Source organism: Eleutherodactylus coqui, chromosome 4 (genome assembly GCF_035609145.1).
Source record: "Eleutherodactylus coqui strain aEleCoq1 chromosome 4, aEleCoq1.hap1, whole genome shotgun sequence".
In the NCBI taxonomy this organism is placed as follows: Eukaryota; Metazoa; Chordata; class Amphibia; order Anura; family Eleutherodactylidae; genus Eleutherodactylus; species Eleutherodactylus coqui.
In genome coordinates, this window is record NC_089840.1 from 198,087,608 (window position 1) to 198,159,696 (window position 72,089).

General features: G+C 45.4%; 1 protein-coding gene across 2 annotated transcripts; it reads right to left on the minus strand.

Annotated features, from left to right (window-relative positions):
- Positions 1–11,649: 11,649 nt before the first annotated feature.
- Positions 11,650–49,603, minus strand: CUEDC2 (CUE domain containing 2). Of its 2 annotated transcripts, XM_066600538.1 has the most exons (10): positions 49,568–49,603; positions 29,930–30,021; positions 26,914–27,057; positions 25,238–25,299; positions 21,037–21,069; positions 17,497–17,606; positions 17,003–17,167; positions 14,331–14,383; positions 13,228–13,288; positions 11,650–11,810 (listed from the first exon to the last, which is right to left on the minus strand). In XM_066600538.1, the coding sequence occupies exons 2-10, from the start codon at positions 30,001–30,003 to the stop codon at positions 11,664–11,666; spliced, it is 849 nt and encodes a 282-aa protein (XP_066456635.1). In that variant the 5' UTR covers positions 30,004–30,021; positions 49,568–49,603; the 3' UTR covers positions 11,650–11,663. The 2 variants fall into 2 exon arrangements, with proteins under 2 accessions (XP_066456635.1, XP_066456636.1); XM_066600539.1 differs by lacking the exon at positions 21,037–21,069.
- Positions 49,604–72,089: the final 22,486 nt, after the last annotated feature.

A 72,089-nucleotide genomic window follows, 5' to 3' on the forward strand; every position in this document is an offset into this window, starting at 1 on the left:
TTTGGGCTCCGTTCTCCGGCTGTTTCCCAGCGGATTCGCGGCCTTCAGTGGGTCTCCCGGGCTTCTTCTGCCGCCTCTCGGGGTCTTCTCCTCTCGCGGCGCTGATCGGGAGCTATCGCGGCCCTCGTAGCCGGAAATCCAGGCCGCGGTTTCAGGCGTCTCCTAGGCCGCGCACTTCGGGGGTTCCCCTTGCCTCTCGGGCGGAAGTCGGCGGTCCGGCGGGTCTTACCGGGGGTCTTCTATAAGGTAAGGTCCCGGTGTATTGTGGGCTCCACGTCTTCCTTCTTCCCCCGCCTGTATCCCGGTTTGGTGGCTCTGCAGGTTGTGATGTGGGGTTCACCGGAGGCTTCCTGGGTGTCTTCTGGGTGAAGGGGGCTTCTGTCAAGCAAGTGGGGGAGATGTTCGTCCCCCACAGCTGCTTTTGTGAGGCACTTGAGGGTCCCGATGGCTCTGGGAGTCTGCGTTAGCAGGAGCTCTGTCGGGCACGTCCTGCTCCCTCTGTGTCTTGGGCGGAAGTCCAACCTCTTTTTAACTGATAGTAGTTGATGGACGGGGATCCACCGCTTGGGATCTCCATCCATTAGCTGATCATTGAGATTCTTGAAATCAATGGTAGTGCCACGATTTTATTGGGCCTCCAGTTCCTTGTTACAGACAGGATGTCCAATCCTGTCCAGAACAGGAAGTTTAATAGAATTGTGGCACTACCATTGATTTCAACAATCCGTGGATGCTAAGTAGCAGATCCCCATCCAACTATTGATGACCTAGTCCTATGTGGAAGATAGGTTATCAGTTGAAAAGTGGCTGGAATAGCACCTTTAATGCTTACTATTGCATTTAGTGGGCAGAAAATAAGAATCCCATCTTCCATAGACTCTTTGATGCACCCTCATCAGACTAGGGCTCCATGATGTATTGGTTGAACGACATGAATTCATATACGATTGCACAGCAAATAATGTGTGCAGTTTCTCCATAATTTGCTGTCATATGACTCTTGACAAGCTTCAGAACTGAATTCTTCAAAGCAGTTGTCAGCCTTATTGTATTGGATCTTCCCAAAATTTGGGCTGTTTGACAGGCACTCAGCACTGGCTGGAAGCATTCTGGAGTGCTGGATACTCCCTTCTGCAGCACAAGCAGCAAAACGGCCAGCGTTAAAGTGGCACTGAAGTTGCAGCCGCCATCCCAGTGACAGCAACAGTAGGTAGGGGTGCTATAAAGGCACAGACCGTCACCATTTTAGAGGGAAGACATACCAACCTTAGTGAAGTAGCGGATGCCACATTGACAGAGTAGAGTGGTGTTAGCTGCATGTAGAGCCACATTGCCCCACTAATGGTTCAGTAAGAGGCCCAAGTGAGTGGTAGGGTCAGAAGGACCCAAAAAGATAAGGCCTCAAGCAAGAATTAGGGCCCAAGTACAGAGCGAGCACTGGTAAGCAAAAGGGGGCCAAGGCAAAAGGCTCGCTGCAGAGGCTGCCCTAGCAGGTCAAGTCAAGAAGGGTCGTGTGATGACACACCTGCAGTCCGAGACCAGGCCAAGTGCTGAAGATTGGTGAGAGGGACGTGCTGTAGGAGAAAGTAGCATTAAGGGTTAGTTAGTAGGTTTAGTAATTTAACATGCCTATAAATCCCTGCAGTTCCTTTTTGTTCCGGGGACTGACAATCTCTTTATTACTGGAATCTTAGCAAGAGCTGGCTTCATTCCAATATCAAGATTTCTCCACCATACAGAATTTCTGTTTTCTTAATATGACATTTTAATTTAGTTCAGACCATAGCGTTTTACAATCAGTAACATTCATTTTAACCTTTCATCATGTTCAACTTTTGTGGTGCCCCGAATCAAAATGTCATCTATATAGACCAACCCGTTTAACCCCAACTGTTCTATGAAAATATTCAAGAACAGAGCATAATCCAAAGAGAAAGTGCTTGAAGGGGTTCAGTCATTTAAAAAAAAAAATTCTATACTTACCTATTCCTCCCCCGTCAGTCTACTTACCAGATCTTCAACCCCCCCCCCCCTATCTTCTCCTGTCTTCTATGTCATTTCACCTCCAGCTGCCCAATCCTTCTCCTTCCTGTGAGGTTACGTACATTGCCAGCAGTCTTCTTCCTGCCAGTCAACGTACATTACGTTATAGTTCACAGGCCAGCATGGGGAGTACCGATCTAATTCAGAGGCTGCTCGTGTGAGCTGTCTTGGCAATAGATTAGAATTCCTTCCTAGCCAGTGAAGGCTTAAAGGGGTTGTCCCGCGCCGAAACGGGTTTTTTTTTTTTTCAACCCCCCCCCCGTTCGGCGCGAGACAACCCCGATGCAGGGAGGTAAAGAAAGCTCACCGGAGCGCTTACCTTAATCCCCGCGCTCCGGTGACTTCTCTACTCACCGCTGAAGATGGCCTCTTCCTCCGTGGACCGCAGCTCTTCTGTGCGGTCCACTGCCGATTCCAGCCTCCTGATTGGCTGGAATCGGCACGTGACGGGGCGGAGCTACACGGAGCTACACGGAGCCCCATAGAAGACTGCAGAAGACCCGGACTGCGCAAGCGCGGCTAATTTGGCCATCGGAGGCCAAAAATTAGTCGGCTCCATGGGAACGAGGACGCTAGCAACGGAGCAGGTAAGTAAAAAACTTTTTATAACTTCTGTATGGCTCATAATTAATGCACAATGTACATTACAAAGTGCATTATTATGGCCATACAGAAGTGTATAGACCCACTTGCTGCCTCGGGACATCTCCTTTAAGCACAGGGACGTGACCTTCACTGACCAGGACGAAAGGAATGTGAGGAATGCCAGCTTCATAAGAAGCTGGCCAGTTTTCGGTGAGGTGAGGTGACCCTGGGGGCATTGGAGAAGCTCAGCCAGAAGATGTTGCAAGGAGACTGATGGGGAAGAAATAGGCAAGTATAGAATTTTTATTTTCTTAATGACAAAACCCCTTTAAGCTGGTACTTTCCTAACTATGTCCTGACAAGACTGTAGAGTTCTTCAATACAATGAACAGGTTATGCAGGAGACCATGTTTTTAAAAGGGGTTCTCTGGGTGCAGACAGCAAAATTTTTTTTAAAAAAAAGCAATCGTACTCTTACCTGTTCATTCCTGTGGCAATCTACCGCTGTAGCTCCTGCGGTCCTCTTGTTTTTTTATTAAGGAATGGCTAGCACTTGTTAGCTGCAACCAGAGACAACGTCAGTGATATGCCATTCTCCTGGCATCATGGCTCTCAGTATCTGGGCCATGATGCCAGAAGAATGGCATGTGACTGCTGTCTCCTCTAATTGGATGTGGAGGTCAACCGGTAGCCATTCGCAAACAAAGACCAGGAAAAAAAGCAAGATCTGCAGTGCAGGAACGAATGGCTGAGTATGGCTGCTTTTATTGGTTTTCACATATTTGCAGCACATATATTTACAAGCAAATGTGCAGTAGGTTGGGTTTTGCTGCAACAATCATGGCACAGTATGTCGTGTTAAAATGTCACAACATTCACTGAATTTACTTGCAGCGTCACAATCCAACACTGCGATTATAATGTCACGTATAAATGTCAATCTTTCTACAGAGGGTTTCCCGGTCTGTACCATGTATGGGGTAGGGTCTTGACTTAGCATCTTACTCCTTAGCATATATGCAGGCATAAAGTGCTGCCAGCCTCTTACATGCTGTTAATGGGAGTACACGGAAAGTGCTTTTTTCCCGTATTTGAGGAATTGCAAAATTACTCCCTCTATAAAATGAGATGTGCATGTCAATTAGCATACAAAAAAGTAGCCTAGAGAGACACAATTTCTTGTAGCACTTTACATCTAAAGGCCATGTGCCTATTGGCTTGGGCATGAGGTCTGTAATGTTTAATGAAAGTATTTTGATTCTGCCAGGTATCTGACCTACAAATCTGTAACATGGTAGAAAAATACTATTGGAAATCTGATGATCTGCACAGGTATGGCACAGAAATGAAAAAAAATCATATACAATGGAGGATAATGCACAAATACGGTTTCTGAAATCATTTTATTTTTAAATGCAAAATCAAGATCCTTTCTTCTCTATGAAATATTAATGGAACTTAAATCCGACCCTCAGAGCGAGGGAGGTGTAGGGTGAACGCCTCTACACATACTGGAAGATCACTTGCACTGAAGTCCCAGGCATGCAGTGAATGTAACTAAGCATGCAAATTCACACAGGGAAATGAAAAGGAACGTAAACACCTTCCAGCATTCCTTCATGTAAAACTATGCTAAAAGCTGCACAGTAGAGCTTGGCACACACATAGATTGGCGGATTCAGTAGCAGACATGACACAAGTTCAGTGTCCAGTTTAGCAATGCAATAAACACTTAAAAATGGTCTTCAAATATAATTAAAGCAAACTGCAATTAGCAAACAACAATAGAATAGGAATGTTGCAAACTCTGAGCTTCAAATACCGGATTTTTATGTAAACAATACTTTGTAAAGGTTTCAAGGTCTAAGAAGAAGTATTATTGTAGATGTCAACCACCAGTTTTTGATTCTACATCTTCCTTCAATTCAAATTTCATCTTCATACACTGCTCTGAAAAATGAAATGTGGCCCGGATGGTTGAAATTTTTTCAAAAAGACCTTTTTTGACCCCCATTGCTCTTCCTTATAAATTGCATGGCCCATCTGTGGCAACTGGTAGCAATGTCTCTTCTAATAACTCCAATGAAGGAGGAAGGGGGGGGAATTTATCAGAACCAGTTCAAACACCTAAAATAACCCAAAGGTGACGATTGTAACAAAGCCACAATAGTCGTGCCAAGTGTTTTTGTAAGGCTGTACTGCACTGTAACATTAAAGGTGTGAACTTAACGTCTAGTTGGACATTTTTTTTTAAGCATAGCTGCAAATGCATTAACTCTTTCCAATGCACTGTCTGACCTCGGAAGACATTATGATTTAAGGCTGTACAGCTCCAATGTTGGAAGACATCCGTCGGGGTTCTATTACTGTATATTGCTGTTGCTCTCTGCTGTCGGAGCCTATCCAATGTGTCACCTCATGCAGTACTGGCTTTAGCCAGCATATAGCGCTGTTGTATAACAGCAGAAAAAAAGTAAGCTCCCTAGGAAAACCAGGATACAAATTGGATTGGAAAGGGTTAAAATAACAAAAACTGCGGTGCTTACCAGTCCTCTCCACCGCCGATCCAGCACTGCAACCCTGCTATCCTCCCAGACTTTGTTTAGGAATGGATACCACATGACCACTGCAGCCAATCAGAGGCTGCAGCAGTCACATGTTGTTCTCCTGCCATCACTACTTAGATGCTGGCAGTCGTTATATCAGGAGAATGGTATCTGACTGCTGAAGCCTCTGATTGGCTGCAGTGGTCATGACTACTGAAGCGGTCAGGTGGTATCTTTTCCTAAACAAACGCGAGGAGGACCACAGGGCTCCAGCACAGGATCACCAGAGAAGAGGATGGGTAAGTACCACTTTGGTTATTTTAAAGCATTTGCAGCCTTAGAGACTAGAGAGAAGAGGAAAAAAAGTTTAACCCCTTAAGGGCATGCCCTATTTTAGCCATAAGAATACAATGATTTTTGAGGGATTTTCATCTCCACTTCTCAAAAGCCATAACTTTTTTTTTCTGTTGACACGGTCGTATGAGGGCTTGTCTTTTTGCGTGGCGAGCTGTACTTTTTATTGTTACTATTTTTTTTGAGACATATAATATATTGTAAAGTATTTTTATTTTTTTGGGAGGGCAGGGAGAAAAAAAAATACATCAGTTCTATCTTTTTTACTGCGTTAATCATAACGCATAAATGACAATTTTTTTCTGTGGGCTGATATGATGACAATACAAAAATTATATATTTTTTAGGTCTTTCCACTTTTGCACAATTACTTTTTTTATTATTTTTTTTTCTTGGTATTGCTGCATTTAACCCTTCCGTTAATTCTTTTTTTCATGAGCTCTTCGTGACAGCACACAATGGAGGCTGTTCCCCACCTTCTGTAGGGATAGGAACACAAAGGTTGAATAATCCCTCTCCATTATAACCTGTGTTTTTAATATTGCTACACTGGAAGAGTGCAACAGCTTTTAACCATTTCCAATCCACTGTCTGACCTCTGAAGACAATATGATGTAAGGCTATACAGCTCCGATGTTGGAAGACGTCCGTCAAGGTTCTCTTACTGTATATTGCCAGTCCGTCAGGGTTCTCTTACTGTATATTGCCAGCCTCTCTGCTGTTGGAGCCTATCCATCATGTCACCTCATGCAGTACTGGGTTTAGCCAGCATATAGCGCCGTTGTATAACGGCAGAAAAAGAGTAAGCCCCCTAGGAAAACCAGGATATAAATTGGATTGGAAAGGGTTAAAATGTTGTCCATTTCATGGTGAAGAAATTGGGAGTGAACTGGGGTGCGAGTCATGAAGGGAAAACCAAATCAATAAAGGGTAATTCCCCTTTTTCACCCCTCCCTTCATGACAGCACCCAATGAAGATACAAAAAAAACAAAAAAAAAAAAAAAACAGCCTAGGGAGAGACAATTTCTTGTAGCGCTTTACGTCCAAAGGCCATGTCCCTATTGGCTTGAGCATAAAGTCTGTAATGTTTAATGAAAGTACTTGGATTGGCCCAGATAACGAACCTGCAAATCTGCAAGAAGCTTCTGCCTTCTCAGACCAGGATGAAGAAACGGCTCTTGTGGAATGAGCTTTAAACGAGAGTAAGAATAGGTTGTGAGTTGTAGGCTGCGAGTTGTAGGCTGCTTCAGTGGTATCTTTTATCCAATTTGCTAGTGTACTTTTTGACGCATTTTTCCCCCAAATTGAAAAAATTGTTTATTCTCCAAGGATTTACAACTGTTAAATAATGTAAGATTGTTCTCCTGACATCCAAGGTCAGAAATATCTCTTATTTTTTGCTTCGTCACAAAATTGTTGTCTGAAAATATTTTTATTTGATGGTCTAGAACTTAAATTTCCTAGACATAACAGCATTTCCCAGACAGTTCTTAGCCCTCGATAATTTCCGTTTCTTAACCACTCAACCATTTTCCCGGTAGGATTTGGTTTTGAAAGAGGGCTCCCCAGCTTTCTTGCTTACGTCGCGAGGTCATTCTTATACCTATAAAGTCACGCTTATACTTTTAGAGAGGTCTGTCCTTTGTCCCATGAGGACAGAATAATCTGTTGCAAAATCCAGACAAGATGTTAGTGCTCCTTGTTTTATAGTAGCAGTCTCTCTATTTTTGAAGGACATTTTTAGTTTCTTTGTCCTCTGAAAGCAGGGTACATTAATTTGTTGAATTTAGTGGAATCCCAAAGAAATAATTTTTGTCTTGATGGATTAAGATCTGATTTCTGACCCACCCTAGACTTTGAAACAGATTGAGTCATCATCAAGTGATCATTCAGAGCCGACTCTAAACCTGCAATAAGGAGAAAGTCGTTAAGGTATGGGAATATGTTTATTGCCTTTCCTTTGAGGAAATCCACTATTCCTATCAACACTTTAGAGAAGGCTCTGAGGGGCGAGGAAATGCCCAAAGGAAGACACAAAACTGTCAGACATTTTTGATATCCAGTATGTTTTAGGATGTACATATTAGGGCGTTCTGAGGAATCAAATGGATGATGGTTTTTATTGATTATCTTGAATTTCTCATACACCATAAATTTATTCAGATGTTTTAGGTTTATTATCGTTCTGAAGGCCTCAGAGAAGTTTTTTTTTAACAAAGAATGGGCTTGAATAAAATCCTTTTCCTTGTTGATCCAGAGAAACTAGAATGACTGATTCTAAAGCAATGAGATTTAGAATGCCTTTGTGAAGTTGATGTTGAAGAGTCTTTGTCTTTAGACCAGTGATTTGAACTTTTCTAGGGGAAAGAGAGGAAAAGTATCTTGTAGCTAGTTTCTATTATCTGAAGAACCCAAGGTTTTTGGGTTAATTCCCTTTCACTGAGCCACATAATTCGAAAACATTGCACGCACAAGATTGATATCATTGCTTAGTTGAGGACCCTGTGGTAAAAAATGTATTGAAAAGGAATCATTTGCCTCTTCCTGTTCCACCTTTGGGGTAGATCCAGCATCCCATTTTTCCTTGCCCTTTATATTCTTTTAAGGGAGCGCAAGGTCTACAAAAAATTGGTTTCTTAGCATGCCTATCCTCTGGAAACTCCTTTCTATCTGCAGCCTTCTCCAATATTTTATCCAATTCTGGTCCAAACAGGTTTCCCATGGAAACCTATAGCGTATAATTTGTTCTTAGAAATGGTGTCTTCTGACCATAATTTTAACCATAAAGCCCTAGGTGTCGAATTCACCAGGACACATATCTTCGTGCCTAATCTTACTGATTCTGCAGATGCATCTGCAAGTAAACCTGTATGCATAGTTAAGCAATGGGATAGAATATGATATCTTCCTGAGAGGTTTTAGATTTTAAATGCTTTTTTAAATTGGTTGAGCTAGATAATCATTGATCTTGGCACCGAAGTAGTTGCAATATTAGCTTGAATAGTACTAGAAACAGCGTCAGACTTTTTTGGAGGTGATCCACTTTACGATCAATCGAATCGCGCAAGTGAGATGAATCTTCGAACGGAAGAATAGTCCTCTTCACCTGAATATCTATCTTCAGGATTTCCTCCCATAAAGAGCAATCATCGTTTTTGAACTCTTGAGATTAGGAGACGCTTTTCAGCATCTTTCCATTCATGTAATGCAAGTTCTTTAAAATTTGAATTTACAGGGAAAAAAAAAATCTTTTTTACCTCCAAGTCCCCCAAACGTATTCTATAATCGACTGTGTTTTTTCCCTTTCTCTATATCCAAGGTACTGCACACTGACTTTAATAAGGTATCAATATTTTTCAAATCAAAATAGTATCTTATCATCCTGATCAGAGCCCGAGTCTTCACCCTCCTCTAATTCTTCTGAGTCCTAATCCAGAATCTCCAATTTAGATGAAGAGTGCAGTATCCTAGGTGGTTCATCACCAACAGAAGCGTGTGAGCTTGATAATTCAATCATGGAGGATTGAATCTCTTCCCTCAAAATATCTGTACAGTAATCCCTATGGGAAGCTTTTTCTTCCTCTAATGCTTGATTAAAACATGGAGGGCATAACAACCTTTTGTATGAATCCTCCAAACGCACATCACACATATTGCACGTTGACTTTTTTCTCTGTTCTGGCTTTGAGTTAGAAACGGTCTCCATCACTAAAACAAACGAAGATGAAGTGTGTCAAAAAACAACAAAATGGATGTTTTTTTTTAATGGGTCCAGACTCACGATACTAGGAGTTTCAGTAGGCTCTACAGATTCAGAGTGTCTGGCATTCTGCTGCTCATCATCAAATGGGCTAGATCCCAAGAGCCAGAAACTGTCAGATGACGACGATGCAGCCCCTCTGACTCCTATAAAATTCAGTAGGAGGATGGTTTCCTGCAAACCTCCCCTCTTCCTGCCACCACAATACCTCCGGCCACATAGCATTGTGTTGCAAGAGGATCAGACCACATCATTTGATCGGCCTGCGCAAAACACTTTGCCACACTTCTGGTAATACAGTCCCACTTTCTGCCATGCGCACTGGCCCTTCGCAGCCCTACTTCTGGCTATTGGGACTGCAACTTCCGTCGGGATGACCCAGGCTCCTGCATCCCACTACATGCAGCTGAATATCCAGGTGAAGAAATGTGCTGGAAGAGAGGAGCCCCGCAGCCCCTGACTGATCCCTTATCTTGTTCTTCCTTTGGCAAGTGCGGTACCTGCGACTCTGCTGCCTTCCCTCTGTAGGGACAGGAAGTCACCCTTCTGGTTATGAAGGGAGGGATTATTTAACCTCTGTTTTCCTGTCCCGGCAGAAGGCGCGGAACAACCTCCATCGTGTGCGGTCATGAAACGGGGTGCAGAGTGAAAATAAAGTTATATGACATCTATGGCCATCTGCAATCCGAAAGAAATATCACCAAATCTGTGCCAGTAATAGTGTTGGCATCCAATAAAAAGACAAACTGAAGAGAAGTGTCCCTCGTAGCAAGTTGCTGTATTCTGCATCTATGCAGTTGAATATGGATTTCACATAGCAACAGTCAGCTGCTGCATTGCTCAGTAGGATATGGGCAACCTCTCAAGAGGGATTTGCAAGTAAATATATTGAAAAAGTCTTAATATCACCTGATCTTTACATTGATTAAACAAATATAATAACTGTTACACCTTAAGGATTTAAAGGGGTTCTTCAGACAAATACTGCAAACTGCGCAATTTGCGCCATTAAAGCGGAACCATAACAGAATCAATCTGAAAGCATTCCTTTTTTTTGAGATTTTAGATGGGAAAAAAATACTATTTTGTGTGAATTCAGTTTTTCTGTTTCAAAAACGGAACAGGCAGAATTCAAATGGAAATCCCTAACTCAGGTCGGAACAGGTTCCTAGAGGGCAAATGTGTAATTAAATCAAGCCAACTGTCACTATGTTACACAGGAACTCTGCTCGACACTCAAGCATAATAATAACTGTTTTAAAGGGTTTTCCAGGGAAATACTATTGATGACCTATCAAGATAGGTCATCAAGAGTTGATCGGCTGGGTCCATCGCTAGGGCCCCGGACAGATCAGCTGAATGGGCGCATGCTGTAAGCGCCACCATACAGTAACACAGAGGTTGAAGCAGAAGCCTTTACGCCGATCTCCTTATAGTGGCCGGCGCTTGTAACTGCAGGCACAGCTCCCATTGACTTCAATGAGAGCCGTGCCTGCAGTTACATGCGCTGGCCACTGAACAGAGCTCAGCGCGGAGGCTCCTGCTCCGACCTCTGTGTAATTGCAGTGTTGTCAGCATGCGCCCCCTCACTGATCGTTCAGGGTCCTAGGGAAGGACCCCAGTTGATCAACTATTAATGACCTATCTTGATAGGTCATCAATAGTATTTCCCTGGAAAACCCATTTAAGTATCAATGCAGTCTGTAGCAGCCAATCAGATCACTTCCTTTTAAAATCTAGTCTGACAAAATGAATCTGATTGGTTCATGTTGGCAATGCTAACATTTTTTGTTAAGTTATTCTACAGCATGCCCAACGTGTACTAAAGCATACTTTGCAGTTACTGTCTAGTAGTTCTGGCTGCTTCATACCCTGGGAGCATCGCTTTTATGTAAACTGAATAACAGGGCACTGCTTTTGTTTCCAGCATGTGACAATGCGACGGGCTCACAGTGTAACGGAGCTGCTGGCCAAGTAGGCCATGTCACATGTCTACTGGGTTTCAAAGCTTTGTGTATTCATGAACAGGTGAGAGCAGCTTTACGAAGACAAACTTGGTTCCTGAGAGCCAACATTGAGCTATATGTGATGCACCATTAATAGTGCCAGATCTCGTGGATATGGATGCTCTAGCTAAGATGGCCCAAGATGCCGTCATCAGAGCTTTGCATGCAGAGGTTAGAACTCTTCCACTTGACATCATATATTGCTTATTTTTTGGGAACTATATACCCACACTCCCATGAGTGAATAAACCAGTGCTAAACCCTGAAAGTTCTCTTCTCTGTTACAGAGTGTATTGGTGACTACCCATCCTGGTCACATGCTGGCAAGGACCCCTCCTCACCCACCCACCCCTCAGTGCTTCCACAACTCAGTGAAACTTGTACTTTCTTGCAGGCTTGAGATTTATGTAGGTTTTCTTCATCTCTTCACTCTCGGGTTTCTTAATATCCTTGTATCTCTCCCCCTTGGTGCTAACCACTTGATTGTCAATGTAGCGAATCATTTTCTTAGGGGCCTGAAAACAAACAGATGAACTGAAAGTTTGTAGTCGCCAAAACGCCAATTATTTCCATTTTGGGTCATTCACAAATACAATATTCGGGTCCTTTGTTCATTTTCAAATCAACTAAAAATGCATTATCCATTTTCCATACCAAGAACTTCTTCCAATGTAGGCAACTATTTTTACATAACATCTGTTTACATTAAGTCACACGGCGACTTTGGCCGCAACACAGGCCATACGCTGTCGCAACCGTGATCCACAAACCACAAAGGAAAATCCAACCCTGCTGCATTATTTACAGTTGAAGACTTGCGGAAACTTAAAAGCTGAATGGAGTTCTATTAGATTGTGAGATGACAGGGCTGCACAACCTGTATGGTGGCTATAGTTGCCGAGTAGTCCTAGGTAAGACATTTTGTAATAGACATCTATTAAAAGGAATATGCATATTTTTACAAAAAAAATCACTTGCTAATTTAGCAGAATTATAAATTCTGCTTTCTTTGAATGTTATCAACTGTAAAACAAAAAAAAAAAAAACTGCACTCCACAGAGTAGCACAGTGTGGCTAATACACCTGCACATGAGCAATAGTAGCCGTAACAGATCAGCAGTAGCTGGAGGAAGAAGGGAACTTGGCACGTTGGAGAGGAGACAAAGCAAATCCTTTACTAAGCTATGCATTTTTCATAGTAAAAAACAGAACATTTAAAAGCCGTGGCACAACAGTCGTGTGACCCAGTCACATGATCACAAGGGCATTTTTTTTTAAAGTCACATGATCACAGACATTTAAACACAGATGTCAACCATACTTGTCAGCAGGAGAACAAAACAAAAGGCAAAACTAGAAACCTGTTTTGTTCTGCTTATTTTTTTTCTATTTGTTTTGTTCTCCTGCTGGCAGCTATGGTTGACATCTGTGTTAAACGTCTATGTGATAATGTGACTTTTTAAATGCCCTCTGTGATCATGTGACTTGGTCCTATGACCGATGTGACATCACTCACCGCTGTGCTAGTGGCTTTTAAACGTTTTTCTGTTTTTTTTACCATGTTATGAACAAAGCAAACTAAGGCGCCACAGAAATTTGTAGCTTAATAGGGATATTTTTTATTTTCCGTCTCCTGCCCAGCGTGCAGAGTCCCCTTTTTCCTCCAGTTTCTGCTTCTTTTGAGAACTCCTCCATACAGGCCATGGACACATGTAAACACTGCATCATCCACATCACAGCCCATACATACTGTATACATACGGAGACCACACAACTCCCAGATGTGACGGCTGTCTCCCCCATTTTTTTCTATTTGATCACACAATATTTGAAAATACGGCATATAACTACTGATGCTGGAATAGAGGAAAACAAAGTGATGATGCTACATCTTACATTTTATTCTGTGCTGCATCATGCAGTTGCTCTTACCTCTTTAGGCATCAACGGCCTGTGAGTTTTTTTGTCGTCTTCATTGTCAACCAGCATGTATCTGAAGACCATAAGAAAACCATGAACACCACATGCACACAGGTAAGCTTACAACAACATGTAACAGATCCAGTTTTCTCTAAAAACTTTAAAGGAGTTTCCCAGGGAGAATACTACTGACGACCTATCCTCAGGATAGGTCATCAATAGTTGATCGGTTAGGGTCCGTCGCTCGGGACCCCGACCAATCAGCTGTCAGCACCGCAAACACACAGGAGTTGGAGCAGAAGTCTCCGCTTTGACCTCTGTGTAGTGGCTGGCACAGCTTGTGTTCATTTCAATGAGAGCCGTGCCTGCAGTTACAAGCGCCGGCCACTACACAGAGGTCAGAGCAGAGACTTCTGCCGTTTCTGCTCTGACCCCTGTGTATTTGCAGCACTGACAGCATGCACCCACACAACTGATCGGTCGGGGTCCCTAGGGTTGGACCCCAGCCGATCAACTATTGATGAGGAAACCTAAGGTTGGATCATCAATAGTATTCTCCCTGGAAAACCCTTTTAACACGTTTAGAAACACTCTAAATATAATGGATTAGTCAATCGCACCTGCATTTTGTACCTAAACTTGTTAATGGGCTGTGTAGGGTATTATAGTTCAGCCACATAGCAAATGAGACTAAGCTGCAATACCAAACACAGCCCAAGTCCAAGGGGGGCGTTGTTTTTTTGATAAAGGCAGCCAAGAGTATAAGACCTTTCAAATTTCTCATTATAAGCTTCTAGTTGAACTGATTCAGCACAAAGTGAGGGTGGTCTGAAATTGGCAATCAGGCTTCCGCTTTTGTGTTCCGTTTGGAGAGCAGAAAAGGGGAATCCTTGTATCCGAATGGCTCTGTCTACAAACAGAACTGAACAACGCCGGGAGGACTCCATCGACTACAATGGGATTTCTGCCTAGTTGCCCAGCTTTTAGACGGAGGAAAGAGTGCTGCATGCAGTTGAAATGATCAGTGTAATGTGGATCTTTTCCATGCAAATTTAGTGTCCGCATTCCGGCTTTCCCCGGCAGTAAAAGTGGATTATTTATTGTGCAGTACTTACTTCTGTAAGATGAATTCTTTCAAGTCTTCTTTTTTTGGAATTTTTTGCAATACCTAAAAGAAAAAAAAATGTGCGACTTAACAACTGTTAGCATTATTTGACGGCACTAAAGGGGTTTCCAGGATACACAATTAATGTTTTGTGCTGAAACCGTTAAAAACAATTGCAATACCTAGCTTATTGATTCCGCAGCTTTCTGTGCTCCTGGCCATTCTTCTCTAGACAGTACATATGTGAAGTCCATGTGACATAATGAGACCACAGCAACCACATCATATATCTGGGATTGTGTGCCGTGGTATCAGAAGGTCATCAGTAAAAATAGTTTGTAAAGATGAACAGATAAAAGTTGCAAGAATGACGCAGAATCCGTACGGTAAGATTTACAAGATTGTTGATTTACATCATAAAAAAATATATACATTCCAGGAAATAAAAAAACTCAAATTCAAGGAACGGCTGTTTAAAATGAGATTATCATTGCTAAAAAAAATTTCAATCTGCCTCTGTTTTTTTCTCTTATAGTGAAGTTGGGAGAAGCGTGCTGCAACTAGAGCCTTAATATCGACTTCAGCCTTCTCTTTTCCAGCCTACATAGCGCTCAATGAGTTATATAGTGAACAGGGGAGATTACAGTGCAGTGTCCTCTACTGGACCCAGCGACTCTGTGATCGCTGGCAACCCCTGATATGGCATGCCTGCTCAGCTCTGCCAGAGACAATATCACTATAGGGGATGTTTTCCTCTGTAATTGGAGCCCCCATGGATGTCCCAAAAACTGCAAGATAAAATAAAAAAAAATAGCGATGTTCCTGAGAGGTCTTAAATGGCATCATTGGAGACAAATAGTATAAAAAATATAATATACAAAGATAAGTAAAAGAAATTAGAGAATAAAATACTAAATAAAATATAAAAAAAACAAAAAAAAAAAACAAAAAACTCACACTATCCTAAACCATTACCATACCCGCCCTGTAATCTAAGACTATATAAATTATTTCTCGAAACATTGGAAAGAAAATTGGAAACCCATTACTTTAATTTCAAGAATTAAGAACTATAAAATTTTTAAAAATACATATTTTTACTTTTTCTACACATTACCCCATAGGAAACGAAACAAAAAAAAAAAAAAGAGGAAAACTTCACTGAAAAGAAGTACTAAAAACAACCCTGGTGTAAAAAGAACACTGGTGAACAAAAGAAAAACATTCATGGCACCTGGAATTTTAGAACTACTTCTGGGTATTTTTGAGCTGCTGATTCTGAAAAAAACTCTATTTCAGTCTAGGAGCTCTAGTTTTTGAGATATTCTTGATGTCATTATCTATTTTTGTTATATTTGTATTATTTTCCCACCAGCATTTGCTTCCTATTAGTACATATGGTACATATCGCCGCCATTGCACAAACTTTCGCCAATGAAACAATTTGTAAAGACGTTGAAGAGAAATGGAAGGTGTTTTGGCTACAAATGTAGAACAATTCCTGTGATGAGCACGGAGAAGCTAAAAGCAGGTAAATTCAATGGACCACAAATCCGAGAACTCGTGAAAGACTGGCGTCTCCAAGATTCAGTGGACAACATCTTCCCCCTATTTTTACTATTATGAGCGGTTTGGGTTTGTTTCCCCATCTTGGACAACTCTGTCAGGGAAGGTTATTCATTTTTCATAGTAAGGGGGAGAAAAAAGCGGAAAACTTGTATTCAGAGAATCACACAGAAGCCTCAACAATTAAAATGTTCCAGTTTCGTAAATCTCAAAAGTCCATTTCCTGCTTCTCAGAATCCAAGTAACTCCAAAAACTCAATTGTATTGTGATCTGGGCCTAAAGTAACAAGTCCATGGCTACCAAAACACCAGCAGCTTTATAGGACCAGCTCACATATGTCTGGCACTTCGAGTCTACCAGATGGTGACTGATCATAAAACCCATGCCATACTTTCCTAGGTTCTATAGCTGTTATTTGGGTTATGATTATTGACTTTCAAAGCCAGGAAATAACAGTCATGTTTCTGCCTAGAAAAGTCCAATCCTGCCACATGGTGACGGTCATGCAACAGTGAAATTGTAAAGGTCCCTTTAAAGAGTTTGTCATCATCTTTTTACACTCCTATCTGAGATCAGCATAAGGTATTATGATTACAGTGATACGTCTGCTGTGTGGATCTGTGCAGTCGTTTTGGAGAAACCGGTCTTTTATCAGCACATGCATAGAGGACTACTTAAAATAGTCCTGGATATTCATGAGCAGCAGGCTAGCAACACTTACTCCACCCTCCAGACACTGACTGACTGCTGTCTGCCTATGGCTGTGCATAGAGAGAGAGCTGCCAATCATTGTCTGGAGGGTGAAGTGGGTGTGGCCAGCTGCAGCTCCTGAATATGCAGGACTACTTCTCTGTGTGGCTGCTAATAAAATGTAAGTTTCCCCTAAACTACTGCACAGATACACACAGCAGATATATCACTGAAAACAGCGTAACAATCACTACCTTATAGTGCTTTCAGTGAGGACGACTGTGACAGATCCCCTTTAAGTTTTGTGTTAGAAACTAAGTAAGAGTAATATAAGTCTTCTGCTGTTTTGCATCTGACCAAAGATCATTTGTGTCTTCTAATTTGGAGTACATCATAATATTGTTCTATACCGTGCTGTTACCTACCTCTGCTTCTGATGGATCATCAAGGGTCACCTCTCCCTCCACTATAATCTGTACAGCGTCTTCTAGGTTTCCTTTGGCCATGGAGAGCACTTTCTCCACTTGATGCAGCGTACATGCTGGAAACATCTCCAGCAGCACATCTATATTTTTTGTATTTCCTTCTTCCTGAAAAAATAAAGTGAGAATCAGTTACTGCTAATGTGGTCGGTAGTATTCCAAAGCAACTGAGGCTGCGGGGGTTTATAGGTCACCGTCATGTAATCAGGGGTGAAGCATGTAACTCACGCACGGACAGGTCGTTGTTAGTATCTGCAGGACCTGTGATGATGTCACTGTCATGTGATCAGGGGCGGCTCATGTAACTCACTCACGGACGGACAGGTGGTCATTAGTATTTTGATGATGGGAGAGATATCTGTATTGTCCCTGATGTATTATAAATAGCTATTAGGTCGCCCCTCATGTTGAAGGTTCGTATGGTTATACTTGCTAACCTGCGCCTCCGCTCCTTCAGATGCTACATGCAATCGGTTTCCTCTGGGTTCGTTGCCATCCGATTCCGCTGTTATCAGTGAATTCTCACAAGTTTCATCGGAACGGTTTTCTTCAAGAAATGGAAAGCACATTTAAAATATATAAACCTTTAACAGCTAACTGGAAAATAATTGTATTCCAAGTGAGATTATAAACCTACTTTCAGCATTTTATCCTTTAATACGTGGTTGACATTTATTTGCATGTTGATATTTTTAGCAGTAAGGGATATGGAGATTATATATATATATATATATATATACACATATACACACACACACACATAGTGTACAGTAGAAGAATTTTATTTGTTTAGATATGAAGATTCTCATCCTAATATGAAACAAAGAATACTAATTAACTCTTGTTCCCCCGGATGTAATCAAAAGACCACTACGATCTAGTACAACAAACTACAGTCCTGAAGTTCTATTAACATCATCTTAAAGGGGGTCCGCTGCTCAGGACCCTGACCGATCGCTGACTGCATACCCGCTGACAGTGCCGCAATTACACAAGGGTCAAAGTGTAAGCCGTTGCTCCGCCCCATGTAGTGGCTGGCGTTGCAACTGCCGACACGGCTCCTATTGATTCCAATGAGAGCTGCACTTGCAATTACAATCACTGGCCACTACACCGGGGTCACAGCATCTGCTTCCGTTCCGACCCCTGTGTACTGTATATGCAGCGCTGTCAGCGGGCGCACAATCCGTGATTGGTTCGGCATCCCTAATGGCGAACCCCGGCCGATCAATTATTGATGACCTTATGCTGAGGATAGGTCATCAATAGTATTTTCCCTGATAAAAAAAACTTTTAAGCTCATCATTAGGATCTATCCTGATCAGTTGCTCCCTATATTAATATCAGTGTCAGGGAAATACAGAGATAACCTCTTATTTTGCTAGTCAAATATTAGGAGAAACACAATTTATTTCCACAGTCATCTCTTATGAAGAATACATGAATGTGTCTAATGCAAAACCAATTCAACAATACTAATGCAGAAAGCAATTTACACTATATATCACACACTTTAAAGAAAAAAGCAGCGGAAAAAAAACCAGATTGTCCATCCAGTCTATACTTTGTCTTAGAATAGTATATTTATACCTTCCTGTTCTACAATAATCAGGCAGATTTATCCATGTGCAATTCACTGCCAGATGATATTCCATCCCTGCCTCTACTTACTGAACTCTATGACAAAGGCAGAACAAAAAGATAAAACACGACTTCTATTATTCCAAATAAAATCAAAAATTCACACATCCCCTTACAAATATTAATTCTACAAGACAGATAGCAGCAATACTACAGGAGGTAAAAGAGGAATCTACAAATGATGCAGGAATTACAGGGACTATAGAGTGAAAATAGCAACTGATACCAAAATACAAATTACCCAATTTCAAAAGTCTACTGATTTGTGACAATCCCAGTCTCTCCCGACAATGAAAGTCACAGCCAATTAGAGGCCACTTTGTCACTGGTTTGCATGCCCAGCGTTATGGTTCCCAGTATATGAGCGCTCATGCCAGCAGAGCAGGTGGAGGTGCTGTGACGGTCACCTGATTTCTGCTGTCAGCAGAGACCGGGATTACTGTGGGAGCCAGCACACTTTTTAACCAGGGGGAGAAGGAAGGAATGTATAGTTAATTTTTGTTATTTTAAGCATGGCTGGTTGTTTAAACCCTTAAAGGAGATGTCCCGCGCCGAAACGGGGTTTTTTTTTTTTCAACCCCCCCCCCCCCCCCCGTTCGGCGCGAGACAACCCCGATGCAGGGAAGTAAAGGAAGCTTACCGGAGCGCTTACCTTAATCCCCGCGCTCCGGTGACTTCAATACTTACCGCTGAAGATGGCCGCCGGGATCCTCTGTCTTCGTGGACCGCAGCTCTTCTGTGCGGTCCACTGCCGATTCCAGCCTCCTGATTGGCTGGAATCGGCACGTGACGGGGCGGAGCTACACGGAGCCGCTCTCTGGCACGAGCGGCTCCATAGAAGACTACAGAAGACCCGGACTGCGCAAGCGCGGCTAATTTGGCCATCGGAGGGCGAAAATTAGTCGGCACCATGGAGACGAGGACGCTAGCAACGGAGCAGGTAAGTATAAAACTTTTTATAACTTCTGTATGGCTCATAATTAATGCACAATGTATATTACAAAGTGCATTATTATGGCCATACAGAAGTGTATAGACCCACTTGCTGCCTCGGGACAACCCCTTTAAAGCTACAAGATGTATATTTATGTTCTGTCTGTGAGGTAGTTAATGCAACAGTATTTAAAAACTTATGTCCCGTGGATGATGTGGATCAGAAGCTGAGCCTGCGTCATCCTGCAGCGGGAGCCAGCTGTGATTGATAGCCGGCCCCTTCTGCAACAGCAGGGGTAGAGAAGAACAGCCATCCCCATATAAATTGCCAGGGGCCAATGGGTTGCTATTTTAACAGGACGCCAGACAACCCTGCTTGCCATTGCCTATGACTGCTATTGTAAGCGATAAGGCATCGCAGTACAGAGGTACTGCAATGCATTATCATAGTAATCATAGCTTTTATGGTTCAAGTTCCCTACAGAGACATTAAAAAAATGTAAAATTTAAAAAAGTGAAAAAAAAACAATGGCAGAAGTGATGTGTTTTCTCTATTGGCTCTTAACAAAGTTAATAAAAGTTTTACAAAACATTATATGTACCCAAAAATGGAACCAATAAAAACTACAGTTTGTCATACAAAAAACAAACCCACATATGGCCAAGTGAATGGAAAAATAAAAAAAGTTATGGTTTTTGAAACGTGTAGATGAAAATCCCCCAAAAATCGTTGCGTCCTTTGGGTGAAAATAGGCTGTGTCGTTAGGGGGTTAAAAATTATTTTTAACACTAGGGTGACCCCTTTAAATGCCAGGTAAACAAGATAAAAAGAGATATACCGAAATCTGGGGAAAAGAAAGAAATACCTTGACAATTATATACATAAAAATAGAAGTCCCCAATATCACGATGTAATACTGGAATATCAGCCAACAAAAATAAAAGATCAATCACTGGAAGGAAGGGTACTACGGCAGCAACGGAATCACATAACGGGGCATTTCCCACACTTTAAATACCAATAAGCCAACTTTGACCCTAATTTGGCCCTATTTCTTCCTATGCCTAGATGGGGTATGCACCCTGAGAATAGCGGCCCCATACTAGACCCTCACCCTACCACCAAACCCATAATTCATAGTCTGCGCACAGTAACATTGTTACTGCAGGCCGGTTAAAAGCCTTTATACAGATGAAGTCAAGACCATCATGTACTTAAAAATCAGCAGCCCCAACTCGTTTCACCCTCTGTGTTCATCAGGAAGCCACAATAGCAAATCGTATATCAGATGACTTATTAATATCTCCCTGCAGTCTATACACATTTTTGCTTTTACTTAGAATAAATGTTTTATATTTTCAGCCTTTGTCAGCGATAGATTTACCATTGTCTTTACACTTACTTACATCTCTCCCAGTGTCTCTCTTGGGTCTTCCTGTCAATAAAATACAGCATACAATTTACTATAAGACCCATTCTGCAGGCCCTTTTTAGCCTCATTCAGTCTTATTGCTGTTTTACAATATGAAGTTCTCCAAAACCAATCTTTTACCAACCTACCTAATTTCAGCTCTCCTTTTTTTCAAAGGCGCTTTGAAAAGTGAATGAAGCAACCTTATTGGCTGCTTTTGCCCGTCACCCCGCCTAACTGCACCATAACTTATTTCATGGTGCTTTAGGCAGGTGACAGGTTCCCTTTAATACAGCTGTACCCCAAACATTTTTATTTCCTATTTGCTTTTTTTCCCTCCCCTTTTAGAAAATCGTAACTCCTCTACTTATCCATCGACGTCGCTGTATGAAGGCTTGTTTTTTGTGGAACGCGTTGTATTTTTCAATGGTGCTATTTAATGTACCATGTAATGTACAGAAAAACATTAAAAAAAAATTCTAAGTGGAGTAAAATGAAAAACAAAAAACGTCATTCTGCCATCTTTCGTTCCTACGGCGCACAAACTGCAACAAAAATGATATAACTGTATTCTATGGGTCAGCACGATTACGACAATACCAAACATTTAATTATTTTTGCTGTACTACTATTTCTTTTCAAAAATATTTTATTTTTTAAATTATTTTCTTCTGCCATCTTCTGAACTTTTTTATTTTTCTGTTGACATAGTTGTGCGAGGGCTATTTTTTTGCCGGACATCCTTTAGTTTGTGTTGGTACTATTTTGGAACACATACGACCTTATGGTTGCTTTTTATTGCATTTTTTCTTGAAGACAGGGAGGGGGGGGGGGGGGGTGACCAAAAAAAATAAAAAATAAAAAAATATCGCATTTCTGGCGTTCTTAATTTTTTTTTCCTGCTGACGTTCATCGTGCAGGATAAATAATGTGTTACTTTGATAGATCGGATTTTTACAGACACAGCGATAGCAAATATGTATTTTTGTTTTATTTAGATTCTATTCTATAGAGCATATATAGCAATCTAGATTCTAGATTCTATATAGCAAAAGGTTTTTTTTTTTTTTAATTAGTAAAACTTATTTTAAGTCCACAGGGGACAAGATCATGCGGTGCCTTGATTGCTCTTGCAGTAGGATGTAATTCCATAGCATTACATTAAACTGCGATCTGACAGACATTCCATCAAGCCACAAGCAGGGCTTCATAGGCATTCTGCTAAGACAGCCCTGGGACCTGTCAAGAGGCCCCTGGCTGCCATGACACCTGCATGGCTCCCTGCGATCTCATCGCGAGGTAAGGTATCCTCGAACATCGCTCAGGGAATTTAAATGCCACTGTCAGAATTAAAGGGTTATCTCCGATCAGCCATGCGGCTTATCGGAGCTGTTGCCACTGGGTGTCGGCTGTAAGAAACAGCCGGAGCCCGCGTTGAATGAAGAGAGATTGCCCGACGCTGACGGACATCAATGTACGCCCTGCAGCGTTAAGGAGTTAATAATGTTTACTATTATTCGCAGGCAGCATCCTGTCGCCATGTATAGTGACACCAAGACTTCCTCTTCTCACTAAAATACCTTACCTAGGATAATCAAGAACACCACAACGCTGAATGGTGCTGTGGAAAATGGAAAAGCACCGATCAGCCATTACATTTTACCATGTGCCTAATACAGGATTATTTCCAAATGATCTTTGTAAACCCCGTTAACTCCCATTTTTAATGACACTCCGATACATAAATTTCATATAAATGGAAACAGAAAACGCAAAAATTTTCTTTTAGCAAAAAAACTTTACTGTAAGACATCCTTGTTGTGCACAGCAACCAATCACATCGCTACTTTCATTTCTCAAGCTGCTGAGGTAAAATGAAAGCTGCGCTGTTAATGGTTGCTATGTGCAACAGGGAAAGTCTTACTGTTAAGACAGTTTTGCTAAGAGAGGCCCAAAAAGTTTTATTCTGCCATAGTCATCGCTAGGGATATAGGAGACAAAATGGCCACCGACGAGAGGTGCTTTGTGTCCTTGATTTTCACATCTATCAGTCTGTTATGAGTGTGCAATGTCATATTCGAACAATGTTTGGTGAGGATCCATCCAACAGGCGCAAAATTCGTAAGTGGTACTCCAATTTTGCATCTGTGCAAGTTTCACACAAAATCCTCAGAAATCCAATGGCAGAGCAAGAAGAGAATTGGACGTCCCGCCGCCAACTGCATGGAAGATTCTATGCAGACGTTTGCGATGTTACTTCTACTGAAAGCAATTGTTACCGGCCCTGAGACCGGGCGGCAAGGCGAGACAACGTTCTTTCTATGAGAGTAGGCAAACTCTAATGGAAACCGATGGTTTCATGGAATATTTTGAGTTCAGTGATGAAGCAGTCTTCCTCCTTTTGAGCACAGTTACCAAACGTAATGTCAAAATCTTGGGTAGTGAAAACGAACCTGCCTATGGGGAACGTATGCAAGACTTCCCCAAGGGGAATGTGTTTTGTTATAACCTGTAGGAAAGCATATGGACCCTTCTTTTTACATGAGGAAACAATCCCAGGGATTTTGACTCTGGACATCCTACAGATATGACTTCTTCCAACAGTGTGGGCACTCCTTCCACCCACCTATTTTCACAATGAAGCCAGGGGTGAGCTCAAAAACAGATGCATTGGCCATGCAGGTCGTGATGATAGTGAACTTCCCTGGCCTTTACGCCTGGTGACTTTTTCCTCTGGAGGAGTGTTAAAGATAAAGTCTACATGCTCCCCCATACCACCCAGAATGCATGATCTGTGAGGACGGATCACAGAAGCCATTGCATCAGTGGGTCACGATATGCTACGTCTATGGCAAGGACTTGACTACAGGCTCCATGTGTGTCCAGTGACAAAGGGGGCCAAACTGATCATGTCTGATATGGAAAACATTTTTGATGTTGCACAGTTTTTGAGTTTCTGTTTCCATTAATACCAAATTTACGCATCTGAGGGTCATTAAATGTGAATTATGAATGTTTCATATCAGGAGGATCATTTGTAATAACCCTGTATTGTGCAAGTCCCTCACTTGCTACTTACAAAGCTCGGATTCATTAAGGCACGGACTCCATAAGATCTCTAAAGGCACTTTGTATCATCTGCCACCAAGACATTAGCAGCAAATCCTTTACGGAACATAAGCTGAGACTGAAAGGTGAGGCCTCAAGGGATCAGACTTGTTTTTCCAGCACATCCAATGAAATCAGGTTGTTTTGAAGAATAAACTCAACACCTTGAACTTTGTCTTGTTCCTCAAACCATTCCTGAGCAAAGAGTACATTATTCTGCTGAGAGAGGCCACTGCCATTAGGGAGTGCAGTCTTCATGAAGGTGTATACTTAGTCTGCAACAGCATTTGACAGGTTGTACATGTCAAAGTAACATCTACATGGACATCAGAACTCAAGGCCTCAGAGCAGAACATTGCCAAGAGTATCCCACCGTCTTGCCTTCTTCCTACAGTGCATCTTGGTACCATTTTTACACCAGGTAAATGACATTAAAAATCAAAGTGCCCATGCTGACTCTTGTCAACCACCAAAAGTGCCTTCAATGGGCATGTAAATACCAGAGCTCAACCATAGAGTAATGGAAAAATGGTGGTCTGGTCTAATGAATCACATTTTCTTTTACAATGCACTGCGTTCTGACACCTCATTAGAACTAGCTTTATCTTTTTTAGCAATTTGTGCTCTTCTGTTTGATTAAACCAGATGAACTAGTCTTCATTATGTCCAAGTGTACCAATAGTTCTTGGACACCCAGTAACCACATAGTAGGTTCCCTCTTTGCCCGTCCTTAGACTACTTTTGGTAGTCACTAACCACTACATACTGGGACAACCACACAAGACCTTCTGTTTTGAGATGATCTGTGCCAGTTGTCTACTTATTACAATTTTTCCCTTGTCATAATCCCTCTAATCCTTATACTTGCCTATTTTTCCTTTTTCCAATACATGAAATTCAAGAATGGACTATTCCCTTGCTGCCTAAAATATCCCACCCCTGTCACGCACCATTGTGATAATGTTCTTCACCTGTCATCACTTTAACGTTATGGCCGGTTGGTGATATTTATTCATTTCCCTGTCAACAAAATTACATTTTCCATATTATTATAAAGTATAGATGATGAACATGTCCACCTTACCCCGATTACGAGCTTCGCTTAACCGTCCCGATAGTTGAAACATCATTTCATACACTTTTTCGCTGTAGATGAAAACAGGTCAATACAAACAAAGTTACTCAAGAACACAACATCTAAAAATGTGAAAGCAGTTACAAAACGATCTTTATGTCACGATCTTTGTGTCGTGCAAACAAAATCGTCACCTAAAGGTAGGGTGGGTTTACACCGGACGACTATAGTCTGAATAGTCACTATAGTGAGTTGTTAACATACGAACAAGTATTTGTATGCTTTTACGCAGAAAACTCGTGCATTTTCACGGTAGCTGAAGGCGCACACATCCCTGCAAAGTTATTGGGTAGTCGCTGAAAGCAAACGATTTCCTATTTACACCAGACGATAATTAACCAGCGACTATTTTTAGGTGAGCCTAAACAAAGCGATTAGTGACTAGTAAACAAATTTTTCACTTGTCACACTGTTAATGGCTATAAGGAACAAATGTTGCTTATGTTCGCTCAATCAAGTGATTATTTGGGTTATAGCTGTTCCATGTAAAGCCACCCGAAGAAAATGACAGACAACCACTACATACAGGGCTACAGCCTTAACACAAGAGGTTGATCCAGAGATCAGCAAGGAATTATTTCTCCACATATTTGATGCTACATAACTAGAGATCAGCGAGCATACTCGTTAAGATGATTTACTTGAGAGAGCATCGCCTTTTTCGAGTACCTGCTGGCTCGTTCCCTGAAGATTCGGGGGGGGGGGGGGGGGGGGAACGCGGGGGGTTGCAGAGGGGATCGGGAGGGGGAGAGAGAAATCTCTCACTCTCCACCCCGCTCCCCTCTGCCACCCCGCACTGCCCCCCGAATCTTCAGGGACAAGCCAGCAGGTACTCGAAAAAGGCGATGCTCTCTCGAGTAAATCACCTTAACGAGTATGCTCGCTCATCTCTATACATAACCCTATAAATTGCTCTGTTCACTTGTGTCGGGTTTGCCACGGATGCCGTACCAAAATTAGTGTCAAGTCCAACGACAAACTGCATCCCATGCATATGAAAAAGAAAATTTATTTCAGAAGGATTAGCTCCAATAAATGATCCTGGGGCCAATCACAGTAACATAGTATGTAAGGCTAAAAAAAAGACACATGTCCATCCAGTTCAGCTTATTACCCCCTAATGTTGATCCAGAGCAAGGCAAAAAAAAAAAGAGGTAGAAGCCAATTTTCCACATTTAGTGGAAAGACTCCAATCTGGTAATCGATATAATCCCTGGATCACCAAACCTTATGTGTATCTGCTGCATACCCACAGCAAATCTGTGGCACAAAATCCAAGAGTACTCTAAGCCCAAAATCTGATGCGTGAATGAAGACTTACAATAAAAAGTTCACATAAAGGTGTTTTCTTAGTGGAAGTACCCCTACCTATTTCCACTGCAAAAGAGAAATTTTGGGACAGGAATATAAACACCACATCTCAATATAGTAATGACCAGTGGTGGTCCCGTCTATAGATATGAAGATACATCTTGAAAGTAATTAATACTAAAAGTACCATTATAGTGAAGAACAACCTGCTCCTCCAATGTTCAAGGTAGCCTCTAAATTACAAGGGCTATCCAAAAAAACCAAATGGGTACCAGTTATTAATGCTGATACAATTCTGTTTTACAGCAACATACCTGCCAATTTCAGCGAATCCTGGGATGTAACCCTCCAACATTTCCATAAATGTCTCCATATCAAAGTCTTCTTCTGAAGAGTCTTGAGATCCCAGTTCTTCTAAAACCCCAGTGACGTACGAAAAGAACACTTCATCCATAGCACTGAAAAGGGGAGAAAATCCGGAGCCCCGCACACAAGTGATGGGAAATTAATTTTGAGTAAAAATTCCACAGAAACTACAACACATTTTATTGTGTTCATAAACAAATCATTAATTTCATATTTCCCATTTATGTTGCAATGTATTATTAAGACAGCCTAGTAAGCAGATCCATCAATGCTTTTGCAAGGCTGCATATTAGAAGCTTCCAAATTCCACTAAAATCCCCTATATTATGAGTGGTTTCACCTACAAGAAGGTTTTCCTAATGAAGTCTATCAGTTCCATAATATGGAGGAATTGGTAAAGGCTGTGGAGACCTTTTGGGGTAATTATTTTTTTTGTTCTTTAAAAAGAGGTTGCCTGGAACGTTTGGGATTTTTCCTATTGATTACCTATCCTCAGAACAGGTCAACATGCCTGTATTCCCCGTGTTTCCTCTTCCTTCTGCAACTATCAATAGATGATGGGCGGGAGTCTGCTGCTGGGTATCCCCACCGATCGGTTGATTCCTGGGGATCCTAAGCAGCGGACCCTGCTGATCATCTATTAATGACCTATCCTGAGGATATAGGTCCTCAATAGAAGAAAAAAAATCTCAAAAGTCCCTGACAACTCCTTTAAATAAATGTATTCTGGGTTAAAAAAAATTGCAATAAGGTTGCACTAAAAATGTTGCACTGTGACTTCTGCAGCTTCTACATTATCACTATATTCAGACTGACTTTCTCTTCAGATCGGTCAGACAAGCTGGACTGAGTGCTTAGCTTCTCTCCCCTGAACAGAAATTAGTTCATAAAAAGGTTCAGGAGAGGAGAGATCAGGGCTGAAAACCAAGCTGTCAGTACAGCCTCACTGATGGATCCGAAGGGAAAGTCAGTCTACCGCTAATGAATAATGGGATATAAAGACGTTGCAGAAGCCAAACGGTGCAAAGTTTTTAATTAAACTCTAGTGCAAAAATAATTTTCAGCCCAAAGAATTTGCCTCCAAAAGGTGTTCATGGCTTTTAAGGACTGACAGATAGCAGTAGTGCTAGAAATCTACAATTGTAACCCCCATTTTAAATCAATCCAAGGAGGGGAAGAGTCATTTTTCTTTTCCTCCAACCATACTTGTAGAGCGATAGGGAATACTAATCAACCCGCACTAATGTGTGTAGCTTGCACTTTCTAAGGGTTCGTTCTCACGAGTGTTGTTTTAGCGCAGGATAGGTGCGCAAAGAAAGCATGCCTACACTGCACTAAAAATTGCGTGAACGGGCAATGTTTCATGCGCAGAAGACCGGAGCTTCATGTGCATGAAAATCTCCCATTCATTGGAGCAGCGGTGCTTGAAAAAAAAAAATGCAGCTGCTCCAGGCGGAGAGAGAAGAAGCCCCACAGGGCTTTGAGATTTCCCCATAGCAGTGAGAGAGCAGAGCTTTGAGGGATTAACCCATAGCCGTGCTCTGTCTCTCCCTGCTATGTGTTGATACCCCAAAGCCCAGCTCTATCTCCCTGCTATAGGGATCCCTGAGGGATATGTTCATAGTGCAGAGAGAGCAGGTGGGGCTAAAGGGGATCCCTGAGGGATATCCCCATAGCAGAGAGGGAGGGTGCGCGGCTAGATTTCTCTTCCCTGGGATTTTCCCCATTGCAACTTGAGAGTGGCGGGGCCAGAGGATAGATCCTTCTAACTCCACCCCTGCTCAGGGAAACCCTGCAACCAGCCCCCCTCTCTCTACATACTATAGGGAAATCCCTTGGCATTCCCATGCTGGGGGGAGAGGTGAACGGAGTCTCCTATTGCTCCCGGCTCCTGGGGAATTGCCCAGCAGCGAGGTTGGAGGAAGTCACTGCTGCTTACAGCAGGACATTTAAAACTTGCAGCCCAGAAGCACATTTTAAATGTCCAGCTGTCAACTCCTGTTAGTTCCCACGGGGATTAAGGGAACCCCCGGGGAGGTGAACCTAACCCTTGGGCCATCCTGCAAGTTTTAAATGTCCCGCTGTAATCCTCCTAATGACTTCTAATCATCTTTTCCTGCATAGGATTTTCCATCGACTCCTGCTCCCATAGGAGTCAATGGAATCTCCTGCACATCTCGCACCAAAGATAGGTCAGGTCCCATCTTTTCTCGCAGCAGGGACCTTAGATGCGGGCATTGTAGCCACATGTTTTATCTTTGGTAGGTTTGAGGTTTTTGCACGTCTAAAAATCCTTCATGTGAATGTTTCTATAGAAAACCATTGGTTCCTATAGATGCGCTTTCTGTGCACGCCTCTAATACACACCCACAGCGCTCATGTGAACAAGCCCTAAGGCTGCTACCACATAAGTGCTAGCGGCAGCCACTAGCGCTCACATTTTCTTGATAATTGCTGGGCTGCACACGCAGATGCAACCTGGCACTTACTGCTATTAGACAACATTAAGAGCCCTATTTACTAGGCTGTTCCTGTGTTTGCGGGTGCAGCCCACCAACTGACGGGAAAACATGAGTGTTAGCCGCTAGTGCTCCTGTAACAGCAGCCTAACACCAAATGCATCTGTGGCAATTGTGAATACTTATCAGAAAATTAAAAAACAAAATCCTGAGACCAGGCTCACATAATCATATGTAAATGTTGCAGCGTTTTACTGGCATAGGGAACTTCGTATCCTTGCTTATTGTCACATTTTTGCCATGCATGCATCCTTTGCGCCCATAATACGCAATGAAATAACACTCGTGTGAGGCCGGCCTAACTTGGCATCAATCAACAGGAGTTTGGTACTTCTACTCCTGCTGTTAGTGTAGCAATGGAGATAAACACCTTAAGCCCTGCCAAGTCTATAGTCAGATATTTGCACTGTAGTTATCAAAGCCATCAATACAGTATAAAACGTACCTTAGATCTGCATTAGGTATGCGAGACTGAATGAAATCTGAAAGTGCATCTCGGATAATCTTTTCAAGAGACATCCCCTCTATTACTTGTACCTGGAAGGCAATGAGATCGGGTTTTAGAAGGCACCTCAGTATCAGAGCATAGCCAATAAATAACTAGAGCCTTTCACATTAGATCTTCCTGTGGGAGATGAAACTCAAAAAAAAGCGTCAATGTATTGTGTGCGACTAGTGGCGAAGGCAACCGAAAAACGTTAGTAGAAATCGCACCTGGATGATCTGCTGAACAAAGCATAGATACATGAGTACTGTGCACTCTGCCCGGGTCAAATACAGGCCTGTAGTAGGGGGGTTTCACATCTGTGTCGGATCCTCTGGCCGGAGGTTCTATTGTAGATGCCGCTGAAAATACTGGAAGAGAAGGCGCTACATGCAACGTATTTTCTTCTGTCCTAAAACAGGGCATCTGGGCGACCCCTTTATAGGCAGTGCAGTCCGCCCGATGCCGTTTGGTTCCGTCCAGAGACTCCCTTTTCCAGGAAAGCGGAATCCCCAGCGCAGATGTGAACGCCCCTTACCACGAACCCAGAATCAAATATTGGAAAGTCATCATTAAGTAACAGCTCTTGCCAAATGTGAGCAGCACTATCTGAGCCAGCGGGTGCTCTGAACATGTCACTTCCACTCCTCCCCAAAATGCTTTTTGGCAGGTCAGCAATTCGACCAGAGAGGATCTATCCGGGATCCTGCCTTCATGGCTGCACTGACTTCTCATATTATGCTCTCCAGACTGTATGTTGCCATGCTGTGGTTGAACCATCTTGAGCTGGCAGTGAGGCAGTTAAAAGGGTTATCCAACCAGCTAAAAAGTATATTGGTCCCCTAGTTCTCCCGATCATTCTTCACGATCTCTGGCTGTCCTGCTCTGTCCTCCCTGATCATGAAAGTAGGCATGGCGCGTTCCTCAGGAGACTACAGACCCCAGCATCCTCCATTTCTCCCACTACTGCAGGTTTCTCCTACCTGGTGCATGAAAATTAACTTCAACGGAAACTTCCCATAACGTGTGAATCGGACAGTGGAAACATCATGCACATGGGATCCGTATGGTCATCGAATTTAAAGCTGACCAAATCACAGAAACCTGGCCAAAATCTGTGCCAGACCCTTAGGATCCCCCTCAGACAAGCACATGCATATCTATGAACGCATGAGCGTAGTGGTTTTGTGAAATGAACTATGCTTTTTTATGCATGCATTGGCATATTTTACTATACTTCCAGCGGAATTACACATCTAGCATATTTTGCGCACATTTGCACACCCCCCCGTTGACTTATTGGGGAAATCTGGTGTGCAAATGCGCAGCAAAATAGAGCATGCTGCGTTTGATTTTTTGCATAACCGAAATATTTGAAAAATACGTGCATGTGAATGAGCCCTTCGAAATCAATGTGTTCTATTCTCTCCGTACGCCTGTGTGAAGCGGCCTTAGGATGTGATACACAGTTGTAGACAGTACTGTAGCATATAGCTAAGAATGTATAGTAGGCCAGGCTGACACGGGCGTAAGTTTACTATGGGCATGTGATACAAGGTAATTTGTGGGCAATCAAATACATTGACTTACATCGTTTCACTCCCATTTGGCGTGCATGCAATGTGTCTTACACGACCGGCATGTCCTATTTTCCTGCAAGAGTCCATTGTTCTCTATGGGCGCGCAATTAAGTGCCCCCTATATACAATTACACTGAGTAAGGGCAGCGTTGATACGTGCCGTTATAAAGTGACAGAGCGGGAAATTTAAAAAAGAAAACAGCAAGACTGGACATGATAGCATGCGTGAGATACGCTGTCACACGCGCTATAATAATCACTGTCCCATGCGGCAATAAGTCAGCTCACCACCGGCTCCATTACACAATTAGCGTTTATCAACAGATGATCGTTGGGTCATACAAAACTGAAAGATTCAGTGTAAAGACGGCCAACGATTGAATGACCATTCTTTCACTAAGGCCGCCTGCACACGGCACAGCCGGATTCCACATGCGGGAGCCCGCCCTGACCGCAGCCAAGGTCAGAGCGTAACTGTCATTTCTACTCTTTATCTGTTTTGTGGATGGAACCGTCGGCACGCCGTCAGACATGCGCAGTACAGATTATTTTTTTCAAATGCTTATTTTTCCCGTGCCATTGCTAGGAGAACACACTGAATCTGTGACCTGTGCGCAATGTTGATGGCAGACGGGCCACAGATCAGATGGCTTCCATTGATTTCAATTGAAGCAGTCCGTGCGGACACCGCGCAATAATGGAGCATGCTGAGATTTTTCATCAGCTTGCGGAAACCACATTTGGTTTCCACAAGTGTGCAGAAAAAAAACGTTTTTTCTTAGCATGCTAGGGACGGTATTTGCTGTGGAACCGTGATGTAGATGCTGACCGCGGATTCCACAATGCAAATCTGCCCGTGTGCAGCCGGCCTTGCTTTATGCAGACAGAAAACTGATCAATCATAATCGATTCATATAAAAAGGAAGTCCAATTATAAAAAGCTGCCTGACAGCTCGTCCCAGCGACAGTCATTCCTGCATTGTTACACAGGAAGGTCATCACTAGTGAATGGAGGCAGAGTGGGGCACTTTCACACGGCCCAGAAAAAAAATAAAATAAAATCGCGCGAGATTTGTGCGCTGCGAGATGCACAAATTTGAATCCCATTCCTTTAAATGGCGTCATACACGAGTGATTTTTTTCCCCGCATCGCGATGTGGGAAATAAATTGCAGAATAGCCTATATTTGGGCGTTCCCTCGGAACATCCCACTAATTATATTCAATGGGGCCGGCAAAAACACACGGCACGCAAGTTTTTTTAAAGCAAAAAAGCATTGTGCTCGCACCCAGAATCTTAAGTTTAACCCCTTGAGTGGCGGGTTTCTTACCACCATGTCAGACCCACCAGGGCAGGTTTTTTAAATTGGCAAATCATTTATTTTCAACTAATTTTGCAGTTGCGTTCCAAGAGCCATAACTTTTTCATTTCCCCATTGACACAGCCATGTGAGGGCTTGTTTTTGTGGGACAAGTTGTACTTTTTGATGGCATCATTTTTGGGTATATATAATGCATAACTTTTGTAAAAACATTTGTAGGCAGATTGGGGGGAAAAAAAGAAGTTTTGCCATTTGTTTTTTGGATTTAATTTTTACGGCGTTCAGCCTGCAGAATAAATAGTGTGATAACATTATTCTCTCAATTCCGGCGATACCAAGTTTATACAGCTTTTTTATGTTTTGCTATTTTTGTACATTTAAAACATTTTTCTTCTTAAAGGTTTGTTTTGTGTCGCCCCATTCCAAGAGCCGTATTAATGTTGTTTCCCATTGTCACAGCTCTAGAAGGCCTTGTTTTTTGCAGGATGAACTCTAGTCTTCATTTATCTAAGTTTTTGGAACATGTAAAATTTTGATTGCTTTTTATTCCATTTTTTCTAGTGGCAAAATTAACAAAATCTGTAATTCTGGCATGTTCTTTATTTTCATTTTTCACTGTATTCTCTGAGCAATATAAATATATTAAAGTAATTCTACAGGCCGGTACGATTATGCCAATACCAAATTGTAATAGTTTTTTTCTTCTTCGCTACTTTTATTATTTTTATTGCTGCATTCAAAGACCCCTAGCATTTTAATTTTTTTTTATCAACCCAGCTATGTAAGGGTTTTTATTTTGCGGGATGAGTTGTACTTTTTGTTAGCACCATTTATTGATCGGTGCAGAATTTTGATAACTTTCCATTCCTTTTTTTGTATGGTGAAGTAGGCTAAATTAGCTATTTTTGCAACGTTTTAATTTTTTTCCCATGCTGTGCACCCTGCAGATTAACCTCTTCCCGCTCCAGGACATACATTTACGTCCTGCAGCGTCGGGGTATGTATGAAGAGAGATCGCGGCGCAATTTCTCTTCATACAGCAGGGGCATCAGCTGTTTATTACAGCTGACACCCGCAGGCAAAACTTCAATGGTACAGCATTACGTCATACTGCAGGAGCGATCAAAGCATTGCTAGTTGTGGTCCCCCAGGGGGCTTAAAAGTAAAAAAGTAAAAATAAGATAGATAAAGTTTTATTTATTTTAAAAAAAAAAGTGTAATAAAGTTTAAATCAACCTCCTTTTGCCATATCTATAATAAAAAAAATATCTAAATCATAAAAGAAAAATACATATTTGGTATTGCCACGTCCATAAAAGTCTGATCTATCAAAGTAGCACATTATTTACCCCGCACGGTGAACGTCATCCAAAAAAAAAAAAGAATGCCAGAAATGAACTTTTTCAGTTACCCTGTCTTCCAGAAGAAATGCAATAAAAAGTGATCAAAAAGTCATATGTATTCCGAATTGGTATCAACGTAAACTACAGGACGCCTTGCAAGAAATGAGCCCTTGCACAACTACGTCGGTGGAAAAATAAAAGTTATTGCGCGCAGAAGATGCAGCAGAAACTAATTTTAAAAAATAAAATGTCTTTGAAAAAAAATACAAGTACTACAGCATAGAAAAAAACGAAACAAGTTTAGTATGGTAGTAATCGTACTACCCCATAAAATAAAGTTATCATGTCATTTTTGTTGCAGTTTGTGCGCCGTAGAAACAAAACGCACCAAAAGTTGAATGTCATTTTTTGTTCTTTATTTTACTCCACTTAGAATTTTGTAAAAGTTTTTCAGCACATTATATGGTACTTTAAATAGCACCATTGAAAAATACAACTCGTCCCGCAAAAAACAAACCCTCATACAGCGATGTCGATGATTATATAAAGGAGTTATGATTTTTTAAAAAGGGGGAGGAAAAAGCAAAAAGAGGGGAAAAAAAAAAAAGACGAGGCCGCGTCATTAAGAGGTTAAATAATGTACTAACTTCCTTCTCTGGGTCATTACGATGCAGGTATACCACATGTGTAATTTTGTTTTTGTACAAAGTTAAGGCTGCCTGTCCTTGGTCGAGTTTGAATTGCGTTCCACGCGGCGATAATCCGGCCACGGGGAACGCAGTTCAAGCTCTTCATAGCGTTGCTATGGAGAGCGCTCTTCCCCCCCCTGTCCACGAGCGGAGAATCATTGCAACTCTCCGCTCACGGCCGGCAAATCGCAGCATGCAACGATTCTCCGCAGTCAACTATCTGTTAAATAAGGCTGACAACGGAGATCCGTCTGCCGACTCCTGCTCCTGGGCGGCGGCTCCCGCAACGCCTGTGGACAGGCAGTCTAAGGGAGAAAGGTGTTTTTATTTTTTTACTTTTTTTTTTTTTAATTTTTTAAAAATTTTTGTCTCTTTAGGGAATTTCCACAGAGACCCATCAGGACAGCCTGATCAGATTGCGGGGGTCCGATGGTATCAGGGTTAAACAGCAGAGATTGGAGGTTTTCTCCATTCTCTGCTGTGTAAGGGGTGGTGCCCGGCTATTCTCTGACAGAGGGAGCCCCCTCCCTCTGTCAGCCCTTTACATGCTGCGGTCGCATAGACCACGGCATGTAAAGGGTTAACACAGCAGAGAACGGAGGGTTTGCTCCTTTCTCTGCTGTGTAAGAGATGGTGCCTGGCTATCCTCTGACAGCCGATCACCAGCTCTCCCTGCCACAGGGACCATCGGCTGGCTTGGGCTGGCTTCTGACAAGCCGATGGTCTCCGTGGCAACCTGTAAACAAAGCGGTGCAGGACATTAAAAAAAAGAAACGGGAAGTTGCCAGCAGATCGGTTCTATCTTCCTGCTTATTTTTTTTTAAAGTCCTGCACTGTTCTCTGTGGGACTGTGCAGGCAGAACACGCTGCCACAGCTTATGGCATTGTGCTCTGCAGGTCCTATAGTGAAACATAGCCTGGAAATCTTCTGGGCTATATCACTATCGGCAGTGGAGCTCCTCCCGGAAAATTTCCGGGTGTGCCACTGAAAGGCTTAAGAGACCGATATAGGTTTGCGTTTCTCAGACAGATACAAATAAGCGAGATAGAACAATACCTCTGCACCGCCACCTATTGGAAGGCAGCATTCCTTCAAATGAATGTTAGACTCTTTATACAAGCCTTGTAACAATGACTGGACAATGGGGAATTGAAAGCAAAGCCAGAATCCCACATCTCAGACAGATATCATGCTGACCTTTACACGGGTTAATGAGATTTCAGGCCGAGAAACTCGACCTAATATTGCGCTTGCTAACGTGTGTATTACCCGTGGATGCAAGTCGTTTTTGCTTAAAAACACCTCTTATCAGTACTGTGAAATTCACATCCTGCGATGCTTGTTTAACGCGTGTCGGAGAATCGTCAAGTGTTTCCCATTGATTTCAATGAGAAACATTACAAGACACTTGCATGCACATTATGCGACATGCAATGTCTTTGACTGTCCCATGCGATGCATTCTGAGGGACGCAAAAAAAAAATAGAACATGCAGTGACTTTTTACCTCGCAGCATCGCTGTGAGGTGGGGCGGGGGAGAAATCGCTCATGTGTATGACTCCATTCAAAAAAATGGGGTTCGTATACGCACGAGTTCTGTGAATAGCCCCTTAGGGCTCATTCAGACAAGCGCTGTTGGCATGTATTAGAGGTGCGCACAGAGTGCTTCTATAGGAACCAATGGATTCCTATAAAAACCTTCACATGAACGATTGTTAGCTGCTCTGAATTAGCGCATCTAACAAAGATAGGACATGCGACATGCTTTGCACGCGGCTATACTGCAGGCGGACAGCGCTCATGTGAAAGAGCCCTTAGATAGTAACAGGCACATGGATTATAGCAATATGTGCGTTATATGTATAGTTTGGGAGAAACTTGCATTTCATTAGTAGCAGCTTCATAGAGGACTAGTCCTCAAATTTCAGGAACCCTATTAGCCTTGCCTTCCATCAACTGAGTGGCACATGTCATCAAACTACTAACGACCACTTGTCTGTGAGTGTTTGCGTTTCTTATGCTCCACCCCTGGTGATGTCATCGCTCCGCCCCCCGGTGACATCATTGAAGGTCCTACAACATATATAAAACACAGCCTGACCAACAGAAGAACAACAAAGTTAGGGCTCTTGAAAGGGGGAGGACAAAAATAACAAAATGAGAATACAACTAAACTGCTATTATGTCAGACACAACTCAGCAATCCTGAAAGAACACACTGACCGACCACCACCACAGAGATACGGTGGGCTGAAGGACCTGTGGTGATGTCACTGCTGTGGGAGGAGCTAAGCTGTGTTTGACTTGTGTGGGAATCAAGCTGCTGTGTGTGAGATGTGTGGGGATCATAATGCATGTACCACGTAGCAGAGCTGTGTGGCGCATTGCGCCACCAGAAAAACTGGTACTATAATTTCCTACACAACTCAGCAGTCCTGACAGAACACACTGACCTACCTCCACCACAGAGATCTGGTGGGCTGAAGGACCTGTGGTGATGTCACTGCTGTGGGAGGAGCAAAGCTGTGTGTCTGATATGTGGGAATCAAGCTACTGTGAGTGTGATGTGCCACCAGAAACACTGCTACTAGAATGTCCTAATAATTACTAGCAGTAATAAGGAGAGGCTGCTGGCTATTAGATTTAATACACTAGATATAAAGTTTTTCAATACATTAAGGGCTCTTTCACACAAGCGTAGTGATTTTCTGTTTGCCATGTCACTGCTACAGCGCGACCGATAATCGCTTGAACGGGCGCACAAATGAACTGCCATTTTTGCACCGATTCAGACAGCCCAGGTCCAGCGGATGTACGCCGAGCCCAGATTGCCGTCGGGCAGGGGGAGACAGTTTAGCTTAGTAGTCTATGGGAGACAACGCCATATTCAGGCCAGGAAGATGGTTCCTGAATAGAGATGAGCGAACGTACTCGTCCGAGCTTGATACTCGTTCGAGTATTAGCGTGTTCGAGATGCTCGTTACTCGTAACGAGTACCACGCGATGTTCGAGTTACTTTCACTTTCCTCTCTGAGACGCTTTTCTGGCCAATTGAAAAACAGGGAAGGCATTACAACTTCCCCCTGCGACGTTCAAGCCCTATACCACCCCCCTGCAGTGAGTGGCTGGGAATATCAGGTGTCACCCGAGTATAAAAATCGGCCCCTCCCGCGGCTCGCCTGAGATGCGTTGTGAGATAGCTGAGGGACAGCGCTGTTGGTGCCGGAGCTGCTGTAGGGAGAGAGTGTTAGGAGTTATTGTAGGCTTCAAGAACCCCAACGATCCTTCTTAGGGCCACATCTAACCGTGTGCAGTAGTGTGGAGGCTGCTTTTAGCAGTGTTACACTTTTTTTTTTTTGGTATATCGGCCATGCAGAGCATTGCGCCCTGCAGTAATACTCCAGGGATAGAATTGTGTAGGCAGGGCCAGAAGACATATATTATAGATTGAATATACGCAGTGGTCCTTTAAAAAAAAATATTTGGAAAAAATCTATTTGGCCTGCCTGTCACTCTGCTCAGTGTTCTGGGTCTGTGTCTGCTGGGGGTAGTAGTTCTCCAAATAAATACGCAGCCAGCTAAGTGTTACAGCAGGCTTGCGCCAAATTATTTCCTGGCGTTCCGTAAGCGAACTCAGCCTCCAACCACAGGCCAATAAGCGGCACATTTAATTTCAGTGTTGTGTTTCTGCATTCCTGGTAATACAGCATGCTGAGGGGTAGGGGTAGGCCTAGAGGACGTGGGCGCGGCCGAGGACGCGGAGGCCCTAGTCCGGGTGTGGGCACAGGCCGAGCTCCTGATCCAGGTGTATCGCAGCCGACTGCTGCGGGATTAGGAGAGAGGCACGTTTCTGGCGTCCCCACATTCATAGCACATTTAATGGGTCCACGCGGTAGACCTTTATTAGAAAATGAGCAGTGTGAGCAGGTCCTGTCGTGGATGGCAGAAAGTGCATCCAGCAACCTGTCGTCCACCCAGAGTTCTGCGCCGTCCACTGCTGCAACTCAGAATCCTCTGGCTGCTGCTCCTCCTTCCTCCCAGCCTCCTCACTCCATGAAAATGAGACATTCTGAGGAGCGGGCAGACTCCCAGGAACTGTTCTCGGGCCCCTGCTCAGATTGGGCAGCAGTGGTTCCTCTCCCACCAGAGGAGTTTATCGTGACTGATGCCCAACCATTCGAAAGTTCCCGTGGTCCGGGGGATGAGGCTGGGGACTTCCGGCAACTGTCTCAAGACCTTTCAGTGGGTGAGGAGGCCGATGACGATGAGACACAGTTGTCTATCAGTGAGGTAGTAGTAAGGGCATTAAGTCCGAGGGAGGAGCGCACCGAGGATTCTGAGGAAGAGCAGCAGGACAATGAGGTGACTGACCCCACCTGGTTTGCTACGCCTACTGAGGACAGGTCTTCAGAGGGGGAGGCAAGGGCAGCAGCAGGGCAGGTTGCAAGAGGCAGTGCGGTGTCCAGGGGTAGAGGCAGGGCCAGACCGAATAATCCACCAACTGTTTCCCAAAGCGCCCCCTCGCGCCATGCCACCCTGCAGAGGCCGAGGTGCTCAAAGGTCTGGCAGTTTTTCACTGAGAGTGCAGACGACCGACAAACAGTGGTGTGCAACCTTTGTCGTGCCAAGATCAGCCGGGGAGCCACCACCAGCAGCCTCACCACCACCAGCATGCGCAGACATATGATGGCCAAGCACCCCACAAGGTGGGACGAAGGCCGTTCACCGCCTCCGGTTTGCACCGCTGCCTCTCCCCCTGTGCCCCAACCTGCCACTGAGATCCAACCCCCCTCTGCGGACACAGGCACTACCATCTCCTGGCCTGCACCCACACCCTCACCTCCGCTGTCCTCGGCCCCATCCAGCAATGTCTGTCAGCGCAGCGTCCAGCCGTCGCTAGCGCAAGTGTTTGAGCGCAAGCGCAAGCACGCCGCCACGCACCCGCACGCTCAAGCGTTAAACGTGCACGTAGCCAAATTTATCAGCCTGGAGATGCTGCCGTATAGGGTTGTGGAAACGGAGTCCTTCAAAAGTATGATGGCGGCGGCGGCCCCGCGCTACTCAGTTCCCAGTCGCCACTACTTTTCCCGATGTGCCGTCCCAGCCCTGCACGACCACGTCTCCCGCAACATTGTACGCGCCCTCACCAACGCGGTTACTGCCAAGGTCCACTTAACAACGGACACGTGGACAAGCACAGGCGGGCAGGGCCACTATATCTCCCTGACGGCACATTGGGTGAATTTAGTGGAGGCTGGGACAGAGTCAGAGCCTTGGACCGCTCACGTCCTACCCACCCCCAGAATTGCGGGCCACAGCTCGGTGGTGGTATCTGCGGCGGTGTATGCTTCCTCCACTAAACCACCCTCCTCCTCCAACGCAACCTCTGTTTCGCAATCAAGATGTGTCAGCAGCAGCAGCACGTCGGCAGCAGTCGGTGTCGCGCGTCGTGGCAGCACAGCGGTGGGCAAGCGTCAGCAGGCCATGCTGAAACTACTCAGCTTAGGAGAGAAGAGGCACACGGCCCACGAACTGCTGCGGGGTCTAACAGAGCAGACCGACCGCTGGCTTGCGCCGCTGAGCCTCCAACCGGGCATGGTCGTGTGTGACAACGGCGTAACCTGGTGGCAGCTCTGCAGCTCGGCAGCCTCACGCACGTGCCATGCCTGGCCCACGTCTTTAATTTGGTGGTTCAGCGCTTTCTGAAAAGCTACCCATGCTTGTCAGACCTGCTCGGAAAGGTGCGCCGGCTCTGCGCACATTTCCGCAAGTCCCACACGGACGCTGCCACCCTGCAACATCGGTTTAATCTGCCAGTGCACCGACTGCTGTGCGACGTGCCCACACGGTGGAACTCTACGCTCCACATGTTGGCCAGGCTCTATGAGCAGCGTAGAGCTATAGTGGAATACCAACTCCAACATGGGCGGCGCAGTGGGAGTCAGCCTCCTCAATTATTTTCAGAAGAGTGGGCCTGGTTGGCAGACATCTGCCAGGTCCTTCGAAACTTTGAGGAGTCTACCCAGGTGGTGAGCGGTGATGCTGCAATCATTAGCGTCACCATTCCTCTTTTATGCCTCGAGAAGTTCCCTGCAAAGCATAAAGGCAGACGCTTTGCACTCGGAAACAGAGCCGGGGGAAGACAGTATGTCGCTGGATAGTCAGAGCACCCTCCTGTCTATATCTCAGCGCGGTGAGGAGGAGGAAGAGGAAGATGAGGAGGAGGGGGAAGACACAGCTTGGCCCACTGGTGAGGGTATACATGCTGCTGGCCTGTCATCCTTTCAGCGTGTATGGCCTGAGGAGGAGGAGGAGGAGGATCCTGAAAGTGATCTTCCTAGTGAGGACAGCCATGTGTTGTGTACAGGTACCCTGGCACACATGGCTGACTTCATGTTAGGATGCCTTTCTCGTGACCCTCGCGTTACACGCATTCTGGCCACTACGGATTACTGAGTGTACACACTGCTCGACCCACGGTATAAGGAGAACCTTTCCACTCTCATACCCGAAGAGGAAAGGGGTTCGAGAGTGTTGCTATACCACAGGACCCTGGCGGACAAACTGATAGTAAAATTCCCATACGACAGCGCTAGTGGCCGAAGGCGCAGTTCCGAGGGCCAGGTAGCAGGGGAGGCGCGGAGATGAGGCAGCATGTACAGCACAGGCATGCCAACACTCTTTAAGGCCCTTGACAGCTTTATGGCTCCCCAGCAAGACTGTGTCACCGCTCCCCAGTCACGGCTGAGTCTGCGGGAGCACTGTAAAAGGATGGTGAGGGAGTACGTAGCCGATCGCACGACCGTCCTCCGTGACGCCTCTGCCCCCTACAACTACTGGGTGTCGAAGCTGGACACGTGGCCTGAACTCGCGCTGTATGCCCTGGAGGTGCTTGCTTGTCCTGCGGCTAGCGTCTTGTCAGAGAGGGTGTTTAGTGCGGCTGGGGGAATCATCACAGATAAGCGTACCCGCCTGTCAACCGACAGTGCCGACAGGCTAACACTCATCAAGATGAACAAAGCCTGGATTTCCCCAGACTTCTCTTCTCCACCAGCGGACAGCAGCGATACCTAAACAATACGTAGGCTGCACCCGCGGATGGAAGCATCGTTCTGTATCCCCATCAAAAACGGGGACCTTTTCGCTTCATCGATCTGTGTATAATATTCCTCCTCCTCCTCCTGCTCCTCCTCCTGAAACCTCACGTAATCACGCCGAACGGGCAATTTTTCTTAGGCCCACAAGGCTCAGTCATATAATTTTTCTAAACAATTTTTATACGTTTCAATGCTCATTAAAGCGTTGAAACTTTCACCTCCACCAATTTTTATTTTAACTGGGCTGCCTCCTGGCCTAGTTACCAATTAAGCCACATTAACCAAAGCCATTAATGGGTTTCACCTGCCCTCTTGGTTGGCCATGGCCAATTTTTCTGATGTACATTAGTACTGTTGATACAGCAATTTTTGTGGGCCCTCGCCTACAGTGTAATCAAATGAATTTTTAGCCCACCTGCATTACAGCTGACGTTACATCCGCTGTGTTGGGCAATGCAATGGGATATATTTATGTACCGCCGGTGGGTTCCAGGGAGCCACCCATGCTGTGGGTCCACAGGGAGTTGTAAATGCATCTGTTTCCACTTCTAAAGAACCCCAGTCTGACTGGGGCATGCAGTGTGGGCCGAAGCTCACCTGCATTAAACATGACATTACTACCTCAGCTGTGATGGGCACTGCAATGGGATATTTTTATGTACCGCCGGTGGGTTCCAGGGAGCCACCCATGCTGTGGGTGCACACGGAATTCCCATTGCGGAGTTGTACCTGCCTGTGACTATTTATAAAAAACCGCGGTCTGACTGGGGCGTGCAGACACCGACAGAATGAATAGTGTGTGGCACATAGGTTCCCCATTGCTATGCCCACGTGTGCAGCTCCAGATGGAGGTGGCACAGGATTATATTTCTCATTGCTTCTGTACAGCATTGTGGGCTATCGCCCCACCCCTTTTAAAGAGGGTCGCTGCCTAGCCGTGCCAACCCTCTGCAGTGTGTGCCTGCTTTTCCTGTGGCAGACGCACTTATAAATAGACATGAGGGTGGCGTGGCATGAGGGCAGCTGAAGGCTGCGCAGGGACAATTTTGTGTGCGCTGTGGACACTGGGTCGTGCAGGGGGGGGGGGGCAGCATGTAACCCAGGAGAAGTGGCAGCGGAGTGTCATGCAGGCAGTGATTGTGCTTTGTTGGAGGTAGTGTGGTGCTTAGCTAAGGTATGCATTGCTAATGAGGGCTTTTCAGAAGTAAAAATTGTTGGGAGGGGGGGGGGGGGCCCACTCTTGCCGCTATTGTAGCTTAATAGTGGGACCTGTGAACTTGAGATGCAGCCCAACATGTAGCCCCTCGCCTGCCCTATCCGTTGCTGTGTCGTTCCCATCACTTTCTTGAATTGCCCCGATTTTCACAAATGAAAACCTTAGCGAGCATCGGCGATATACAAAAATGCTCGAGTCGCCCATTGACTTCAATGGGGTTCGTTACTCGAAACGAACCCTCGAGCATCGCGAAAAATTCGTCTCGAGTAACGAGCACCCGAGCATTTTGGTGCTCGCTCATCTATTCCTGAACTATCTTTCCTGGCAGACGTAAAAGCGCCCAGCTGAAATGCGCTCGTATGCGCTTTTACGCCGCGGGAATATGCCTATCTGAACTGATGCATTGTAAACCAATTATTCAGATGGGCAGCGTACATCGGCCGGCCGTGAAAAGTCCTCGTTTAACTATGTCAACACAACAACAATTAGGAAGTGGTAGGATTCGCAACACAGCAATGAAAAAGAGAAAAAAAAATAGCTGTGTGCATTAAAGGGTTAATAATGAATGATTTGCAGATCTCAAGATACTTGTACCAGGTTTGCAACAAAAGTATGTAAACAGGGCTTTCTGCATACAGAGGCATGTTCTTGTAGCTCCCCAGCAGCAATGCCCTCCTATTCATCAGCTATAGAACAATATGGACGTTTCTATGAGCAACAAACCATCATGGTGTCACCCTGCAACACAAGTAACCTGATCAGACCGCGGATACCTTGTATGCATCTGCCAACGAAGAGCAGACTATAAAGCGATACATAAGAAAACAATTCCCGCAGTTGTCACAAGTCGGATGTAACATCAATCAGATCTCAGAAGCCGCCGAGGGATCAAAGTTCCACTTGACAGAACCATTGAATTCCCAGTCTGATCAGTCATGGACTTGTGCAACTTCACAATTCTGTCTGGAGCAACTATTAGACTGACTGGTATTCAATGCAGTAATTAATACCGATCCAATCCTGGAAACTCATGAAGAAAGCCCTTCAATTCACAGGCGTCCTAAAAAGGACGAGTCCCTGACAGCTGCCGCTTCAATGCAAGGAGAGGAGCTGGAGCGAAGTATGAGGGATCGTACTGCGGACCACAATACGTTAGAGAACCATTGTATGGACCACAAATAGACTCAAGAGGTTTCACTTTTTTATTTGTTGCGTCTGATATTAGGAAGAGAAATCTGTATATCGTATGCAGATAACTGATATCTTACTTGATAGGGCATTACATACATATATTCCATATAGGGCAGCTGTGTTACACAGAATGTATAGACATGATGTCGCAGACATCAGTTTAGGGTGGTTTCCCATCTGCGTTGGAATCTCTAGTTGTAGATCAGTGATTTTGCTTCTGGCTAAAAGCTGGGCAATTGAGCAGAAAGCAAACAGAACCCATTATAGTCAATGGGGTCAGCGCTGTTGGGTTACGTCATAAGACGGAGCCGTTCGGCCCGAGGATTCCCCTGTTCCAGAAGCAGGAAGGAAACTGGAACCCCAACACAGATGTAAGACCACCCTTATGTATAGAAATTACAGACTGCTGTCACAAAGGGAGTGGGTGCCAAGATCGTGTATAGGTATTAGTGGCACACAGCAAGCACTTGCTTACGGCCATGTGAGTCCGGCCAAAGCCCTCCCTAGCCTTCTTAGAGTGCTGTAATCAAGTCTACCTTCAGCCCCCACACTGTCAGGAAGCTTCATGCCTCACCCGACTGCTGTACATAGATGTCTGCATCAGGGTATGTTATGCAGAAGCACACGGAACAGTCATGACAGCCTCTGTGTGCTTCCTCTACTCTGCACAATTTGTTCCGGATTTCCTTTTATAGGAATTTGGGAAAGTGTTGAAATGTCCTCTAAATATACGTTCATCAAAAACATTGATAACGAGGATGTAGGATGGAGCGGGCTTTATCGTAATGGCGATGACAAGCCTGATATTACCATTTTATTACAGTAGATTTAGCACTTAGAAGACATGCGTCATAAATGAAAAAGTTGGGAATCTGGGGGGGAACTGAGGAGGTGGATGTTTGGCTTACTGACTCTACAGTCCTGCTACTAAGTCTGTGACAGCAGTCTATTACATTCTGCCAGAGGCAGGGTCTAATAGGCTGAGTTACATGGCAGACATGGAGGCCTGTCAGGCTTCCTGCTGGCATGGGAACCCATTGGTACTTTGGGATCGCACTGCAGGGTCCCAATGGGTGAAGGAGCCCCCCAATCATCTGCTTACATGCTACAGTTGCCATTGATTGTGGCATGTAAAAGGTTAAACTGGCCGGATGGGAGGTTTCTCCATTCTTGGCTGTTCGAGCAGGAGCCTGGCTGTCAGTAGTCAGTCAAGCTACCGCCTTAGAAGGGTGTAGGGTTAAAGCTGGTTAGCGAGCTAAAAAAAAGGCATATTGCAGTCATTAAGGAGTTAAAAGAGTTGTCTGGCCACACAGGGTAAAAATTTTTATAATGCTGCTGCTTTCCTTTCAGTAAGGATAGTAACAGACAGCATACAGGGGCTCAAACCGGCAGGCAGATCAGCTGCAATGTCAGTTTATTACCTTAGACTCTGATGTTCATTGCAGCTTTCAAAGATGGCGCCTCTGTGTGCGCGCTCCCGATGGTAGTAAGAGACATGAACAGGCAAAATTTCATGGCCTCCCTCAGCTCACGTCCTAGCCCCGCCCACGACACACCCACCTCTATTGAACTGCTCTACAGTCTCTCCCCGCCCAGGCCCCGCCCCCTGCTGCATACTATACTCAGAGGGGGTGTGGCCAGGGGAGACTGAGTTATACACTCATGTCAGGAGGGGGGAGGGGAGGGGAGCGAGCGGCAGTGATGTGTGTCTGTGCAATGTCAGGATGGATGGATGGATGTGTGCAAGTGGCTGTCAGAGGTCCATCCATCCATCCATCCATCCTCCCCCCCCCCCCCCCCCCCCCCCCCCGGACCTCTGACAGCCACTTGCACACATCCATCCTGACATTGCACAGACACACATCACTGCCGCTGCCCCCCCTCCCCCCACCCCGCCGGACCTCTGACAGCCACTTGCACACATCCATCCTGACATTGCACAGACACACATCACTGCCCCCCCCCCCCCCCGGACTTCTGACAGCCACTTGCACACATCCATCCATCCTCCCCCCCCCCCCCCCCCACGAGAGCCCGCCCCTCCTCTCATTCTTACCTAGGAGTTGAAGAGCCAGCAGCCACGCCTCCTCAGGCAGAACTGAGCTTCCCAGGCTGAACTTCTGCACATGCGCAGAGCTGTGCTGGAGAGGCGCGTCCCCGGTCGTCCCGACAAGAAGAGGAGAAGAGACTTGTCGGAACCAGGAACCATGGCAACCGAGGAGCAACACAGGGGGGGGGCAGCCAAGAGGTAAGTGAATAACTTCTGTTTGCCTAATTTACAATGCACAATGTATATTACAAAGTGCATTGTATTGGGCAAACAGAAGTAATGAGACCTGATGTTTATGGCCGGACAACCCCTTTAAGGGTTTTTTTTGTTTTGTTTTAATTCCCAGCTTTAAAACTGTAAAATAAAAAAAAACTACATATTAGGCCGGCTGCACACAACCGGGTTGTGCAGCCAGCCGACATCCGCACGTACCGGTCAGTCTCTTCTGTACTGCGGGTGGTCCAGTCGGCGCACATGCGCAGTACAGATTTTACTACGCCGTCGCTAGGTGATGACACGGAATCCGCGTCCTTTAACCCCTTGAGTGGCAGGTTTCCTACCACCCTGTCGTGCCCACCAGGGCAGGTTTTTTAAAATGGTCTAATCATTGAATTTCAACTAGTTTTGCAGTTGCGTCTCAAGAGCCATAACTTTTTCATTTTTCCATTGACATGGCCATATGAGGGCTTGTTTTTTGCGGGACAAGTTGTGATTTTTTAAACAGGGGGGAGGAAAAAAAGAAATGGGGAAAAAAGAAAAAAGGGGCCATGTCATTAAGGGGTTAAATAATGTATTAACTTCCTTCTCTGGGTCATTACGACGCACATGGATACCACATGTGTGATTGTATTTTTGATTTTTTTACAAAGTAAAGGGAGACAAGTGTTTTTTTTAATTTTTTTTAAATAATTTTTTTACTTTTTTTTTTTTTATTTTTTTTAAATTTTTTATTTTTTTTTGTCCCTTTAGGGGACTTCCACAGGGACCCATCAGGACCCCTGATCACATTCCAGGGGTCCGATGGTGACAGCCCTTTACATGCTGCAGTGACAGCCCTTTACATGCTGCAGTCACATAGACTGCAGCATGAAAAGGGTTAACACAGCAGAGATCGGAGGTTTTCTCTGATCTCTGCTGTAAGAGCTAGTACCTAGCTGTCCTCTGACAGCTAACAATCAGCTCTCCCTGCCACAGAGACCATCGGCTTGCTTCTGACAAGCCCATGGTCTCTATGGCAACCTGTAAACAAAGCAGGACATTGCCGATATGCCGGCAATATCTTCTGCTGGTTTTTCAAAGCCCTTGCACTGCTCTCTGTGGGTCTGTGCAGGCAGAGCACACTGTCACAGCTTGTGGCATTGTGCTCTGCAGCTCCCATAGTGATACATAGCCCGGAAATCTTCCGGGCTATGTTGCTATGAGCAGTGGAGCTCGTCACGGAACTTTTCCGGGCGTGCCACTCAAGGGGTTAAGGACCACAAGCCAGATGGCTTCCATTGACTTCAATGGAAGCCGTCTGCCTGGAATCAGCCTAAAAACACAGCATGCTGTGATGTTTCCGCCACGAGCAGAAAATCGTAATTGCGTTCCACTTGTGTGCAGGAAAAACAAAAGACTACATCACTTTTCCATTACATGCTATGGAAGGTATTGGCTGTGGAATCCGGAGGTGGACGCCCGCTCTGGATTCCGCATGCCATAAACTGTGCATGTCACTGCTCAGTCCATCACAGGCTTTAGGAGCCATAATCAATGAGTGGGTGTGTGCACAATGAATGACACTTTACTTCCCCCACTCCCCCGCTTCCTCCGGGCTCCAGCGCTGGACAGGGTGCAGCTGAGTGTCTTACCGTTGAGATCCCTACCGATCCCATGTCTCCTCCTCGCTGCACCCTCCCTACAGTGAGTAGATTGAATGGCGCAGAGGTCAACCATGAACTGCGCCACTCCGTTCACCTTCAATGAGACTGGCGGCCGTGGGGGAAGGGGTCGGGATAAGCCGGCAGAGAGGGAGACATGGGATCCCTGTTCTCAGCGGTGAGCCCCCACTGATCAGACTTACCACCTCTCCTATGGATAGCTAATAAAAGCCAATTTTGGGAATACCCTAAATGAAGCAGAGCGCTGTGGTGGTGGGCTGTACCATCTCTGCTGCCTGGAGTTTGCCTGATGAACACACGCATTTTTGCTCTTGTGATGTGGATGACCTAAGATCATGGTAGTCTCTCCAGACACGGGCTGAGAATCGGCGCACGCACAACTAAGCCTTCCCACTCTACCCATAAATCTGCGCTCGCACCAGCCTGCAGACTCAAGGCACAAAAGGTGAGGCTTAGGGCGCTCGTCCATCAGCAGCACAGCAGCGAGGAGCGGTGCGTTTATCAGGCAGACTCCAGCCTGCAGAGATGGTACAGCACCGCCACCGCAGCGCGCTGCTTCATTTGCACAGGGACGGTTTAAAAATGGATTTCTTCTTCACGTGCCATAAGCAAAAAATAAAAAAGTTTTGTAATCGGCCGGGATTATCGCACGGGGTTTGGACGCTGTGATACACACAAACCTCGCACGTATATGAAGTCCATTTGTAAGGAAAAAGTCGTAGCACGGTCCATATTTGGACGCTCCCTCGAATGCTTCGCCTACGGTTTTCAATGCGCCCCTGAAGGAGATCACATGGCATGCCAGGTTTCCCATCGGAAACACTAGCGATCCTTTCATGCACATGAAAAAAAAATAAAAATAGCAATTTTACAGAAACTAGGCGATTTGCGTCGCCATGAAGAAAAAAAGAAAATTCACATTAGCAAATGCAATATCGCACTGATGGGAACGTACATCACCGTTTCATCACTCTAGCAGGTTAATGTGTTGGAACCTGCTGACAGTTTCCCTTTGGAGACCTAGAAGCCCCCTTTAAGAGGTCTGTCTTTGTGAGCTCAGAGCCCCCCAGCCTGTGACAGCCCTACTCCATTTCCAAGCTAAATATTTTCATGCTGACAGCCTCTCTCCCGCACACAGACATGGCGGCTGTACATATGCCTCCGCGCAGCCCCTGTGGTCACGTGCCCTTCGGCCCCGCATACAAGACAAGCAGAGCGCGTTCAAACCTACCGCTCCAATCCACAACACGGGCGAAGGTGCAGAGCCGCTCACTGACGTCACTTCCGGAAACAGTGTTCGCAGGGCAGAGACTCCTCCCGCCATGTTTGTTTTGGGCACAGCTTCAACCGTGCTTTCCTATAATTGCTCCCGTAGGAAAGCGGCGGCGTCATTATGCTGTTATATCGGCTGTATTACAGCAAGGGAATACGTTAATATAGAAGGTTTTTTTTTTATTTTGACAGATTCCGGGCAGCAGCGAATCAGTGCAAAGGGTGGGTGGAGTTATATTTACAAATATTGCTATGCTCACGTGACTGTTATCCGTTCAGAAGACTATTTTTAAACAGAATGGAGCCATCAGAAGTAGTGCAAAGAAAAAGTGGAGTAGTTGCCCATAGCAACCAATCAGATTTCAGTTCTCATTTTCCAAAGGGTCTCTTGAAAATGAGAGATTGAATCTGATTGGTTGCTAACATCTACTCCATTTGTCTTTGCACTACAGCCCCCATGGTGTGGTTTTATTGGTCAAATGTGTGTGACGTTTTAGCTAAACTGCAGTACGTTTCAGCAGTGCCCCAATATTAACCCCTTGACGCAGCTGTGTGTTTTTTTTTGGGGGGGGGGGGGGGGGGTTTATTCTTTTTTTTTACTATAACTTATTTTTGTATTGACATACCTGTCTGTGGCTTGTATTTTTGTGGGATGAGTTGTATTTTTGAATTGCAGTATGTAATGTACTGAAAAACCTTTTAAAAATTGCAAAGTGGGGTGAAATAAAAAAAAAAAAAGGAATTTTGCCATTTTTGGTGCGTATGGTTTCTACGGTGTACATACTGCGGCAAAACTGATATGATGACTTTATTCTGTGGGTCAGTAGGGTTACGCCGATGCCACACTTATTTAGGATTTCTTGCATTTTCCGTTGATGCAGTTGTACAAAGTTGCATGTTTTTCGTGGGACGTCTGGCGGTTTCTATTGGTACCATTTTGGAGTACATAAGACTTTGCAGGGGCTTTTTATTTCTTAGAGACGGGGTGACCAAATAGGTGCGATTCTGGTGCTGCACGTTTTTCTTCTGCAGGATAAATAATGCGTTATTTTGATCAATCATATTTAATGATTATCACATTTCTATGGATGCAGAGATACAAAATATGTGTTGTTTTTTTTTTTTAATTCTAAAAAATATATAAATACAGGTGACTGAGGAAGTGGGGGTGGATTTGGACACAGTTTTTAATACTAGAGGAGGGGTGGACTTCTGTAGCTACCAAGATGAGCTTTTGCCTTCTCTTCCTACTGGAGGAAGGACAAATGCTCAAGTGGCAGGTTTGTTGATCCCCGGACATACTGCATGTGGTTGCTGGTTTGTGAACTTGGCATAGATTTGTCCAGACCTTTTATATGCTATTATTATCCTTGGTAGGTGGTGTCGCAACACAAATTCAGGCAACGGTGCAGCAGAAGGAGTTATAAAAATATGCATCGTTCATAGGCTGGGTTCTCACAGGGCGGAATCCTGCTGGAAATCGCGCGGTTTTGCCGCAGCTAAATAATTTCCGCCAGGAAAGCACAGCTTCAAAACCCACAGCACTTTGCCACGGTGTTTGGAGCAGCTTGGCCGCATGCTTTTCCATTGCGTCCAGCTATCCCGTAGAGAGCAGCGCAGCCGTAACAGAAACAAAAATAGACATGCTGTGGCCGCGGAATCTGTGCCGCAGCGCCGACTTTGCCGTGACGGATTGACCATTCTGTGTGGACAAAATTTTCGACAAATCTCGTCCATATGGCTGTCTAAGTTCGGGGTTAGCGGATGCAGGCCGATTTGCCGCAGTGAAATTCTGGACGGAATTTCCGCGGCAAATCCGCCCTGTGTGAACACAGCCATATACAAACAAATAAAAATGAGTAAGATTATAAAAACAGGAACAGGAATACCAGAACAGTTCCAGTCCTATGCCACAGGCCTGTTGTTTAACGGTTTGAATCCCTACTGTGAACAACTTGCAGTCTTTACTGAGGCTGGCCTCACTTACAGCCTGGTGCCAACAAACTCCTCTGTATGCTCTTTGGTTTTCATCTGTTTGCTCTGTAGCACTCTTAGACCTCCTTGTAGCTCCTGTTCCTGGATCCCCAGCGCTCACCCAGCTATTCCAGCAACAGACCCTTGAACAGCCTGCTTAGCAGACTCTGGCACTCTGCAGCACCTCTCACCACCTCGCACCTCAGATATCAATCACAGTCCCTGCTGCTGTGGTGTAACTAAAACTTTCCTTTATAGAACATTGTGAAAATGTGGGCTTGTTTTTGGGGCTTACATTTGCAGCACAGACCAGCGCTATAACTTACTGGTGCTTTGTGCACCTGATTTCTGATTCTGGCGCACAACCAATCTTCTTCATTTCGCTCCCTTGTCTGACGATTTTATGACTAGCAGTCCTGGAATGTACAAAGTGGCCACAGCAATGAGCCCCGCACCGCACTGTTATGAAAGTTGTCCAAGAGGAAATCTGTGTTGCCCATAGCAACCAATCACAGCGCAGCTTTCATTTTACTGCAGCAGTATAAGAAATGAAAGCTGAACTGTGATTGGTTGCTATTGGCAACAAAAAGTACAAAGAAAGTAAGTGAGTTTTTGATTTTTAATTAAATCATTATTCATCGCCTGCTGCTGAACGCGCATGCAAAATTTTACTCAGATTGAGCAGAACTGTGGATTTGTATACAACACAAACAAACAGACAAACAGCGTTTGCATTTTATATATAAGATTAAAGAAATAAAAGGTAATAAAAGTTAAAAAAAAAAACAACTTTTACCATATTTATAATAAACAAAATCAAAGTAAAAACAACAAAACATATTTGGTATCGCTGAGTCCATAAAAGTCCAATTTATCAAAGTAATGCATTATCCCGCACGGTGAACCCACCAGAATTGCACTTTTTTTGGTCTTTGGTCTCCAAGAAAAAATGGAATAAAAAGCAATCAAAAAGTCGCCTGCACTCCAAAATGGTACCAATAGAAACTACAGGACATCCCCTAAAAAATGAGCCCTCGCACAACTATGTTGATGGAACGTTATAGAGTTATGGAGGTCAGAAGATGGTGTCCGAAATTTTTTTTATTTTTTTCCAAAGATATTTTATATCTTATTTTATATAAAAGTATATAAATTTTGTATTGTAGCAATAATACTAGCACATAGAATAACGTTATCAGGTCATTTTTGTTGCAGCATGTGCGCCGTAGAAACAAGACGCACCCAAAGATGGCGGAATTTAGTTTTTTTCCTGTCCATTTCACTCCACTTAGAATTTTTCTATAGGTTTTTCAGTACATTATATAATAGCTTTGTAAAATACAACTCAGGAAAAACAAGCTCTCAGACAGCTGCATCGATGGAATAATAAAAGAGTTAAGATTTTTTTCAAAGTATGGAGGAAAAAATGAAAAAGAAAATAGGGCTTATGCCTCATGCCCACGGGTACGCACGGTTTCCAAATGTGGAATGCCGCAGCGGTTTTCACCCATGCCCGCAGCCATGAGGCCTTAAAAGACATTTTGTTACATGTCTGGCTGCAGTGCGGATCTTCTTTCTTCTGGGCTGTGGATGTGTCTGGGCGCGCCGTGCTTTTTTTGTTTTTAAATCTCCTGCTTTCCGGACGCAGTGTGCCGTGGATCCGACAGCTTCCATTGACTTCAATAGAAGGAGAAAATGGAGCATGCCATGTTTTTTTTTCCTGTGTCTGCGATCCGCACACTGGGGAAAAAATGATATCCGTAGGTATTTAATTACCTGCAGATGCCCAGTGAATGTCTATGTGTAATGGACCATAGTTAACAGGGCCCCTTCATAAGTATGAATGTGTTTGTCTTGTGCATTTGACTTGTCAGTGTCTTCTGTGTTGTGTGAATTTGATGTGTATTGCACCTCTGCAGCATTGAATGGGTTAATGTCTGGGTAATGTCTGGAAAATGTATCTTGTTGTGTTCACGTGATCATGTTTCATATATGTGTTTGCAAGTTGAGTGCAAGTTAGTCTTCCTGCAGGAGTCAGTGTGTAGTCTAGCAGAAGTCAGGGAGTTAGCAAGAGAGTCTGCTGCTGGAGCTTCTTGCGAAAGTCAGTCTAAGCCTGAGCCTAAGTCTACGCAAGTCTGCGTAGTGAACCCCACAGACTCAGATTGGTCTGTGTCGACAGAATGGAAGAAGCTGAGCGATTCTCTTCTGCTTGGCCTCGGACCAGTCTACCCAGGATATGCCAGTGCTAGCACTAAGCACTGAGTAAGAGGCACTGAGTAAGAGGAGCCGCCATTCAGCGTTGAGTGCCTTTCAGATGTGAGTGTTGACTGGTAGAGGGCTGGAGAGAGAGAAGGAGAGTGGCCGGTAACAGAACCCCACAGATAACTAGGACTGTGGACTCGTCTGTCATCCTGTCAATCCTCCCTGTCACACCAACTTTGTGTTTGCACCGTTAGCCTGCTGGCTGATGTAAAGTTGGACTGTACATAGTTTTCTGCAAGTAAATGAGCTTGACTGACCATTCCCGGTTTTGCTCATAACATTATCCCTGTTCATGTACTACTTTATTCCAACTTCTGGATTCACCGCAGAGGATAGAACAATGGCGTCACAAGTGGCAAAGGACTTACGGTAAACCACGTATTGGGTTACCCTGTGACCTCCCCAGCAGTAACATGGTTGGGTCCCGTGCTACCCCCAGGGGAGGAGATGGTGGAGCCCCTTGACAAGGCCTCAATCTACCCCGCTATCTACTTGGCTGTGGGCCCGCTCCTCGGATGCTGCATATGGGCATATTGAACTGCGGATCGTCAGCACAGCTGACCCATGCGTATTCCGCAATTCCATTTTTCCCATGGACACGAGGTCTTAAGGGGTTAAAGGGCCTTTACACAGTGTGTGCAAATACACTTTAAACATTGTTTGCAGCAAATCCCCTGTTTAGGCCGGCTGTTGGAGCCTGCAGCAGAATCCAACCCGCTGCCCGCATGTACCTGTATTTTGTCTTCATAATCGGTTCTGCAGATCGTCCGCACGGCTCGCGGTTGGAAATGCGCTGTACAAATTTTTTCTTGTATCCTGCTTTAGACTCCTCCTTTTCCCATGCTGTAGGTAGGCACTGTTGCAGAATCTGCGACCTTTCCGCGATGTCAATTGTGGAAAGGCAGCGGGTTGGACATCTTGCATTGATTTCAATGGAAGCCGTCCGCGCTGCCTTACACAGTGATGTGCTGCTAACCACTATTATTTTTGGCAGCATAATAGATGCCATCAGCCAACAAACAAGCCTCGATGGTTGGCTGATCAACGGCAGCTTCACACGCAGCAACGGTCAGGAGAATAAATGTTCAGATTAACATTTTCTCCTGATCGTCGGCCCCTGTACAAATATACTTTTACTCAGAGGCTTACTGCAAATGGCCGACCGCGATATTGGACATTCAAACTTGGCCCAATATCGCACTACAGCGATGTACTGTAAAAAGCGCCTCTCAACGCTTCTGTGAGGTTGCGATTCTCCAGCGTGACTTCCGGCCGTGTTAGAGGATCGGCAAGTGTTTCCCATTGTTTTCTCTTGTAAGCACAATGCGGATATGTACGACAGCGAGCCACCGATCCATCCGCAGTACAGAAAATACGGGAAATCACAGGCACGTGTGGACGCCACTGCTGTCAGGGTCTGATTTTGCTGCGGGATTCTGTACGCGGAATACGGTTTTGCCGTGTGCAGGCAGCCTTAGGCATATCATATCTTTGGCCATTCTCTTGGAACACCTCACCCATTGTTTTTAATAGGGCCGGAAAACATATTGCGCAGCCTGTGATGTGCACACAAGTGCAATGCGGGGTTTCCCACTTAAAACACTGGGAAACACTTGCCAATCCTACGATGCGGCTGATATTTGCACCAGAGGATCGCAGCTGTACTGGAGTGATGGGAGGCGGTTTTGACACAAAAACACTTTACATCTGTGGATACATCGCACGTTCCCGAGCGCCTGAGTTTCACTGCCCGATATTGCGCTTGGCCGTGTGAAACTAGTCTTACAGACATTCTCTTTATTTGCAGCTGCCTTAGAAGCTGCATTCACAAATGGCATTTGGATGCTTATTTTGAACCCCCTTTTTTGAACTGTAACAAAAGAAATGTATTAAAAAAGTAGATGCGGTTTATAAAAGTAGTAGCAAATCCAGCTCAGCCAATGGTAGAGCAAGAAATTTTAAAAGTACTTTTTATTACAAAAATAAAAATCTAGAACATTATGGCATTGACCACAATACATCAAGACATGACTACAACTAAGGGTGCTGTTCGTACCGGAAACACGTTACAGAAACTGACATATTTCTTTATCTATTGTAGACAATGCCCTAATATGCTACAGCTTTAATATTTTTTTTTAAATAAAAAGTACTTTTTAAATTTCCTGTTCTACCATTGGCTGAGCAGGATTTTCCTCTTGGTGCTACTGATCTGCATGCAGTTGGTTGAACTCTTCCATGCTTTGTTCTTTTGGTATCAAGGTACCATGTTTCCCCTAAGACACTGTCTTATATTATTTTTTGCCCCAAAAGGGATACAGTGTCTTATTTTCGGGGGAGGGCCTTATACTCCCCTGGTCCACGGCGTCCCGATGCCTCCCGATGGTCTTTTGGCGCTGTGTCCTCCTCGTCTCACAGCAGAGCTTCTGCTGAATGGCTGTGATTGCTTTGCTGGAGGCGGGGTATTCAAAGCCCCATCACCAGCAGAAGCCCCGCTGTGAGACGAGGAGGATGCAGCTATTTTCGTGGGAGGCCTTATATTTCAAGCCCCCCACTCCCCCCCGAAAACCCAATAGGTCTTGCTATCAGGGTAGGACCTATTTTCTGGGAAACACGGTAGTTGGTGAGCTGAAATTTCTTTCAGAACTTTTCTATGGTTTTTAAAACTGCTTGCATTTTTTAGATGTAGTTTTCTATCGCAGTTCACAGGAGTCCAAGAAATAGATTATAGTTACCTGTTTGGATGCTGCGGGTCTCCCCTCCGTCACGGCTGGATGTTGTTTCTTCTGCCCGGCGGATGTGCTTGGCATGCCGGCAGCATGCGCTGCGCACACTTATTTATTTTAAACTTCTGCTTTCCCGCAGCACAGCACAATAACAGCTGCAGGTGTGCCGTAGGACTGGATGGCTTCCATTGGCTCCAATGGAAGCCGCAGGAGCTGTCTGTGCGGGAAAACCGCACAAAATTGAACATGATGCAGGTGTTTTCCCGCGCGTGCGATCCGCACGCCAGGGAAGAATGACATCCACAGATATTTAATTATCTGCGGGTGTCCAATGATTCTCTATGGGCGCGGATCACGCGTGCAGGAAACCAGCGCGGATTTACTAATTCTATTTTGCCCGTGGACATTGGGCCTTACACTGAGAAAAATGACAGACCCAATTATAACAGTGAATTATCTTAGTGATCAAATGATCACAAGTTCTAGTCCTTTTGTGAGATGAGTAACTGTGATAAAAAAATAAATGCTAATTTTTTGACATTAAAAAGATCACGAAAAAAATGGGGGGGGGCAGGGGAATCGCAATTTTTCCACTAAAAATCCTAAACAAAAAACCCCTACAAACGTTTACAGAATTGGTATTGCTGTGTTCATAACACCCCATGCTGCAAGGTTATGTTACCTATCCTGTACATTGTAAAAAAAAAACAATGATCATTGCGCCTCTAAAAAACTTGCATAAAAAGAGATCAAAAAGTTGTGTGCACCTCAAATGGTACTAATGAAGGGTATAGTTTCCTAAATTGGAATCCCTTTTTGGGGTGTTCAAGTGTTCTAGATAATTAAGGGGAAATGCAAACGTGACATAGAGTCCAAAAATAATTCCAGTCGAATAGCTCTCTGTCCTTTCTAAGCGATGCCATGTGCCCAAACAGCAGTTTGCTCCTAGTGAAATTTAAACATTTAGGGCTAATTGTACATATTACTGGAAATATTATAATTTTTCATTCTCATGGTCCAATGTGAAAGGAGTTCACAGAGTTATTGATTTTTTTTTAATAGCTTTGAGCTCCCCATGCACCAAATTGTATAAAATCAATATACTCACCGTGACGGTCCAGTGTCATGGTATGTGACATGTGATGTCCCCCGGCCAGAATGCCTGGTGACATTCCCTAAACATGTCACGTCAGCTTCTAATGTCGAACTGAGGCTGGTTTATAGGCTGTCACTGATGACGTCCCTGTCCGGTCTCCTACTGGCTGCAGCGGTCACATGGGTGGACTACTGATGCGCTTGTAAACAGAAGACCGGACAGAGGCGGGGAGCGTTGTGCAGTCAGAGGTGAGTATTGTGGTTTATCTTTTTATATACAATGTGTCCACTCTCTGCCACGAATGTTAGGTGTATTCTGTAAACCGCTTTAACAAATTCCACCAAACACTGGTGGGGTTGTAATGATCACTGCAACCCTAGATGAATTTCCTTGAGGATTGTACAGTAGTTTCCAAAATGGGGTCTTTTGGAGGTGGTTTCTTATGTTTTAGCAACTCGTGGCCTCTATAAACCTGAAAAGTGGCTTGGAGAAAGTCCTAATAAAAGGGAGATCCCAAAATGGATAAGGTGTTTCTTGGTACACACCCAGACCTCATGTGGGATTTCTCTAAACGCTACAGATCCAGGGTAATACATTTTGAGGCCTTGTTCACACGAGCATGTATTTTTGCGTGCGCATGTGTGCACAAAACCACGTGTCTCTTAGAACCATTGTTTTCCTATGGTGTGTTCACATGTCTGTGTTTTAAAGGTGTGCAAATTCACGCACCTGCAAAAGGTAGGACATGGGTGCACCACATAGGTCCGTGCTGCACGTAAATATTCCCCGTGGGAAGTCCCCTCATCACTGAACACTGTGACAGCACTGTCACTGTGTTTAGTGATGATAGCAATCCCCACGACAAGTAAAGAATCCCCTGTCACAGCTGTGGCAGCTGTGGCAAAGGAACGCAATGTTCTCCCTTTGCTTTCAATGGGGCCGCCGATGCTGCCGACGGCCCCATTGAAAGCAATGAGATGCAGACAACCACTGCAGTGATTTTCGGAGAAGGGCTTGAAATATAAGCCCTTCCCTGAAAATCATTCCTAGCTTGTGTAAAAAATAAATACAAATGACCAACTTCTATGATCAGTTGTATACGCAAAACTATAAACCTCTCCTCCGTAAACTACGTTAACTATTGGAAAGTTGAAACCGATACCATATATCATGGATAGGAAGGGTGAACTCCTTAAAGGGGTTGTCCCGAGGCAGCAAGTGGGTCTGTACACTTCTGCATGGCCATAATAATGCACTTTGTAATGTACATTGTGCATTAATTATGAGCCATGCAGAAGTTATAAAAAGTTTTATACTTACCTGTTCCGTTGCTGGCGTCCTCGTCTCCATGGTGCCGACTAATTTTCGCCCTCCGATGGCCAAATTAGCCGCGCTTGCGCAGTCCGGGTCTTCTGCAGTCTTCTATGGGGCTCCGTGTAGCTCCGTGTAGCTCCGCCCCGTCACGTGCCGATTCCAGCCAATCAGGAGGCTGGAATCGGCAATGGACCGCACAGAAGAGCTGCGGTCCACGGAGGAAGAGGCCATCTTCAGCGGTGAGTAGAGAAGTCACCGGAGCGCGGGGATTCAGGTAAGCGCTCCGGTGAGCTTTCTTTACCTCCCTGCATCGGGGTTGTCTCGCGCCGAACGGGGGGGGGGGGTTGAAAAAAAAAAAACCCGTTTCGGCGCGGGACAACCCCTTTAAAGATGTCGTTCCTTCCTAAACTCCTCTATTTCTTTCGAGCCCTTCCAGTACAGGTTCCTGGGCATTTCCTGAAAACACTTCAGCAGATGACCCTCCGCTTTATCTGGAATAACTCTATCCCCAGAGTATCACATTCCACCTTATATAGACATAGACAACAAGGAGGTTTGGGATCCCCGCATATAACAAAATATTACCAGGCAGCCCACGTGGCCCAGTTAGCCTCCCTACATTTCACTAGGGAGTCGGGAAGGAATTTTTTCCCCAAAAGGGCTAATTGGCATCTGCTCTTGGTGTTTTTTGCCTTCCTCTAGATCAACACAGGAGGATAGACAGGCTGGACTAGATGGACATTGTCTTCATTCGGCCTAACGAACTATGTTACTATAAGTGACCCTCTTTGGCTTTCCATAGAGGCCATGGAAATTCACTCCCTCACAGTAGACTCACTATTGTGGATCCCCCCGACCTACAGGCCTAGTATATCTAATCCCATTATAAAGCATTCACTTAAAGTTTGGGAACCTGACCTCTCCTCACCTACCCCTCTTACCACTCTTACGTAACCCTCTATTCCCACCAGGCCGGGACTCCCCCTTAGCCTTTCAAAATTGGACTAATAGAGGTATTACCAAATTACACCATTTACTTTCAAAGGAAGGGGTGATGGCATTTTCCATCCTACAGAAGAATAGGGACTTACCATCATCAGAAATATTTCGCTACTTACAGTTAAAAAATTGGTCAACGTCCCTATTGAGGAACACAAAACCTCCATATTCCCTCACCACCTTCGAATCCTACTGCCTTAAATACCCTTAGGCAAAAGGTCTCATCTCCCAAATATACTCAAACCTGGTTCACACCAAGTTCCGCACACAATTACCTTATGTAACTAGATGGGAGCGGGATCTAGGGGATGTCCTGAGTGAGGAGGAGTGGTCTCAGATTTAGAGATCAACCAACAATGGAGCCTGTAACATATTAATGTTGGAAACCTCATATAAAATTCTTCTACGTTGGTACCTAGTTCCCACTGGAATTGCACATGCGGTCCCCAGCTATTCGAAAGAATGTTTCCGAGGTTGCACGCCCCCTGGAGACATGCTCCATATATGGTGGTCCTGCCCTAGGGTCAAACGACTCTGAATTAGGATGTACTCTCTAATCTACTCAGTAACATTTCATAATTTACGCAAAAATCTATGGGAGACTCTGTTGAACAAAAAGATTGAGAATATACCCCCAAATTCCAGAAAATTAATTTAATTTATTTTCCTAGCTACAAAACAAACTATTGCTCATTCCTGGTGTAAAGTTTCTCTAGACTTTTCCGAAGTTAAAAGCCGAATGAATTGGTATCTCATAAATGAAAAACTTACTTCGATAACGGAAGATAAAGGTGATAAATTTCGCAGTATTTGGACCCCATGGATAAATTACACCTTTCCTACAGCGGGGATGAGCCTATTAACCTAACTCAAGATTTCCGGTGTCTCTGCCCCATGGGGTGACATCCCTGAGAGAGAGAATCCCCCCCCCCCCCTCATACTCTCCCCAGTACCTTTCCTTTCCGACATTGTGAATTGGCCCTGGCCAGGCCATTGTTTATTCTTGAATATTGTTCTTTCCGACAATAAAACAATGAAAAACGCAACACACGATAACACCTGTTTGTTATTACCAAAATGCTCGGGTGCTCGTTACTCGGGACGAAATTTTCGCGATGCTCGAGGGTTCGTTTCGAATAACGAACCCCATTGAAGTCAATGGGCGACCCGAGCATTTTTGTATATCGCCGATGCTCGCTAAGGTTTCCATTTGTGAAAATCTGGGCAATTCAAGAAAGTGATGGGAACGACACAGAAACGGATAGGGCAGGCGAGGGGCTACATGTTGGGCTGCATCTCAAGTTCCCAGGTCCCACTATTAAGCCACAATAGCGGCAAGAGTGCCCCCCCCTCCCATCAATTTTTACTTCTGAAAAGCCCTCATTAGCAATGCATACCTTAGCTAAGCACCACACTACCTCCAACAAAGCACAATCACTGCCTGCATGACACTCCGCTGCCACTTCTCCTGGGTTACATGCTGCCCAACCCCCCCCTGCACGACCCAGTGTCCACAGCGCATACCAAATTGTCCCTGCGCAGCCTTCAGCTGCCCTCATGCCACACCACCCTCATGTCTATTTATAAGTGCGTCTGCCATGAGGAGGAACCGCAGGCACACACTGCAGAGGGTTGGCACGGCTAGGCAGCGACCCTCTTTAAAAGGGGCGGGGCGATAGCCCACAATGCTGTACAGAAGCAATGAGAAATCCAATCCTGTGCCACCTCCATCTGGAGCTGCACACGTGGGCATAGCAATGGGGAACCTATGTGCCACACACTATTCATTCTGTCAAGGTGTCTGCATGCCCCAGTCAGACCGCGGTTTTTTATAAATAGTCACAGGCAGGTACAACTCCGCAATGGGAATTCCGTGTGCACCCACAGCATGGGTGGCTCCCTGGAACCCATCGGCTGTACATAAATGTATCCCATTGCAGTGCCCTGGACAGCAGAGCTAACGTCAGATTAAATGCAGGTGGGCTTCGGCCCACACTGCATGCCCCAGTCAGACTGGGGTTCTTTAGAAGTGGACACATGCAGTTACAACTCCGTGTGGACCGACAGCATGGGTGGCTCCCTGGAACCCACCGGCGGTACATAAATATATCCCATTGCATTGCCCATCACAGCTGAGGTAATGTCATGTTAAATGCAGGTGGGCTTCGGCCCACACTGCATGCCCCAGTCAGACTGGGGTTCTATAGAAGTGGACACATGCAGTTACAACTCCGTGTGGACCGACAGCATGGGTGGGAGCCAGGAAGCCACCGGCGGTACGTAAATATATCCCATTGCATTGCCCATCACAGCTGAGGTAAGGTCATGTTAAATGCAGGTGGGCTTCGGCCCAAACTGCATGCCCCAGTCAGACTGGGGTTCTTTAGAAGTGGACACATGCAGTTACAACTCCGTGTGGACTGACAGCATGGGTGGGTGCCAGGAAGCCACCGGCGGTACATAAATATATCCCATTGCAGTGCCCAGCACAGCTGAGGTAATGTCATGTTTAATGCAGGTGGGCTTCGGCCCACACTGCATGCCCCAGTCAGACTGGGGTTCTTTAGAAGTGGACACATGCAGTTACAACTCCGTGTGGACCGACAGCATGGGTGGGTGCCAGGAAGCCACCGGCAATACATAAATATATCCCATTGCAGTGCCCAACACAGCTGATGTAACGTCAGCTTTAATGCAGGTGGGCAAAAAATTAATTGGATTACACTGTAGGCGAGGGCCCCAAAAAATTGGTGTACCAACAGTACTAGTGTACCTCAGAAAAATTGCCCATGCCCAACCAAGAGGGCAGGTGAAACCCATTAATCGCTTTGGTTAATGTGGCTTAATTTGTAACTAGGCCTGGAGGCAGCCCAGTTAAAATAAAAATTGGTTCAGGTGCAAGTTTCAACGCTTTAATGAGCATTGAAACGTATAAAAATTGTTTACAAAAATTATATGACTGAGCCTTGTGGGCCTAAGAAAAATTGCCCGTACGGCGTGATTACGTGAGGTTTCAGGAGGAGGAGCAGGAGCAGGAGGATGAATATAATACACAGATTGATGAAGCTAAAAGGTCCCCGTTTTTGATGGTGATAGAGAACGATGCTTCCATCCGCGGGTGCAGCCTACGTATTGTTTAGGTATCGCTGCTGTCCACTGGTGGAGAAGAAAAGTCTGGGGAAATCCAGGCTTTGTTCATCTTTATGAGTGTAAGCCTGTCGGCACTGTCGGTTGAAAGGCGGGTACGCTTATCCGTGATGATTCCCCCAGCCGCACTAAACACCCTTTCTGACAAGACGGTAGCCGCAGGACAAGCAAGCACCTCCAGGGCATAGAGCGTGAGTTCAGGCCACGTGTCCAGCTTCGACACCCAGTAGTTGTAGGGGGCAGAGGCGTCACGTAGGACGGTCGTGCGATCGGCTACGTACACCCTCACCATCCTTTAACAGTGCTCCCGCCGACTCAGCCTTGACTGGGGAGCGGTGACACAGTCTTGCTGTGGAGCCAGAAAGCTGTCAAAGGCCTTAGAGAGTGTTCCCCTGCCTGTACTGTACATGCTGCCTGATCTCCGCGTCTCACCTGCTACCTAGCCCTCGGAACTTCGCCTTCTGCCACTAGCGCTGTCGGATGGGAATTTTACCATCAGCTTGTCCGCCAGGGTCCTGTGGTATAGCATCACTCTCGAACCCCTTTCCTCTTCGGGTATGCGAGTGGAAAGGTTCTCCTTATACCATGGGTCGAGCAGTGTGTACACCCAGTAATCCGCAGTGGCCAGAATGCGTGTAACGCGAGGGTCACGAGAAAGGCATCCTAACATGAAGTCAGCCATGTGTGCCAGGGTACCTGTACGCAACACATGGCTGTCCGCACTAGGAAGATCACTTTCAGGATCCTCCTCCTCCTCCTCCCCCTCAGGCCATACACGCTGAAAGGATGACAGGCAAGCAGCATGGGTACCCTCAGCATTGGGCCAAGCTGTCTCTTCCCCCTCCTCCTCATCCTCCTCATGCTCCTCCTCCTCCTTCTCAACGCGCTGAGATATAGACAGGAGGGTGCTCTGACTATCCAGCGACATACTGTCTTCCCCCGCCTCTGTTTCCGAGTGCAAAGCGTCTGCCTTTATGCTTTGCAGGGAACTTCTCAAGAGGCATAGCAGAGGAATGGTGACGCTAATGATTGCAGCATCGCCGCTCACCATCTGGGTAGACTCCTCAAAGTTTCCAAGGACCTGGCAGATGTCTGCCAACCAGGCCCACTCTTCTGTAAAGAATTGAGGAGGCTGACTCCCACTGCGCCGCCCATGTTGGAGTTGGTATTCCACTATAGCTCTACGCTGCTCATAAAGCCTGGCCAACATGTGGAGCGTAGAGTTCCACCATGTGGGCACGTCGCACAGCAGTCGGTGCACTGGCAGATTAAAGCGATGTTGCAGGGTGCGCAGGGTGGCAGCGTCCGTGTGGGACTTGCGGAAATGTGCGCAGAGCCGGCGCACCTTTCCGAGCAGGTCTGACAAGCGTGGGTAGCTTTTCAGAAAGCGCTGAACCACCAAATTAAAGACGTGGGCCAGGCATGGCACGTGCGTGAGGCTGCCGAGCTGCAGAGCCACCACCAGGTTACGGCCGTTGTCACACACGACCATGCCCGGTTGGAGGCTCAGCGGCGCAAGCCAGCGGTCAGTCTGCTCTGTCAGACCCTGCAGCAGTTCGTGGGCCGTGTGCCTCTTCTCTCCTAAGCTGAGTAGTTTCAGCACTGCCTGCTGACGCTTGCCCACCGCTGTGCTGCCACGCCGCGCGACACCGACTGCTGGCGACGTGCTGCTGCTGACACATCTTGATTGCGAGACAGAGGTTGCGTAGGGGGAGGAGGAGGGTGCTTTAGTGGGGGAAGCATACAGTGCCGCAGATACCACCACCGAGCTGGGGCCCGCAATTCTGGGGGTGGGTAGGACGTGAGCGGTCCCAGGCTCTGACTCTGTCCCAGCCTCCACTAAATTCACCCAATGTGCCGTCAGGGAGATATAGTGGCCCTGCCCGCCTGTGCTTGTCCACGTGTCCGTTGTTAAGTGGACCTTGGCAGTAACCATGTTGGTGAGGGCGCGTACAATGTTGCGGGAGACGTGGTCGTGCAGGGCTGGGACGGCACATCGGGAAAAGTAGTGGCGACTGGGAACCGAGTAGCGCGGGGCCACCGCTGCCATCATGCTTTTGAAAGCCTCTGTTTCCACAACCCTATATGGCAGCATCTCCAGGCTGATCAATTTGGCTATGTTCACGTTTAACGCTTGAGCGTGCGGGTGCGTGGCGGCGTACTTGCGCTTGCGCTCAAACACTTGCGCTAGCGATGGCTGGACGGTGCGCTGAGAGACATTGGTGGATGGGGCCGAGGACAGCGGAGGTGAGGGTGTGGGTGCAGGCCAGGAGACGGTAGTGCCTGTGTCCTGAGAGGGGGGTTGGATCTCAGTGGCAGGTTGAGGCACAGGGGGAGAGGCAGTGGTGCAAACCAGAGGCGGTGAACGGCCTTCGTCCCACCTTGTGGGGTGCTTGGCCATCATATGTCTGCGCATGCTGGTGGTGGTGGCTCCCCGGCTGATCTTGGCGCGACAAAGGTTGCACACCACTGTTCGTCGGTCGTCTGCACTCTCAGTGAAAAACTGCCAGACCTTTGAGCACCTCGGCCTCTGCAGGGTGGCATGGCGCGAGGGGGCGCTTTGGGAAACAGTTGGTGGATTATTCGGTCTGGCCCTGCCTCTACCCCTGGCCACCGCACTGGCTCTTCCAACCTGCTCTGCTGCTGCACTTGCCTCCCCCTCTGAAGACCTGTCCTCAGTAGGCTTAGCAAACCAGGTGGGGTCAGTCACCTCATCGTCCTGCTGCTCTTCCTCCGAATCCTCTGTGCGCTCCTCTCTCGGACTTACTCCAATTACTACTACCTGAGTGATAGACAACTGTGTCTCATCGTCATCATCCTCCTCACCCACTGAAAGCTCTTGAGACAGTTGCCGGAAGTCCCCAGCCTCATCCCCCGGACCCCGGGAACTTTTCAAAGGTTGGGCATCAGTCACGACAAACTCCTCTGGTGGGAGAGGAACCATTGCTGCCCTTTCTGGGCAAGGGCCCGAGAACAGTTCCTGGGAGTCTGCCTGCTCCTCAGAATGTGTCATTGTAATGGAGTGAGGAGGCTGGGAGGAAGGAGGAGCAGCAGCCAGAGGATTCAGAGTTGCAGCAGTGGACGGCGCAGAACTCTGGGTGGTCGATAGATTGCTGGATTCACTTTCTGCCATCCACGACAGGATGACAGCGGTGATGTAACGGGCAACGCAGAGCTAGGAAAGAATTTTGCGCAAGCCTGCTGTAACAGTTAGCTGGCTGCGTATTAATTAGGACTACTACCCCCAGCAGAGACGCAGTACACTCAGGACGGTCACAGGCAGCCCAAATAGATTTTTTTGTCCCAATTTTTTTTGGAAAAGCCCACTGCCTATATAGACAGTATATGTCTTTCACCTTTTTCACTGTCCCTACCTCAGCACTACTGGCCCTATACTATGTAAAATTACTGCAGACTGTTTCCCTCTGGACAGGATGACAGCGGTGATGTAACGGGCAACGCAGAGCCAGGAAAGAATTTTGCGCAAGCGTGCTGTAACACTTAGCTGGCTGCGTATTAATTAGGACTACTACCCCCAGCAGAGATGCAGTACACTCAGGACGGGGACAGGCAGCCCAAATAGATTTTTTTGTCCCAAATTTTTTTGGAAAAGCCCACTGCCTATATAGACAGTATATGTCTTTCACCTTTTTCACTGTCCCTGCCTCAGCACTACTGGCCCTATACTATGTAAAATTACTGCAGACTGTTTCCCTCTGGACAGGATGACAGCGGTGATGTAATGGGCAACGCAGAGCCAGGAAAGAATTTTGCGCAAGCCTGCTGTAACACTTAGCTGGCTGCATATTAATTAGGACTACTACCCCCAGCAGAGACGCCGTACACTCAGGATGGTGACAGGCAGCCCAAATAGATTTTTTTGTCCCAAATTTTTTTGGAAAAGCCCACTGCCTATATAGACAGTATATATCTTTCACCTTTTTCACTGTCCCTGCCTCAGCACTACTGGCCCTATACTATGTAAAATTACTGCAGACTGAGGACGCAATGCTCTGCACGGCCGATATACAAAAAAAAAATAAAATGTGCAGCACTGCAAAAAGCAGCCTCAACAGTACTGCACACGGTCAGATGTGGCCCTAAGAAGGACCGTTGGGGTTCTTGAAGCCTAAAATCACTCCTAACACTCTCCCTATAGCAGCTCCAGCATTAGCAGCACTTTCCCTGAGCTATGTCAGAATGCATCTGTGGCGAGCCGCGGGAGGGGCCGATTTATATACTCGGGTGACACCTGATCTCGCCAGCCACTCACTGCAGGGGGGTGGTATAGGGCTGGAACATCACAGGAGGAAGTTGTGATGCCTTCCCTGTCTATTGGCCAGAAAAGCGCGCTAACGTCTCAGAGATGAAAGTGAAAGTAACTCAAACATCGCGTGGTGCTCACCTCTAGTAACGAGCATCTCGAACACGCTAATACTCGAACGAGTATCAAGCTCGGACGAGTACGTTCGCTCATCTCTAATACTTCCCTCTCCGATGCTCAGGCAGGTCTTGCTGCTTGGCTCCCCATCACTGCTCTGAAGCTCTTTCAGCAGGCAGGGATTTAAAAATCCTTGCCTTCTGAAAGGGCTGTGTTCGATTGGCGGAGCGCTTAGCCAATCACAGACAGCGCTCAGCCATTCATTAAATGACAGCTAAGCACTGCCTGTGATTGGTCACAGAGCTCAGCCAATCACAGGCAGTGCTCAGCCATTCATTGAATTCAATGCTGTCACAATATTCAGTGATGAGGGGACCTTCGTGGAGCAGCTGCTCTAGTGAACGGGCAAAGTTTCATGCGCAAACTTTGCCCGTTCATGCGTGTTCCGAGGAGCGCATTTTTTGTGCACAAATACACGCTTGTGTCAATAAGGCCTGAATCTGTTTCTCTGTTAAAGGGAATACACCACCTGTTTTTTTATTGATTAAAACTAGATAGAGAAACATTTTCTATTTTCCTAATCTGTTTTTATTTTAGTTCTGATTGTAGAATTTTTTATTCTGTTGTCTGTACAGGACTATGGAGGCAAACTTCTTTCCTGAGCTACATTTAACAGAATTTACAGCTTTTAGAGAAATGCCTTTCAGCAGCCTCATGGGCCATTCACACAATGGACAGGAGGGGACTTATTGACTTGTTCTAGGCATGCTCTGTAACCTGTGCAGAGGTTATGTTGTAGGATGGGGATTTATGTTATACTTACTGTGAATGGTGGATCCTGTGTTATCTACATATACAGTGGATATAAGAAGTCTACACACCCCTATTAAAATGCCAGGTTTTTGTCTTGTTACAAAAGATGAATAATTTCAGATTTTTTTCCACCTTCAGTGTGACCCATTATCTGTACAATTCCATTAAAAAACAAACTAAAGCATCATGTCTACAACACGCAAAGATTTTTCATGCGGATTTCAGCAGCGGATGCACTGCAAGTCATCATTAAATAGATTTTTTATTCCTTGCGGGAGATCGCAGATTACACTTTTTTCTGCGCGGACACACTGAGGATCATCTGTGTGGAAAAAATCCACAACCCCACCTCCCTAATTGATTTTAACCTTCAAATCCTCAGTGAATTCTCAAATGTATCTGTAATTGTATTTAAAAAAAAACCTGCAGGTGTTAAACGAAGTGCAAACGCCCAATGCTTTGCTATGGGCGGCTTAACTTGTGGATCTCATGCGTGGGTGCCACGTGCAGATTCCGCAAATCAAACTATTTTCCAACAAGGACAAACATCCAAGCCCGGCTATATTTTGCCAAAACCTACATCAAGTCTGCCAGAAGTCTGTGGAGAATGTGTTCTGTCTGATGAGACCAAGGGAGAACTTTTTGGCCATAACTGCAAAAGGCATATTTGGCACAAAGCCAGCACTGTGCACCACCAAAAGAGCATGGTGGAGGCAGCATTATGCTTTGAGTCTGGTTATCTGAATCCCATTGAAGATCTGTGGGTGACCTGAAGAGGGCGCTACTCACGAGATGCCCTCCAGTCTGACAGATTTGGAGCTTGCCAAGTCCAGCTGTGCCATGCTGATAGACACCTACCCAAAAAGACCGAATGCTGTCGTAAATTCAAAGGGTACATCAGCAAAGTATTAGTTTTAGGGTGTGTATATTTTTTCAACCACATTATTTTAGTGTTTTTTTTTTCCATCCATGGAAATGTACAGATAACGGGTCGCATTGAAGGTGGAAATAAATCTAAGAAATGCTTCATCTTTGTCAGATTTTACCCTTTCCAATCTACTGTCTGACATCTGAAGACATTCTGATTGAAGCCTGTACAGCACTGATGTCGGAATACGTCCGGCAGGGTATTCTTACTGTATATTACTGGTCGTTCTGTTGTTGGGGATCTTTCCAGCATGTCCCATACCGCAGTACTGGCTCTAGCCAGCAGATGGCACCATTGTATAATGGCAGAAAGAGAAAGTCCGCTAGGAAACCCTGTATCCAAAATTGGATTGCAAAGGGTTAACAGGGGTGTGTAGACTTTTTATATCCACTCTAGGTGTTTATCTTTCAGTGTAATCCTGCCTGTGATGTTAGTGAGATGGCGTCTGCAAAGCTTTCTCTACAGATCAGGAAGTGACAGACTAGTATTAGGTTTTGTGCTCAGTGTGAAAAATGCATCATTTTAGGACTTTTTAAAAATATATTTTGTGACTAGAGATGAGCGAGCGTACTCGCTAAGGCAAACTACTCGAGTGAGTAGTGCCTTATGTGAGTACCTGACCGCTTGTCTCAAAAGATTCCGGTGCCGGCGGGAAAGAGCGGTGAGTTGCGGGAGTGAGCAGGGGGGAGCGAGTGAGAGAGATCTCCCCCCCGTTCCTCCCCGCCACCCCCCGCCGGCACCCGAATCTTTTGAGACGAGTGCTTTGACCTGTGTATACTGCATTTTTACTCTGTATGCATTTGGTATGTTCTCCTGGATAAATGAAACTTTCCTTTTCAATTATTTCTTCCTCTCACTTTCCCCAATAGCATGTTCACTCAGCTTTGCTTTATCTAAGAGTAGCAATAAATTCCCCCCCCCCCATCCACCCTTTGGTCAGTAAGTTAGCACTGCTAATTTCAGCTTCTTAGTCAGTTGCCACTCCCAGCTGTTTCCTCACTGTATCTTAAATTTCATTATAAAATCAGTGTAAGCGTGATAGCCTTGCGAGTGGCAGCCTCGCGAGTATGAGCTGTCTGAAGTGTGAGCTGGATCAAGTGTCTCACACAGTTAGAAATGGCAGTTCGACAGGTCAGGAAAAAGGTTGGCCACAAAATCTGCCTAAATGCCTTACACTTCAAAACTATCACTAATGCTGTCCCCTCTATCCTCATCATTGCTGTTAGTTTCAGAACCCCTTTCCAATGCCCACCTCTGGGGCACTCTATTCACATCAGTCTCTCTTTCTTATCCTCACCCATGCACAGTTCACATGCACTCTTTACTTTCTTACTAAGTCTCAAACCCCTCAATGCCACTGACCAACATAACAGTCGCCCTCAAACATCTCCTAACCATTTGCTCACCCTCTCCCAATCCTAGCCCACCCTCCACTACTCTTAACTACTACCCCTACCTGCCTCACTAAGACATCCCTCAAGCCCAACTACTAGCCCATGTTTACCCTCCCCTGACTCCTTTAAATGTGTGCTCTGGAACTGCCAGTCAGCATGCAATAGTCTTCCCACCATCCACAGCTATTTTACAGCTAAATCTCTAAATCTGCTAGCTGTCACAGAAACGTGGATACAGCAGTCTGACATGGCCTCCCCTGCTTCATTGTCTTATAACGGCCTGCAGTTCTCCCATACCCCAAGACTGGAACACAGGCGTGGCGGAGGAGTAGGTGCTCTTTTCTCCCTGAAATGTACCTACCAGGTCATCTCCCCCGTATCCACACTCATTTTTCCACCCACTGTCCATGTGAGTAGTAGTTATCTACCGCCCCCCAGGCGCTCCTCTCCTGTTTCTGGATCACTTTGCCGCCCTGCTCCCCCACTTCCTATCCTGCAAAATTTCAACCCTCATCTTAGGTGATTTTAACATCCCCACCAACGACCCCATCTCCCCATCTGCCTCTCAGCTTCTATTGCTCACCTCCTCCCTTGGTCTCTCACAACTCACAGCCTCTCCCACTCACAACCTAGCCCTCCACTATGCCAAACAAGTCTACTTAACCTCTCATCTCACAACCCTTAATTACTCTTTGATACTTTTCACTCCTTTCTAAGCCCTAAACTGCAGTCCCCAGTAACGGATCTTAGTGCCGAAGAGCTGGCTGCTTACTTCAAAAGGAAAATCGACAACATCCAGCAGGAAATAACCTCTCAATCCCAGACTAGCCCTGACCCTAGTCTCATCAGTACTTCATATAGCTCCTGCTCACTCTCTATACTCAGACCAACGATAGAGGAAGAAGTCTCCAGATTGCTTTCCTCTGCTTGCCCCACCACCTGCGCTAGCGACCCTCTCCCCTCACACCTCCTTCGCTCTCTCTCCCCAGTGGTAATCTCTCAACTCACCACTATATTCAACCTCTCTCTCACCTTTGGCATTTTTCCTTCCTCTTTTAAACATGCCATCATATTGCCAGTGTTAAAGAAACCGACTCTTCACTGATGCTGCCAACTACCGACCCATCTCAAATCTACTCTTCATCTCCAAACTACTAGAATGCCTGGTTTACTCCCGCCTTATAAGCAACCTATCAGAAAACTCTCTTCTCGACCCCCTATAGTCTGGCTTCCGCCCCCTACACTTGACAAAAACCGCCCTTACAAAGGTGTCAAATGACCTGACAGCTAAATTGAGGGGTGATTACTCCCTACTTATCCTAATCAATTTCTCTGCAGTATTTAACACTGTTGACCACAAACTCCTCCTCAGTATGCTTCACTCCATCGGCCTAAAGGACACTGCTCTCTCCTGGTTCTCCTTCTACTTATCTGACCGCTCATTCAG

What these genes read in the sequence shown, in the direction of transcription:
- CUEDC2 (XM_066600538.1), bottom strand. Translation starts at nt 30,003, where the DNA reads ATGTCTCTTGAAAAGATTATCCGAGATGCACTTTCAGATTTCATTCAG. An exon ending in ATGATCCATCAGAAGCAGAG is followed by an intron (nt 14,384 to 17,002) that starts GTAGGTAACAGC and finishes TTTTTCTTTTAG; the next exon opens with GTATTGCAAAAAATTCCAAA. An exon ending in GGCCGTTGATGCCTAAAGAG is followed by an intron (nt 11,811 to 13,227) that starts GTAAGAGCAACT and finishes GTTTGTTTTCAG; the next exon opens with GCCCCTAAGAAAATGATTCG.